Genomic DNA, 72,089 nt, shown 5'->3' with positions numbered 1-72,089 from the left:
AGGCTTCACAATCTCAAATAATCTCTCATGGTAAACATATACATGTATCATTGCCAAAATAGCATCACAAGGACCAGGGTAAAGTAAAGATTTCTTTTGGTCATGAATGACCATGGGATTACACCTAGAAAGGTCCCCTCCAAAGCACAAGTCGAGACAAGATTGTTTATGGAAGACCAGCAGTCACTCATACATACCAGTCTCCCCTTTCCATGCCACTGATGTTGTCCAAGGGAAAAGCAAAGACAAATACAGCTTGGTACCTGTGACATCACAACTCATTTCTATAGCTGAGTGAAATAGAGCAATGTGAAATAAAGTGTCTTACTCAAGAGCACTGCATACAACCTGAAATTGTAATCACTACCACATGATTGTGAGCCTGATGCTCAAACCACTGAGCCATGCACCATCACAGGGGCAAGGTTTCCAAGAAATACTTTAGCCCTAATCAATTGCTGACCCTCTACAAGGACCTAGATTGGAGTCTTGCTCTACAAACTTCCAAGACAAAATCAAAAAGAAAACCATCTGATTGGCAGGAGCTCATAAATACAGAGCTACTTATCTCTCTCTTCTCCTGGTTCTGCTTCTCTGAACTAACAAGCTTTCTACTAACACTATTTAGGTCCACCTGATGCATCTGATAGTTTCTGCTATATTTCACTCCAAAACTTACACTAAATACATTTACTCAGTCATTCTTTTTTTGAGTTGCACACTCCTGGAATTCTTTCCTTGCCCATGTTTTCTCCTACATACACTGACCTACAGGTATTCAAGCTAAAGATGAAAAATAGTGATCTCAGTAAAGAGAACAAAATATTAGTTGCTAAGTAGGAATTGCAGATAATATACACAAAATTGATTAATGATGGTTGGTGACGTTAAGACAGCAAGAAATACAATTTCACCCGTCAAAGAAAGTAGACTGCTGCAACAAGACCATTTTGCAGTTAGGTCAAATACTGCAATGAATATATGAGATAACTTTAGAAGGACAAAGATACTGCCTTTCATCCTTTGGCCAATTAGTTAAAATCAAATTAGAATCTGATGCAAGGGTTGCTGCAGTAATATAAAAACATATGTTTATGTTGTTAGCTGTCTATAAACACAGTAACAGGGTTTTAATCATTGCTATGCTTTTTTTACCTTTTTCAATAAGACGTAGGATATGGTTTTTTTCCCCCTAAAATTATAGTACCCCAGCAAGGTCAAAGGTTCACTGGCAAGAATCAATAAAAGAGTAAAAGAAAATCACAACAAAATAAAGTGGATGGCATAATTGGTAGAACTTTGGGCAAAAAAACGTTGTGGCATTCAGTTTGTATCCCTTTATGTTCTGAGTCCAAATTCTGTCATGGCTGACTGTCTTTCATCTTTCAAAAGTTAATCAAACAGGTACCACTGGGGACAATATAGCCTTAATCTTCTAGCATTTAAACTGGCCATATCTGGCCAAAATATTCTACTTGTTTTATGTACAAAGTGCCCAGATCTAGCCTCTTACATCAACCCTATAATGTCATTCTAAAAATTAACACTTACCTCATCAAAATCTCAAAGCTACAAGATAATGCGTGATTAATTAAAAACGATATGAATAAACTAGCATTACTTTTCACAGAATAATGTGAATGCCAAAGGGTTAAAGGTGCCAGAGTCCAAGTATGGCAACAGCCTAGTGGGTGAAACCAGTAAATAAATAAAATAAATAAACGAGTAAACCTTTATGAAGTAACATACCAAAACTGGGAGGTTTGGTGTAACAACAACATTACTTTCAGGCCCTACAGACTTCTCTTTGTCAAAGATGTAGTATTTCTTTTCCCGATATGATACTGTACCATTTTTTAGGACAACATCAACCTTTTCAATATGTTCCCTGTAATTCAAGAAATTACCCAATTAGACAAAAGCTGAGGATGAAAAGGAAGAAGAGGAATGGAGATCGAGAAAGAAAAGTGGGGAGAGAGAAACGTATGTGAGTGGTAGTACGTGCATGAGAGAGAAGGAAAATAGGCAGAACTGTATAGAAGGGAGGGCAGAGTTGAAGTGCTACTGTGAGTGAGGAATGTGTTGAGAAGTTGGTGAGAGAGAGAGAGAGAGAGAGACAGACAGACAGAGAGACAGACAGACAGAGAGACAGGCAGTGTGTGTGTGTGTGTGTGTGTGTGTGTGTGTGTGTGTGTGTAAAAAGGAAGAAGGAGAGAAGAGTTGAAAAGTGTGTAAGAGAGAATGGTGTTATGAATTAAAGTAGGATGATGGAGAGAAAAGAAGGGAAGAGTTAGAGAGAGAGAGAGAGAGAGAGAGAGAGAGAGAGAGAGAGAGAGAGAGAGAGAGAGAGAGAGAGAGATGAAACCTACCTGTATGTGTATGGGCCAGTTTCTGTAACTGCAGGGTTTGTCCCATTTTTCTGGATTGCTTTACTGTTGGTGTAGTTGAAGACATATACTTGGAAATATACAGGAATCGGAGGTTTGAGCCAATTATTGAATGACTCTGAATTATTGGTTAAAGGCACTTGCTGATTGGATTAGTGCATTAATGGAAGAGAAAAGAACAAGTTTCATTTTTTGTGAAATGTTTACTATAAATATACATATGCTATATTACATAGTTTATTTTTGACAAAAAAAAAAAATGAAAACAGAACACACTCAATGTTTAGTATGTGTGTGTATAAATACTGGGTTAAAAAATATTCTTGGATGGAAAAACAAAATCAAAGGCAGCTTTCATCATTTTCTATCCAAGAGGCTTTTTTTTCAACCCAATATTTACATGTTATTATTTATAGTTTTACATGTACTTTGAATCCAATTCCAGAAAAGAATTATTCCACATTCTCTCTCTCTCAAAAAAACAAAACAAAACAAAAACATCCATCCATCCATCCATCCATCCATCCATCCATCCATTCATACATACATACATAAATCGTTAGTAGTTCATATATCTGAAAAAGAAGCACACTCTAAAACATTAGATCAGTAATATATTTATAGAAGGGTGATTGTTATGGTTGGTCAGAGAATGACAATTGGTTTTACACCTATTAAGTACTTAGTTGTATAGGTGACTCATCAGACTCAAATGATCAGAGGCACATAACCTCTCTACATGTTTTTCTCCCTCCGGTTGTATAGAGATTATGTTGCTTTTGAATCTGATGAGTCATCTATACAGCTAAGCGTTTTATAGGTGCAAAACCAATGGTTACTCTCTGACTGGTCATAATAATGAACCTTCTAAATATATATATACGTGACCGCGTGTGTATCGTTGGCGATTATCTTTCTCCGTCTTCCCTTCTTTGGACTTTTTCTATATTTCTGATGAAGAGCTCCGCTCGAAACGTGAAATCCTCTTTCTTTTCTTTCTTTCCCTGAGTGTCCAATAACACTGTACTTATTCCACATCCTCGCGTTGTTGTTTTTTCATGTTTTTTCTTGCTTATTCATGTTTGGATTGACTATATATATACATATATATATATATATATATATATATATATATATATATATATATATATCGAGACCTTTGGAGATATGCTGTGCTTGAGAAGACCTGGCAAGCCAAGTGAGACTGTAACCGTGGCCTATGCCAATGCAGCATAACCAGCCCATTTAAGAGTACCCTTCAATCATTGGGCAATAAACTGTTGAGGCAAGTGAAGTCATTGTCGTGTCCAATGACAGTACCACCTGATTGGCACCTGTGCTGGTGGCATGTAAAAAGCACTGTTCGAGTGTGGTTGATGCCAGTGCTGCCTGACTGGTCCCATGCTGGTGGCACATAAAAAGTACCATTCGAGCGTGGTTGTGCCACCTGACTGGCTCCTGTGCTGGTGGCACATAAAAAGTACTATTCAAGCGTGTCCAATGCCAGTACTGCCTGACTAGCCCTCGTGCCGGTGGTATGTAAAAAGCACACGCTACACTCTTGGAGTGGTTGGCATTAGGAAGGGCATCCAGCTGTAGAAACATTGCCAGATTGGAGCCTGGTGCAGCCTTCTAACTTGCCAGCCCTCAGTCAAACTATCCAGCCCATGCCAGCATGGAAAGAGGACGTTAAAGGACAATGATATATATATATATATATATATAGTGAGTTCAAACAAGAAAAATGACAAAAAAACAACAACAAACAACAACGCGAGGACGTGATACAGATATTGTGTTACTGGACGCTCATGAAAGGAAAGAATACACATACACACACACACACACACACACACACACACATATATATATACACATACAGTAACTTTGACAAAAGAATACAATGAATACATGGGGTGTGAAAAATCAAACATTTCAGATAAAGTCCTTCTTCAGGGAAAAATTGACAGGAGTGAAATTAAAGAGAAACGGAAGAGTTTTGCATCATCTAAGAAAAACTGGTTGCAGTTGATAAGGAATGCAAAACCACTGGAGCTTCATACAGAGACAGAAAGAAGCAGGAGAGTAAAACTGGGTCAGAGATATAAAAGGAAAGAGGATGGAATAAGGAGAATAAGTAGGCAAACACTCCATGTATTTTAAACATTTTCATCATGCATTGGCCCCTTATGGGTGAGACTGTACAAATGGTCATGGTGCATCATAAGGTGAAGACATGCCTTGTCAGGTGACTTGTCAAGAAGTACCATGTTCTTCACTCTCCATTTTATTTATTTCAATTATAATACATGCTGGTATACATCAATCGGAATGAAGAACAGTTCTCTTAATACATGAAAGGCTTCTTTCAGGTTTTGTCTATCAAATACATTGATTAGAATTTACTTGGCCTGGGGCTATAGTAGAAGACACTTGCCCAAGACGGCATGCAGTGGGATTGAACCCAGAACCATGAGGTTGTGAAGCAAACTTCTTAACTATACAACCATGCTTCTCCTGTTAACTTGATGCCATGTGGTGAACATAACTGGAAACTGTAATTCAGGCAACTGAGCATAAATGTTCCCATAAACATGGTTTCCTTTTTTGTGTCCCGAATAATTTCAGAATCTAATCACTCAGTCTCTGCAAATTGTTGTCATCTTAGTATTATGTGCATGGAATGATGCATTGCCATTCATGTGGATTCTCAGGTCATGCACCAACTATGACTCTGGGGTAGCACAACACCCCTGATTTTGTACATTCATACACATGCATCATACAGTCTGCCTTTTACTCTAAGGCCCTTCGATTCTAGTCCTTGCTTCCACAACTGAAACTTCTCTAGTTCTGATAGTAACTCAGTAATTAGCGCAAGGTCATCAGCATAGAGGAGCTCCCAGGGGCATCCTGCGTTATTGCCTGGAGGATTATGATAAATAGGAGGGGGCTGAGCATTGAACCTTGGTGGACCCCTACCTCTACCCAGAATTCTTCACTGTACTCGTTGTCAACCCTCACGTTACTGACAGTGTCTCTGTACATGGCTTGCATGTGTGTGTGTGTGTGTGTGTGTATGTGTGTGTGAGAGAGAGAAAGATAGAGAGAGAGAGAGAGGTGAGAGCATACAGCATTAGAACATGAAAATATACCACTAGAGTTTGAGAGTTACTACATGAAATGTGTTAAGGATCTGATGTCATACTTAAGCTATTTAATAACTTGAAATTCTTTGGATACAACCCACTCCCAAATGACATAGCTAAGGACATTAGAAAGTTAAAAGTTGCTAAAAATGTCATTGTATTTATTTTCTGATAAGATATGTACAAAGTTAATACTAATAAGTTTAATCAGCTAGTACTTAGCATCACTAATAAGTACCAGAAAATTACTGATAAAACATATAACTCTACAAATAAATAAGCTAAGGTAATTGCAAAAAAAAAGAAAAAAATCCATATAGATAACAGAGATGAGTTCTTAGCTAAATGTGAAGCAACTATAACATTAAACAATCTGTTATATGGACTGTTAGATATGTAATTCGTCTGACGTTCCGTGTGTCATGTGGTTCGTCTGAGTTCATTGTTTCATTGTTGTTGTCCTGTGGGACTGTCGTAGTAAAATGTCATTGATATATATATATGGCGGACATGACTTTTGTTTATTCATAACGAACATTGGGTGAGTGCGTTCTTTGTATGTAATTGAACAACAAATGTAATAATTAAACTGTATAACTCGTTATGTTATCTCTACGAGTCACCCGAGGGAAACATAACAGAGTTTATTGGCGTCGCCAATAGGACCGATAGGATACATGCTTACTTTACCGTAAAATTATTCATCGTAATAACAATGGCTGAAAAACAGACAGTAGAACTTATTAAATTGTTTAGGGAACAAATGGACAAGCAAATGCAACAACATCAGAGAGATATGGACGCTCTGTTAAAACTGTTTGGTGCTCGACAAGTTGAAGGCGATTCTAGTGGCTATTTTTCAGCTGCTTCAACAACAGTGTCGATTCCACCATTTACTGCATTTGATTCAGCGACAGAACTATGGCCTGATTACTGGTCAAGATTCCGTACATTTGTGGCTGCTAATGCTGTACATGAAAAACGCATGGCACAAGTGTTCCTGACCAATCAGACTGCTACTGTTTACAAACAACTTGCTAATCTGGCTACCCAACAAAATCCGCCTAAAGATATCAACAACTTGATAATGGACGAAATCGTTGACTTCATGAAGGAACAGTTCGACCCTAAACTTTTCATTGTGAGAGAGCGTTTCAAGTTTTGGAGTGATATGCAGCGGAAGCCAGGCGAAACTCTCCAGGAGCTGGCAGCACGTATACGCCAGGATGCAGCTACCTGTGATTTTCCAGCGATCACCAACCCACAGGATGAAGCTCTGAGACATAGATTCATATGTTCGGTTAACAATGAAGCGGTTCTGAAGGCGCTTTTTAAGATAAAAGACTCAGAACTAGATTTTGCCCGTGCTGTCCAGGTTGCCATTGAGACTGAAGACGCAGCAAAGGTTGCAAAAGAAACTGTATACGGTTCCAAAACCAAGCAGGTGTACAAGGTCCAGCAGAACAGGAATAAGAGTCCTCAAAAGAAACATCAGCAGTCTTATTCCACAAACCAGGAGAAATGCTGCCGATGTGGAAAGGCCCACAAAGCAACAGACTGTCCTTTCAGGGAAACCAAATGTCATTTTTGTGATAAAAAGGGTCATTTGCAAGCGGTGTGTAGGAAAAAACAACATCAGCAACGCAATGGTCATTCACAAACTCCCGTGAAAAGAATCACAAAAGCTGAGCTAGTCAAGGCGATCCTAGGTGAAGTTTCCCGAGGCACTCATAGTTTAATTGTGCCAGTAACAATCCAGAACAGACTGTTCACAATGGAATTGGACACTGCTACTACAGGCAATTTTGTTTCCTTGTCAGTCTGGAAACAACTTGGAAGACCAAAGCTGCAAGATGTCAAGCATCGCTATGAATCTGCCAGCAAGCACAACCTGCCTGTTCTAGGAACTTTCATGGGCCAAACCAAGGATCCAACAACTGGTAAGCAGGATCTTATACCTTACATAGTCACCAAGATCTCTGATCTTAATTTGCTGGGTCGGAATGCTATCCAGACTCTGGGAATTTCCGTAGACACTGCTCTAGGTTTGAAAAGCATAGACAGCCAAGCTAAGAGGGAAGGTGCAGAAGGGATGTATCCAAAGACCTCAAGCGAGCCCTATGTTTCCCTGCAGCAAGATTGTCACAACATGTGTGATGAATTTCCAGATCTTTTCAAGCAAGAATTGGGATGTCTCAAGAACTTTGAACTGGAAGTGAAGTTCAAATCGGACGCAACACCAGTCTTTCACAAGGCACGTCCGGTCCCATTTGCTCTTCGTGATGACCTGGCCAAAGGTTACGAAGAAGGCATCGCCAAGGGAATCTGGAAGCCAGTCCAATTCAATGAATACGGAACGCCAGTGGTACCGATTCGTAAAGCACACGCTTCAAGCAACCTGAAGCCCAAACTACGGATTTGTGGTGACTACTCTGTGGGAATTAATGACCAACTTGCTGATCACCGTCATCCAATGCCACTCCCTGCTGAACTGATGCAGAAACTCGGAGGTGGATTCGGATATACAAAGATAGACCTTGCTGATGCCTATAATCAGATCAAGCTGGCTCCAGAAAGTCAACGCAGACTCGCACTCAGCACTCACCGTGGAGTACTCCTGCAACAACGACTCCCTTTCGGAATCAAGTCAGCACCTGGTTACTTTCAGGAGATCATGGAAAACCTGACCCATGATCTACCTGGAGTGGCCGTCTTCCAGGATGACATGCTCGTCAGTGGGAAAGATGCAAACAGTCACTTAAACAACCTAAAGTGTCTGCTCACACGTCTAAGCGACAATGGACTCAGATGTCGCCGTGAAAAGTGCCAGTTTGCACTACCCAGTGTAGAATACCTTGGACACATTTTGTCGGCTGAAGGGATCACTAAGGGATCCAAAGTCGAAGCAGTCTTAAAGATGCCATCTCCAACGAACGAATCAAGCTTGAAATCTTTCCTAGGTTCAGTTCAGTTTTATGGAAAGTTTATCCCAAACCTAGCCAGTATAGCAGAGCCACTCTATTGCCTTACGAAAAAGTCAACTATTTGGAAGTGGGGAGATGAGGAACAGTCAGTTTTTGATCACTTGAAAAATGTACTTTCATCAAGTCAAGTTCTGATACACTTTGATCCAAACAAAACTTTGGGACTGGCTTGCGACGCATCAAACGTTGGTATTGGAGCAGTCCTGTTTCACCGCTATCCTGATGGAAGCGAGCGCCCAATAGCCAATATGTCCAAGACTCTTACTTTTGCACAGCGTAACTACAGTCAAATTCAAAAGGAAGCCCTAGCTATCATATTTGGCTTGCAGAAGTTTTACCAATATTTGTACGGTCGTAAATTCGTACTCGTGACTGACCACAAGCCACTGACATCACTATTCAGTCCGAGGAAAGGGACGCCACTTCTCGCTGCTAACAGACTAGCACGATGGGCCCTGTGGCTGAACCAGTTTGACTACACCATTGAATATCGGAAATCAGCAGATCATGGCAATGCTGATGCCCTCAGTCGCTTGCCATTCGGTGATGACAACGACTTTGACAGAAAGGAAAATGGTGAAGACATAGACATGGTGTGTGCCATCAAAGCTCTTAGTATTCAAGTCCAACCTGTGGATGCTAACGTCCTCCGTCAAGAGTCAGGGAAAGATCCAGTGATATCTACAGTGATGCGCTACGTCCGTGAAGGCTGGCCACCAAAGAACATGGAGATCAATGACGAAGTCAACAAGTTCCGTAAGTTATCAAACTCACTTAGTATCTGTCATGGATGCCTTATACATGGATCTAGAGTTGTGATTCCACATAGCTTGCAGCCAAAGATCCTCAATCTTCTGCATCTCGGACACTTTGGCATGGAACGCATGAAACAGCTAGCAAGAACTGCTGTATATTGGCCTGGTATCGATGCTGCTATAGAGATAGCCAGTCGACGATGTGATTCATGTAACGAACATCAAAGGCAGCCATCTAAGCCTCCAGTTCACCCATGGATGTTACCAGAAAAGCCGTGGAGCCGCTTACATCTGGACCATGCAATAAATTTTATGGGTAGAGATTGGCTGGTGATCACAGATGCTTATTCCAAGTACCCATGCATTCATCCTACTTCCTCCACGTCCTCCAAAGCCACTTTGAATCTGCTTGAGGAAGACTTTGCGCACTTCGGATTTCCTCACACACTGGTCACTGATAATGCACCAACTTTTACGTCTGAGGAGTTCCAGAGCTGGTGCAAAGAACGCGGGATCACACACCTGACAGGGGCACCTTACCACCCAGCTACCAACGGAGCAACAGAACGTTTGGTGCAGACCTTCAAACAAGCTCTGAGGAAGTCTTCTCTTCCGCCAACACGAGCACTTCAAGAATTCTTGATGCAGTACCGGAGAACACCAACATCCTGTGGATTCTCTCCAAGTGAACTTTTGAATAACCGGCAGATACGAACAAGGATTGATTCTCTGCTGCCATCGCCAACACACATTGCTCAAGGCAAACAGTCTAAGGAAGCACATAAGTCTCAGGTGACTCCAAGCTCGGCTGATGTCGCTAAAGTTACCAGGCAGTACAAGGCCGGAGATCCTGTGTATGCACTCTACTATGGACCTCGCCGAGACAAAGATCCCCGATGGGTACCAGCAATCATTAAGAAGTCATTGGGTACTCGCTGCTTTAACGTGAAGGTCATACCTCATGGCCCGATGTGGAGACGACACTGGGAACAGCTGCGACCGCGGTACACAACTGAGGAAGACAATGAACCTGGTGATGCAGAAAACACTGTATTTGAATTTGCAACAGATCACCCGATGGAGATCTCGGAAACTGTGCCACTAACACAAAGACAAACCAGACCCAAGACCATGTTACCCGTTCCAAAGTATGGACCAGACAACCCAAGACGGTCCAAGAGAACCCGTAAAACCCAAGAGAGACTTTGCTGTTGATACTTCTTGTGTAGCATCAATTTCAGTGGGGAGGTGTTATATGGACTGTTAGATATGTAATTCGTCTGACGTTCCGTGTGTCATGTGGTTCGTCTGAGTTCATTGTTTCATTGTTGTTGTCTTGTGGGACTGTCGTAGTAAAATGTCATTGATATATATATGGCGGACATGACTTTTGTTTATTCATAACGAAAATTGGGTGAGTGCGTTCTTTGTATGTAATTGAACAACAAATGTAATAATTAAACTGTATAACTCGTTATGTTATCTCTACGAGTCACCCGAGGGAAACATAACACAATCATAGTGCCAAGTTGATAAACAAGCCAAATTAAAGGTTAATTAACCACATTAGAATTAAGTTAGGACTAACCACTAAAAAATATTCAAGATACAAAACGATTAAGAAAAATATAAATCTACAACAATGGACCAATATTATAAATAAGTTTCATGTTGGGTTTGCTCAAATTAATATTTTAGTTTTTTACTCTTCAATTGCTTGATTCCTGCAAATTAAAGGATTAAATTGTATATGCAATTTCACCAGTATTTTAAAGAAATAAAAGTGATAATGTACACATGCAAGACTGTGCTCTTCAGAAGCAGGGTGGCTTGGGAACAAAATGAAGTTTGACTGCTGGTCTATTTCTTGTCCTGATGGGATCATATGACTATGCTGACTCATATGACTTCATCAGCTTATATACATTACACCACTTAAAATACAAATTACTAAATGCAATGTCAAGCTATACCAAGATGAGGGTTTAGTGGTGTTACATGTATGCAAAAACCAGTGATTCTCAAACTTTTCAGTCCTCTATAAAATGCAGGATAATTAACATGGAAAAAGTACATTCGTACACCATATTTTCCGGACTATGAACCATACTGCCCATAAACCTGCAACCCTGTAAACGACAGCTTAATCCACACAATAGCTCATTAGGATACCATAAATACACATGAAAATATGGGGAATCAATTGATCATTTGGTCACAAAACAAATGAGAAAATAAAACAGTCTGAAAATATCCCCAGCATCCTGTATCAACTGTGTAAGACCCATTTATGCCTATTTGGCAGAAAGAAACCGTAGGTCATACACCAAAAATTACAGTGGTTCTCAGGTTTTTGACATCACCTTCCCCTTTCACCATGTTTTGGGATGTTATTCCTCCCCATTGGAAGGTCATTCCTCATATTGATTATCTAAGAAGTGCATTTCAACCAATTTAGCTGTTTTCGGCAGAAGAATTGCAATAGCATCCCAAAATGTATAGAAGTTTCTGCCAGTTGGACCACTAGTATGCACAGAAAACAACAATTTTAGTAGAAACATTGTCTTCTCCACCTCCCATGAAGGTTTACCATCCATTTTCTTGAATCCCTGATACATAACATGACAAAAAAAAAATTATATCAGAAATTATTTATTCACAAAAGCAGACCCTCTGTCATTTTATTTACAGTAAAGTTTAGTGTGATGGATGTACTTGCTTTGCAGTCACCAGCTCTTCTATGTTTGGCTCTGTTTTGGAGAGGGTAACCCTCATATCTGGTGTGACACCCAGTCGATTTTGTGACTTTGTTTTGATGGCAAGGAGAGTGGAAAACACAGCCTCACACTCATAGGTGATTGGAAATGGCATCAGTACTTTAAGAGCCATCTTTGTGACATCAAGACATGACTGACATTTCAATCCAAAAGTCAAAACAGCACAGTTCACGGAAGAAAAAAAAAAAAAAATTTGGACTGCCATCATTAACCGAATCAATGAACTGCTTTTGAATTAAATTTGTTTTCTGTAGACAGACCGCTAACAGAGAGTACAAACGGATTCCTGATAAAGTGTCAGTATTTGTCAAAGTCATGAAGATCATGAAAATAAAAAGATATTTCCCTACCAAGTATTGACACATGTTGTTTCATGAGCTCAACGATATTGTCATCGACTTGAAGTTTGTTTTCATCAATAAACATGTATAGTCAAGGAAATGATGCAAAGTTCTTTCTATCCAGCTTTGGATGCCAAAGGTCAAGCTTCATTTTGAAAGCAGTTTTTCATAGTTATATCTTTCCCTTGCAGTGAAAGATTGGTGGCATTCATTGACTCGAATATGTCCACCAAAAATGCCAAGCAGATCAGAAAACGAACATCAGAGAATTTGGCATGCAAATCTGGCTTGGCATTTTATAAAAAATCATGGACTTATTTTCGTAGAAGAAAGACCCTCTTTATTGTTTTTCCTCTCAAAAGCCATCTCACATGTGAGTGCAACAGAAGTGCTTCAAATTCAGAATTGCTTTCTTTGCACAACTCAGCAAACAGAAGGGAGATGAGTGCATTCACTTTGATAAAATACATCATGTAATTCAGAACATTTTTTAACTCATCTGGCGGAGTTTTCACCATTAGTGCTTGTCAACGATGTGTACAGTGTACACCAATAGCACCTGGAGACTTTTCTTTCACAAAAGTTAAAAAATTGGTAAGGTAATCAAGCATTGCTGGAATGCATACTAATGACATGTTCCCAGTTGATATCACGTGCCTCAAAAACTTTGTCCACTTTGTTAAATATTTCTCTTGTGGCTGTTTTGGTGCTGAGGGTTTCGCAAAACAGGAATTCATCTTCCAGGTGAGTGTTATGTTCATAACATACATAGATGCAAAGTTGGGCTAAGTTGGCAACATCCATCATTTCATCAAGCTGGATCACGAAAAAGTTAAAAAGAGAGACCACCTGCAACAGAATGTTATCAGACAGCTCAGTTATTTGCTTGCTAACAGTCTCATATGAGAGAGAGAGACATGCTTCAGCATCTGATAACTTCCTAGCACATTCAATGTGGTATCTTTGCAACAAAGCAATATCAATGGTATCATGGGGCTTTTTGGCAACATCTATTTCCTTGAAACCTAAAAGGATGTTTTTAATGTCCAGCAAAGACATTCCTGCATGATCAAGTGTGGATTTTGTCAATCTGTCAGCTTCGTATCTGAAGAGGTCGATATCTCTATTGACTGAACCGGGATGCCTCATTTCAAAGTGCCTCTTTAACTTGCTGAGCTTTAGTGAAATAGACACCAAAACCTTGGAGCAGAAGAAGACACTGTGGCTTCTCTTCTCTACCAGGCTTTATCACAGTAAAACCAAACTTCAAATAAGATTTGTCATATCTCCTTTTTGTCTTTGGAGGCATTGTAAAAAAAAGATAAAATTCAGTAAACAAAGTTAATATAATTATAGTGCATTTTTATTTTGCATTTATCATATACTACGGGTGTGCATATATGCCTTATTGTAGCCAGCTTTTGGGTGTACTAATTAGCAATAAAGCTTACCTCTCACTATTAATGGTGGAAGAAAACCAAAGTATATGTGAGCATTGTTTTGTCCACTGATAAATCTCCATGAATTGATAACCATTGAGAAGACAGTTCTGTCAGAACACATCACCATGAAAAACAGCTATGCCTTATAAAGCCCAGCTACCACGTGGAATGATAATGGGTGTCTGGCAAATGGCAAGGTCATGCAGGAACATGCACCGGTGAGGATAATGACAACGAGAGACATGCAAACATGTAGACTGCAATAGCAGAGTGGTGAATCATGTGAGCGAGAATACCGACAGCAAATGCACAATCAATCGTTATACCCTCATATTTTCCATTGGCCAATCACACTTGTACTAAAAATGTAATTAGCAAATGAGCATGTAGGAGTTTTTGAGGTCAATAACAAAAAAGAATGATAACATGCATAAAATTGCTGTTTTCATGATACTTCGGTGTCCCTTCCAGTCCCTTTAAAATTGTTTCGTGGTTGCCAGTTTGAGAACCACTGCTTTAGACACTTTCAGAAAAAGTCTAATTGTAATTGTTAGCAGAATAGGCCTTTACCCTTCAGCATTTAAACTGACCATATCCGCTCTAAATATTCTATCCATTTTATGTTCAAACTGACCAGATCAACTACTTACATCCACCCTACACTGTCATCCTAAAAATAAACGATCACATCATCAAAATCTTGAAGCTACAAAGTAATGTATAATTAATTCTAAACAACATGAATAAAAAAGCATTTAGAGTAATTTGAATACTGAAAGGTTACGATAAAAGTTGACATCAGTTTTACTAAGGTTGACTTCTTAGCTGCTCCACAAAACATAAAAGCAGGTAGTTATAAGGCTTTCTACAAACCCAATAAACAATTATAAAACACATCATCATCATCATCATTTAGCATCTGCTTTCCATGCTGGCATGGGTTAGACAGTTTAACTGAAACTGGTAAGCTAGAGAACTGCACCAGATTCCAGCCTGATTTGGCACGATTTCTACAGCTGGATACCCTTCCTAATGCCAACCACTCCAAGAGTGTAATGGATGCTTTTTACATGCCACTGGTATGGGTACCAGTTACATGACACTGGCATTGGCCACAACTATGATTTCACTTGGCTTGACAAGTCTTCTCAAGCAAGGCATATTGCCAAAGATCTTGGTCACTCGGCATCGTCTCTGTGAGACCCAACGTTCGAAAATCATGCTTCACCATCTCATCCCATGTCTTCCTTGGTCTACCTCTTCCATAAGTTCCCTCCACAGTTAGAGATCAGCATCACTATATCATTATATAAATATAATACACCTTAAAAACATTTTCAGAAACTTCATCTCCAATATGAATAATAGAATCACCAATCCATCTTCTAAAGACATTCTTGACAAGGCAACCACTCACTACTAAATGAAGGCTTAGCTAAACAGCAGCTTCAAGGAACACCTCTGCTGTACACCACCTACCCAAACCAAAGATTTTGGGATAGACCCCACACCTTGTTTCATTATAAATGTTAAAACTAATATAACGAAGAAATACCTGGTACTTTTAGACAAACATTTCCCAGCATAACACCAATATCATAACACTTTTAACCAATATAATATAAATATTGGTAACTACTGTGCTCCCAATATGAAATCAATAACATCCCAAACCATGATAGTTGTAGACCAGGATGTTCATGTAGAAAGAAAGAATGATGCCTTTTAGGACATGTATGCAACATCACACGTTGTTTAGAGGCATTCTTACAAGAAAAAAAAAAAAAAAAGAACATCTTGAATTGTTTAAAATATTGTATAAATGATCAAAATTGAATTAAGAAGGGCATCTATTAAATAATTTGTTTCTAATGTTGTTTTGCTTCATAGGTGCAGGAGTGGCTGTATGGTAAGTAACTTGCTTACCAACCACATAGTTGCAGGTCCAGTCCCACTGCATGGCAACTTGGGCAAGTGCCTTCTGCTATAGCCTTGGGCTGACTAAAGCCTTGTGAGTGAATTTAGTAGACAGAAACTGAAAGAAGCCCGTTGTATGTGTGTTTGTGTTTGTTCCCCCACCATCGCTTGACAACCAATGTTGGTGTGTTTACATCCCTGTAACTTAGTGGCTCGGCAAAATAGACTGATAGGGTAAGTACTAGGCCTACAAAGAATAAGTCCTGGGGTCGATTTGTCTTACTAAAGGCAGTGCTCCAGCATGGCCACAGTCAAGTGAGTGAAACAAGTAATATATGTATTAAAATTAAGGCTATTATTTTAAAGCAAGTTTAAGAATAACAGCAGAACATTCACTGGTAGAATGATTCAGTATTAAGAATAGACACAAATTTATCGTAAAGTTCAAGTTGACTGGGACAGGTTGAATAAACCGATTAGTAAAACTTGAATTCAACTTGAACTTTGCAATATGTGTGTGTGTGTGTGTGTATACACACCCACACACATATACATATACCAAAATTAATAATGATAATAATCGATGGATGGAATTTATAATTTTAATTCATCGTTGCATGCGTTTCCACAAATCACATGTTTCTTACAATTACAGCCTGTATTCCTGGGATGGTTACAGTGCGTAGTATCCATGGATATTGGGTGGATCATATTCCTGCAGTCATCTCTTCAAGGGATATGACTCATGCGTTCATTTACCCAGGCCATATTGCCTGAGGAAATGAACACATGAATATGATCCATCCAATGTCCGTAGATATGATGGACTGTACTGTAATCATCCCAACAATATGGACTATGATCATAAGGAACATAGTGATGCATTAAAATATTTATAAATTCCATCCATGATAATTATTACCACATTATATTGACACAGCTCAGCACAACCCCAAAAATCTGCTATTCCCAGCTTGTATCATTAGGCTGAAGGTGTGATAATAAAATAGGAACTTTTATATGCATATTCAAAAACATTTCCCATAAACTAACTTAAAGAACACATATATCAATATATATATGTCTATATATATATATATATATATATATATATGTGTGTGTGTGTGTATATGTATATATATGTGTGTGTGTATATATATATATATATATATATATATATATATACATATAAAGCTATATATAGATACTAGCTGATATACCTAGTAATTCCTGGGAAAGTGGAGCTTATCCATTCTCATAATTGTTTCTGCTTGACAACTGGTGTTACTGTGTTTACATCGCCAAAACATAGTGGTTTAGCAAAAGAGACCATAGAATAAGTACCAGGTTTATAAAAAAAAATAAATAAGCACTGGGGTCAATTCGTTCAACGAAAATTCTTCAAGGTCAGCATGGCTGCAACCATTAAGACTGAAACAAGTAAAAGATAAAGATAGAGATATGACAATTTTGATGTTTATTTAAAAACCTTAGGTGTAACTAGATGACTGGACATTATGAAACAGTCAGAGCAATTAAAAATGAATATATGAATAGTTTATAGAAGAAAAGCCGGAATGAAAATGAAACAAAAAAAAAAAAGAATTTAAACACCAAGTAGGTAAAGCTGCAATATGCTGTCTTAACAGAAGCACTGGAGAGTTTTGGCAAAACAAGAAGCTCCAGGCTTTGGTTTTGTTGTATTTGAAGGCCATCTTCTGCTATCAACTTTAGTTAAAAGAATATTAACCCTTTAGGATTTAAACTGGCCATATTCAGCTGAAATATTCTACTTGTTTTATGTTCAAACTGGCCTGATATGGTCTCTCAAACATATCCTACAATGTCATTCTAAAGATATATAATTGCATCATCAAAATCTCAAACCTACGAGGTAATACATGATTAATTCAAAATAATGTTTATAAATAGCATTACATTTGATAAAATAATCTGAAGGGTTAATGAACTCAGAGAAAATTCAGCTGATAAGATTGCACGCTATGAATCAGAAGTGAAAGGTTTGTGTGATGATTTCACCTCATATTATTCTGACACTTCCAAATATTTACATAAGACCCATTTCAATATATTGTAGAAAGGTTCATGTGCATGTCAGAATTAGCGAACAGTTTTGAAATTGATGTGGACAGTATTAAACTTATAATATCATTTTACAAAGGTGATATTGACCAGAAATTAGTAAACAAGTGTTATATCAAAGAATGTTTGCACCTTAGAAAAGCTCAGGACACATAAGAAAAGATGTTGTCAAGAATGCAATGTACAGAAGTTTTTCAGCTTATTTGTAAGCAACACCTAATTGAACAGTTCCCTAATATTGGTTTCAAATTTTAGCACAAGGCAACCAATTTCGGAGGAAGGTGTAAGTCAATCACATCAGCCTCAGCTCTCAACTGGAACTTATTTTATTGACCCTGAAAAAATGAAAGGCTAAGTTGACATTGGCAGAATTTGAGCCCAGAATGTAAAGACAGATGAAATGTCACTGAGGATTTTGCCTGGCACAGTAACGATTCTGTTCGCTTTACCACCTTAGAGTTACCTAATATTACTGATATGTTTAAGGTGTACTTGACAATATCTATCATGAGCTGTGAAATAGGAAAAAAAAAATTTTCAAACCTATCCTTTATAAAGAACAAATGTCAATCGTGACTGAAAAGCACTAAAATTCTTTATGTATAGTGTTTCCAGAAAATGATAGGATTTTTTATAACAAAACTGTGCGTGAATACATTGCTAGAAACAAAGAGTATATTGTAAAATATGCTTCCTATAGCATATATTACACCATTAACACTATTTGACATACATCCCATGAAATAATATAAGTAAACAAATAGTGGTATTCTAATCTTTTGCGTGTACAATGTTAATTTCATGTCATGTGCCATTTTCCCAAAATCCTCTTTCATTTGATGAAGATATTTTAAACTCATTGCATTTCTGATCTTTCTGATACCTAAGGATGGTTATCGATGTGTTCGAGCCTTTTCTCAAACGTATTTCAAATGTATTTCCAAAGAATGAAAAAGCAAAGTTACTTCACTTTGTCTTACTCGTTTTGCCCCACCTAAATTTGTGTTTTGCATGCTCAAAGAGAACAAGGATAATTTTCTGAAACAGTGTTCTGAATATGCTTTAGTGTTTCTAATGCATTTAGAGAAGGTCATTTGCTTAGCTGACATAGCATTTGCAAAGTATTGAACATTTGTAAAAAACAAAAAACAAAAGAAATTTTTCTCAAAGTAAAAATTGCTATAAATATTACTCATTATGCCCCACCCATCCCTACCCAAAATCTGAGATTGTCCTCCACCACAAAAATAAAAACACTCTAAAGTGGCTAAAAAAATTATAAAATATCCAACTGTAATTTATGCCATTTTTTCCCAACATTTTCATTCAAGTTAGTTGACAAGCTTGAAGGAGTGACTTCACTTGGTTGTATAGGTGATCGAACAAGAAATACTGAATACAACTATCTAAAAGTATTCCTGAGGAGAGATGTCGAGCAACCCAAAACTTTTGTCTTGCAGTTTCCCCAGGTTCCGACCTTGTGGGTGTTTGTATACAAAGTGGGATCATCTAGATCGGTGAAATGCAGTCTATTGCTATGCATATTATTTATATTATTTACATTTGACAGATATTTGTCCTCATCTTGTTTGTTGTTAACACAACGTTTCGGCTGATATACCCTCCAGCCTTCATCAGGTGTCTTATTATTATTATTATTATTATTATTATTATTATTATTATTCAAGTCACATCGAAAAATACCTCAGGAATGAGAACCCAGGTTCAAAATTTCCCCAAGACACCAGACGAAGGCTGGAGGGTATATCAGCCAAAACGTTGTGTTAACAACAAACAAGATGAGGACAAATATCCGTCAAAAGTAAATAATGTACATAATTCCTCATCTCTTAAATATAGAACTGTATTATTATTATGCATGTTCTAATGATTGCACAGTTGATTATATAGGCAGGCCACACGTTACTCTGTAAATGCATTTCAAGGAGTAGTCTTGTATATTTTCGAATAAGAACGTAAACAAGCCTGATTACTTCTACATTGAATTCGATTGCTGTTTCTTGGTGGACAAGAAGAAGTTTTCTAGATTGAGGAGTCGAAAGTCTACTAAAGAAAGTATTACTGATATTTCCTTTGAAAGAATATTTCAACTCGTTGATCTAGAGGGTCTCTTCTGGGTCATCACGCCCAGAGTGACAAATAATAGTACTTGTAAATAAATAAATAAATAATAGTACTTGTAGCAAATAGTTTATGTCACTACTGTAATAGATCAAACTATATATACACAGTTATATAATCGATCGAGATTGAGGAGTCGAAAGTATTACTAATATTTCCTTTAAAAGGATATTTCAACTCGTTGATCTCGAGGGTCCCTCCTGGGTCAGCAAACGTTTGAAACGTTAGTGCTTTTCATCTTTAAAAAAAAAAACCTGATGACTTTTGTGCTTGCTCTGTATTCTAACATACTTTTTCTATTCGTTTGAGTTTACGACAATAATATGGAGTGCCTTTCCGAACGGTCATCCGGTCCTTTACCTGTAGGCTGTAACATTAGGGAGACTTGACAGTTATTTCTAGCATATCTAATGTCTCCATAAAGGCTCTCTCACGAGTTCAACGTACACAACAAATGGGTGTGTTAGAGCATGATGAAACTGCGATATATTCGTAAACAGAGACACACACACTAACACACAGAGCCAGTAAAACAAAAAGAGAAAGGTAGGTGTCAAAATAATTTAAACATAAAATGGATTGAGTAACAGACGAGAGAGAAAATAGAAAGAATAGATCAATAAAGAGGCAGTCAAGGAAAACAATGATAAAGATAAAACCGAGAGTTAGATAAATATACAAAACAGCGAAAGAATCAGAACGGTTGCACATACAGAATCGAAGGTGTATGTTTACGAGAGGGTTAACAAGGAGTAGAGACTGGAAAAGAAAATGTATATGATAGATGAAGGAGGGAGACAGAATATATACTCACATCATCGATTTTCTTTCGTAATATATAGCTAAAAAGTGGGAACATACCACCACCAATTGCCGCTATAACGAACCCTGAAACAAGTAATCCTATTACTGGTTTGGTAAACAACATCTTGAAAGATGTGATGTGATTAGGAGACAACTGTAAGTAGTTGACAACCAACCGAGTAAAGATTATAACTATAGAGGGTCTGCGGGTTTAAGTCAACAAGGGAGATAACTCTAAGAGGAGAGAGAGAGAGAGAGAGAGAGAGATGGATGATGTGTGTGCGTGTGAGACAAATGAAAGAGTGTAGCACACAACACACACGGGACGAATTACATATATTTTTAATAACAGTTTGACTCAGCTTCGTCTGACTTAAAGTTGCTTGGGCACGTACACACACACACACACACACACAAACATTCACAATTATAAACATGTATACACAAATACATTCTACTCTGTTCAACTTACATACATGTATAGATATATATAGATATATACGTAACACACACGGCCACAACCTTGGGCTGAAACATATAAAGGAAATAAATACATACATACACCCCTACATAATCATATACATACGTCGTCAAAGATGTACTTCCAGGATGAAGGTGAAGGACACACCCCCAGAGATAAATGCAGCCTGGCTGGTCGACGCAATCTTGTTAGGCTTGGAGGAGAAAATGTTGGTCCTCCAAGCCACGTGCATGGACCATAAGAACTGGTAGGTGCAAGGGCTTGAGTTATTAATTCAAGCCACCCCAGAAGACCTCAAAAAAATTATAGAAACAATCACTGTGGAAGATGTAGTGCTGAGGGTTAAAGTGGAGGGCAGAATCCCTAGGTGTTACCAATGTGGCCAAAAGGGTCACATTAGGGTTCACTACCCTTCATCACCCGCTGACAAAAAGGAAACTGCACCTCCACCTCCACCAGAAATCATCACAGAGATAACAAATCAAAGGAACAAGAAGGATAGGAAAAAATAGAAAAGAAAAAGAAAAAAGGAAGACATAAACTGGCAGTGTTGAGTCCCATGCCACATCCACCCAGTGCCCACTTTTCCACACCCTTCCCCTGCAACCAGTCCTCCCCCTAATCCGGGTGACATGGAAAAAACTTGCATGCACTCACAGGTGTCCCAAAACCCACAATACCCTCCCCATAAAATAAAAAAAGAAAACAAAGGAACAAAAGTATTAATTTTCTATGATCTAATGAATAAACAATTGGTAGCCGAAATCAAGACTTTGGAAAGTATGAGATTAGTAAATGCCTGTTACAAAATCCTCATGCATTTGGGATACGCGATCATAGATATAACAGATAAAAAGAAACTAGAAAATTACGAGAAAGTGAAATACTTCGAAATCAAAATAGAAAAAGAAATACCACACATGATAAGTGCCAAAAATTTATATACAAAATTTAACATTAACGTTGCAGACTTTCTTAAAAAGTAATCACAAATGAAATGATGGCGCCCGGATGTGGAACCGAGTGTCATTACATCTTTCATTTTTTCATTTCAGCCTTTCACCCGTTTTTACCTACCCACATGTTTGTATTGTTTTGTATTGTTCCATCTGTATTTCACCCCTTGTGGGTAATAAAAAATTCATTCATTTCCTGAAACATGCCAAGACTGACACGAAATCAGAGGGGGCAAGCCACTGGACGCCTCCATGCTGCTCAACATCTATGGGTCATTGCTAATGACTTGAACTGCAATATTTGGACAAGTTAGCAGCTGAGGGAACAATACAATGCCACAAACAGCACGGATGATCGTTCACACAGTGGCCGACTGAGGGTTACAATGGTATGTCAAGATCATCACCTGCACTGACAGCACTTGCAGGACTGATTTCAGAGAGCAACGGAATCAGCCAGGCAGGCTGTAGAGACTCATCACAGACCCATTTGTGCAGAAACAGTTAGCCGCCAGCTGAGATCTTTCAATCTGTCTTGTTGATGTCCAACTAGGGGTTTTATCCTCACAGATCGTCATCGACAGGCACGTCTGCAGTGGGCTCAAAAAAGGCAGAACTGGCGATATCAGCAGTGGAGGACTGTAGTCTTCTCTGACAAAAGTCAATATCGCATTTCTGTGACAGATGGCAGAGTTATGGTTTGGAGAAGAAAGGGTTGTGCCGATGGCTGTATCATGGAGAGAGACTCATGGAAAGGACAGAGCTTCATAGTATGAGGTGGAATTGCACTCAACCAGAAACTTGAACCAGTGGTCTTCCAAAACATCAGCCAAAACCAGGAGTAACCGCTGCTTGCAACATCGACCAAGTGTTGAGGCCTCACATTGTGTCATACTTTGGTGGTGGAATGATGGCTAATAATAAAAAAAAAGTGCTAATATGAAAGGTATTAAAGAGCAACAAATCCAGAATGATGCTAGCCCTCATTACACAAGTGTATAAGAGAATGATAGTAAATAGGCACATGGATAGAAAAAGAGTATATGATAAATGTAAGTAAAATAAATAGAAACTTAATACAATAATCAGTAGAGAACCAAATGTAGATATTGTAGGAATTTGCTTAGCTCTCTGCCTAACAGATTTGAAACCAAACCAAATCTACACATTTGTTCCTTGTCAGATGACTGTCTGAGTCCATTGTGTTTTGTCTGGGAGATTAATGAGAAACATCTGACCTCCTAGAACCTTTGCTGGTCACTGAAGAATCAGTCCATTGTTTTAGGTTTGATCTACTTCCTGGCCATACCCTGTATAACTTGAGATCATCTCTCTCTTGCCCTCTCTGGTTCAACCGGCTGATAGAGAGCACATATCTCTATCTGTGTCAGCCATTAACCAAGAGCAATAGCATCGGCCGAATGGAAAATAACAATGTAATCCTTACCCTTTCTTCCTCTCAGAATGCACAGCATACACACTACCAACTATCAGCAAACCACCATCACATCATTACAATTGTCAATTACTACTATGTATATTTTACTGACCACCATTGGCAAATAAATTTGTGAATGTTATTCCTTTCCTCTTCAATATTGTTATTACACTGCTTCATCCTGCTTTTGACTATCTATATATGGTGACCCTTTGCATCTTACCGCTACCTTTAGTAACTCCAATGTACACTCACATCAGTCTGTTACAATAATATATATCCTGATTACCACTGTTGGCTTTTTATGTCTATTTTTCTATACCATGAAAGGGGTTACTTTGAACACTGGGGTAACATTGAACAAAATATATCTTGTTTCCTCTTATTGCTTGTTACAAAAAATTTCTTACAGAATTGTTTAAATGTGTTGTTAAACATTAAAATTATATTTCTATGATAATATAATTTCAATACAAAAAGTAAAATTTGTAAATATAACTTTGATTATCCATTCAAAGAAAAAGTTTGTCAACTTCTTCAAATTCCCGCAAAACAAACATTTTTGCAAAATATGAATACTTTTGTCAATAGTTAAAGAACTTCTTGCATAAAAGAGACAAGCTTTTGTTAAAATATGATTTTTATGTAACTAATTAATAATTTTCTATTGAAGTGTTTTTATAACTTTGATATCTTCGTAAAAGCTTGTATAACATGATATCCCCCCCACCACTTTGATTATCCAATGGAGTTATTTTGAATGCCATTCAAAGTGACCCTGATCACTGTTTCCAGCAGTAAGCAAACTGCTACTTTGGTTCAAACTAATAGTGACCAATATAAGTTAGGTATTTTAAGATTTTTAAATGTTTTTCCTGTTTATGAACAATATTTCACCCATAGAATTAATGAGGTGTAACCGCAAATTTATAATTTTTTTTTTATTATGGCTTGATAACCAGAATCAGTTTCTCTTTCTGTTACAAAGTCTAATTCTTTAAACTATATTCCTTTTTTTTATTTAGGATCAACTTGTAGTTTGGATCGAAATTAGCATTAACCAAATAGTTATGCCAAGAATTTATAATAGAAGACCTGGCACTTGAAGCTATAAATCCTATAGCCAAAATAGTCTGGATAAAGCAGTGACAGATATCAAAGCAAAGAAAATTACCCTTTGAAAAGCCAGTGTTGTTTATAAAATTCCAGTTGGAACTCTGAGCCATAGATTGAACAATAGGCATAGCAGGCAACCTGGTCACCCTTCAGTGTTCAGTGAAAAAGAAGAATCAGCGTTTGTTGCTCACATTACATGATCCGCTGGATGTGTAATGTCAGTGTGCACACACGACAGAGTGTAAGCACCCTGAGAGAAATGTTGGACATAAGAAGCATTAGATGTGGCGTGCAAGAGAGACGTTTGCACTGGTATGGTCATGTACTATGGCGGGATGAGAAGAGATGTGTGAAGTGCCACTCCCAAACAGTTGAAGGAATCCCGGGCAGAGGTAGACCCAGGAAGACATGGGATGAGGTGGTCAAGCATGACCTTTGAACGTTGGGCCTCGCAGAGGCAATGACGAAAGACCAAGACCTCTGGAGATATGCTGTGACTGCGAAGACCCGACATATAAAGTGAGTTCACGGCATATCCTGCACCAGCTTCACATAACCAGCCTCAGCCCATTCAAGTACCTTGGATCGTAGGGCGGCTTGCTGTGCTTGAGGAGACCTTGAGTCAAGTACATCAACATCAAAATAAAAATCAAATGGAAATTGTAGTTGTGATATCCGTGCCGGTGGCATGTAAAAAGCACCACCCAAACGTGGCCGATGCCAGCGCCACCTTGTCTGGCTTCCGTGCCAGTGGCACATAAAAAGCACCAACTGATCGTGGCTGCTGCCAGCCTCCCCTGGCCCCTGTGCTGGTGGCACGTAAAAAGCACCCACTACACTCACAGAGTGGTTGGCATTAGGAAGGGCATCCAGCTGTAGAAACACTGTCAGATCAGACTGGAGCCTGGTGTAGCCTCCTGGCTTCCCAGACCCTGGTCGAACCGTCCAACCCATGCTAGCATGGAAAACGGACGTTAAACGATGATGATCATGATGATGATTACAGCTGTTGCAGAATGGGGGTTTCCATTTGATGCTATGGATTTGAGAGTGCTTGTCCATAATTATATCACAGCTCAAGGTCACACAGTAATGCAATTTAAAAACAATTTTCCTTCAGCTAAATAGGGCTAATTAATTTTTAAAGTGAAACAAATCCCAATTAATATCACGCCTGTGCCAAAATATCAAAAGATCCGGAGCATGTTTAAGTGCTACAGAAGTATCTTTGTACTTCCAGCACTTGAAAGCGACTCTTACAGTTGATGGAAAACTTCTCTCTCCAAATGACATATTCAATTACGACGTGGCTAACTTGTCAGATGATCTGGGTAGGAAGATTCCCTGACCTTGAACAAGAATGAGGAATATAAAATGTGACCTACTGATAACTGTGTGACATTTTCTTTAGTGCTATAGCACTTAAAGCTGTTCATTGACTTTTTTTTTTGTATTTAATAAAAAAACTCTTTTTTATAACTCTTATCTTTGTTCAATGTTGTACTGCATAAGAGTAATTTTGAACATAAGCAAAAAAACATTACTGTTCAAAGTAACCCCAAATCAGTGGGTACTTTGAACAGTGACAATTATATTAAAAAAAGTAATCAAATGTTGACTGCAGCTTATTTTTATTTCATATATCAGTTTACCTATTTAGTCCCCTTAACATAATCAAATTTAGTTAAGATTGAAGAAGAAGTCATGAAATTATTGCAATAAGAAGTCTAAAACTGTTCAAAGTAGCCCCGTTTCATGGTACTTACATGAGTTGGATGAGTTCTTTTCAGCACAGCTTGCATTCCTTTGTCAAGTACTGTCCAATCAGTCTTACTAGCAGCAGCATCAAACTGATTGAGTCTTGTATCAGAGAAACACTGGAACTTCTGGAACTCTGACAGCCTTATTCCACCCTCACAATTTGGATTTATCCCTAACTCCAGCTGTGGCTAACTCATCAAGTTTCTTGAAGACATCATCTGAATCACTGATGACAGCTCATGATGAGTGGACATTATCTATTTTGACTGCTAAAGCCTTCAATTCTGTGCCACACAAAAGACTTATTGCAAAACTCTCTGCAATGATTGTGAAAACGATCTATATAACTGGCTGAAGTCCTTCATTCTCAGTCATAAAAAGATAGTCATGTTTCTAGGACAGCACTCTACACCCTATGAGATGATGTCTGGTGTATCATAGAGATCTATTCTTGGACCCCTGTTGTTTGCTTAATGTACTAATGATATAAATACCAACTCAAAGAATATTACAGTGTTGAAATACACTGATGACATCAATCTGTACCTTGACATAAAAAGAATAGACCCTACACACTATAGATTTTCCTGCGATCAGACCTGGACACAATGCAACAATGGATTACTGACTGGTGACTCAAACTAGCGGTAGACAAATGTACCACCATGAATTTGGGGAGGAAAAGCCCAGCTTTTACATACTCCCTCTAAGACATCAACCTTAAAAAGTCTGTAAGATTTGTAAGGATTAAAAAAATAAGGCAAAAATAAAAGATTAGTTTCTTCCTAATTCTGATGTAAGAGTACTAAATTTTGCTAAATATTAGGTCTTTCAGAGTACTACTTAGGTATATTGAGTGCATTAAAGCAGAACCTTTACTGCAGAAATTGAAAGGATTTAGCCAGGCATTAAATTATTATGACCCAGTATAAATTTTGACAATTGTATACTAGCAAAGCCAACTATCAGTGGCTAGCTGCAAGCTAGTACTCAAAATATAGTTTGAAATATATACATATAAAGCATGTAATGGTTTACACACACACATGCATATGCACACATATACATAAATTACATTGTGAAAGAGCCATTTTAACCCTTTAAAAACACATGAATCTTAAGCCAACAAGGAAACCACTATGTTGTTGCTCACCCTTGTAGAAATAGCAGCTAATCAACCTCAAATTTTATACCCTACCATCTTACAAATGGAGGATACAGTTGAAAATGAGGGCCTGGAAGCAATGTTTTAGGTTGTTCTAGCTGAAATGCATTTAGTAATATGTCGGTTAACTGGATAAACAACAACAAAATGTAGTAACTATTGCATATCTTCCATTCTTTTCTTCATCATGCTATTTACTGTCAATTGTCAAAACATTTTGAATTCTTGGTCTCTCTCTAAATTGGTTAGGTTTTTATATAATTTATATTTTTTTCTTACTTTTTGTTTTGCATTATTTATTTCCCTTTATCTTTTACTTGTTTCAGTTGTTTGACTACAGCCATGCTGGGGCACTGCCTTGAAGGGTTTTAGTTGATCAAATCGACTCCAGGATTTTTTCAAGCCTAGTACTTATTCCTTCAGTCTCTTTTTCTGAACTGCTAAGTTGTGGGGGACATAAACACACCAACACTGGTTGTCAAACAGTAATGGGTGGTGGGACAAACACACACACACACACACACACACACAATGGGCTTCTTTCACTTTTCATCTACCAAATCTACTCGCAAGGCTTTGGTTTAGCTTGAGGCTATAGTAGAAGACACTTGCCCAAGGTGCCATACAGTGGGACTGAACCCAGAACCATGTAGTTGGGAAGCATGCTTCTTACGACAGTTAATAATAATTTCATTACTTTATAAACACAGAAGTTGGTAACATCTTTTGCCTCTCTCCTTGTTTATATAAAGCATTATATTTTTATGTCTTTTAATCAGTTCTACTTTTGTGTGTGAGTAATTTTTCTCAATTTCAACTTCAGACTTGCCAGTCTACTTTTGCATTTAGATTCTATTCCCTTTGACTTTTTTCCTTCTCTTCTTTTGTTCCAATTTCCTGCCTATTTTATTTTATCTTTTACTTTTTATCTCCTATTTGTTTCAGTTGTTAGACTGTGTCCATGCTGGAGTACCACTTTGAAGAACTTTTAGTTTGAACGAATCAACTCTAGTACTTGTTTTTTCTAAGTTTGGTACTTATTCTATCATTCTCATTTCGTCAAACTGCTAAGTTATGGGGATATAAACACACAATCACTGGTTGTCAAGTAGTGGTGGGGGACAAGCATAAACACAAACACACACATACGCACATGCAAACACAAACGTGCATGCACACATGCATGCGCCCACGCACACACACACACATGCACGCATGCACACACACACACACATGCACGCATGCACACACACACACACACACACACACACACACACACAATGGGCTTCTTCCTGTTTCCGTCTGCCAAATCTGCTATCAAAGCTTTGGTTGGCCCAAGACTATAGTAGATGATACTCGCCCAAGGTGCCACACAGTGAGACTGAACCTAGAACCATGTAGTTGCGAAGTGAGTTTCTTACCAACAGTCATGCCTGACCCTGTTTTTGCATTAAATACTACTATTAATAATACTAATACTAATAATCTCAGAATTTTTTTTCTTTGTATGAGGGAAGAAGCAGGGACTCCCTACTACAGATAGATAAAGAAACTTGAAACCTTTCACATGTGCTGTCTGCACAATATCTGCAACATAAAATGGCAAGATGGGATATCAAATGTCAAAATTTTAGTAAAATGTGATACCTCTATTATCAAGAGCATGCTGTTGAGAATTCAAAGCAGACAGGTAGACATGCAGTTTGAATGAAAAATGATCATGTTCCAAAAAATTATTTTGTATGGCCAACAAGTACAGGGATATTGCAGTAAAGGAAGACCCATTGTTAGGTATAAGGCTAACTTGAAGCAATCACTAAAATCTCTAGAGCTTAATTTGACATCTTGAGAAAGTCATTGCCTTGATTGATCTGCATGGCATAAAATGTGTCATGATGCCATAAAACAATTTTTGAGTTGAAGAAACAGAACAATAAAAGAGTTATATCCTGCAATCAATAGACACATTTGTCCAATTCCAGGCAAAATCAAAATCATCAGGGTCCCTATTGTGATTTCATACCCGGACTCAAATTACATTTATACACCCATCGCAAACAGATGCAACTTCTTTTATTTTCAATCCCATCCTACCTCCTTTCTTTTTTTTCTTCATTTAACCCTTTTCTTCGAACACTTATACTTTGAAATCAACAGAAGTGACCATCACTACTAAAAGTAGTTATCTGGAGCAGTTTCCTCAAGGATGGACTGGGAATGAATAGTTAATAATGTCATTCAAGAAATATGTAGACACTATCTCAAAGCATGTTTATGTGAGCATTTACTGTGATAAGGTTAAAAGCTAGGAGAAATTCCGTTGCTATGAAGAGAAGAGGAACCTGATAGAGACAGACCCTTCATTTGATATAGGAAGGGTTTTTTTTCAGTTGAAAGGGCTTTAATAGCACAGAAAATATGTAAGAATGGGATGAAAATATTTGGAAAAATTTCACTTATTATATAGGAGCAAACTATGTGTTAAGGCTAAATAACATTTCTATGACATAACTTTTCTAGTTTTAACATCATGTTATTTACCAAACAATTATAGCTCTAAAATATATTGACACACAGACAACTCTCTCTCTCTCACACACACACAGATAGAGAGAGGGGAGAGAGGAAAAGAGAGAGAGAGAGAAGGAGAGAGAAGAAGAGAGAGAAGGAGAGAGAAGAAGAGAGAGAGAGGAAGAGAGAGAGAGGGGGAAGAGAGAGAGAGAGAGAGGGGAAGAGAGATAGAGAGAGAAGGGGGAAAAGAGAGAGAGAGAGAGGTGGTAGGAATTATTCTAAATAAACCTATAAGTCATTGCCAAGAAACAGAATTTTATGATCTCCATGATCTGAAAAATAAACAGTTTTCAAGAAGTGAGGAACCAAAATATTTCAGTTTAAATATAATGACATTTATTTGTTCTCTCTCTCTCTCTCTCTCTCTCTCTCTCTCTATATATATATATATATATATATATATATATATATCATAGTCCCCCATCAAACCATTCCTATACCTCTCACCATTACTTGCTACAGTTACCTCTGCTCCATCTCTAACCGTCTCCCTCTACACTTTTATGAAGCATACCCTCTATCACCTTTTCCACTCATCTTGTCCAATCCTCTGTACCACTTATATTTACCCCCACTGTATCTGGGGGGTATGTCTCCACACATCTCCACCATCAACTAGCTCTCTCTCTCTCTCACTTTGTCTGTTTCTCTTTCTCTATTAATCTATCTCTCTTTTCTTTTCCTATTGGAGTAGCCAAGTATCACCTCTATAGCAAGACACCTTTTTCCATCCCTTTATTATACTCCAGCCTCTCAATTGGATTCAAAGCCATCTCCCTCTTTCGAGGTAAACTGTTTAGAGAAGACTTCAAAAGTAACTAGTAACGATTTCTCTTGAAAAATCAACAAAATTTGGCATCATGGTGTTATCATGTACCTGCAGTAAAAGGGTTTAGCCCTCGAGGACATTGAAGCTGACATAGTTGATACATAAGGGGATGCTACTCCAGTTTTATCTACAGTGTAAAAGAGAGCAGCTGAATTTAAGAGGGACTGGAGAGTCTTGAAGATTACCCAAGTTTTGGATGTTCTGCAATTGCTACCACTGAGGAAAACATTGATTGTGTTCACCACATGGTGATGGATGACCAGTGATTGACTATAAATCAAATAGCCAATGCTATTAGCATATCCCATATTGGATAGTGGATTTTCAACTGTGTAAAGAAACTGATTGCGGTGATCATAGTTTTGGCAGTGATTGTGGTGAAAGCAGAAACAGTGTTGATGATGATGATGGTCGAGATAAGTATGGGAGGAGGATAAAATAGTGTTGGTGGTTATAATGGCAACAGGAGCGGTGTGATGTGTGATGCTGAGGTGGTGTTGATGGTGTTGATGATAGTGTTAGTTGTGTGATGGTGGTATTGTAGTGGTTATACTGGCTGTGGTGGGGAAAGTGACTGTCAAGGTAACCGTTATGATAACGTTGATGGCGGTGTATGTGGTTGAAGTGGAAGCAATGACAATGCTGCTGATGACGTTGGTGGTTGTATTGGTGGTGATAGTGGTAGGATAGTTGTGGTGGTGATTGTGATATGGTGGTAGTGGTGGTGGTGGTCATTGTCATCGTTATCATTGTAGTGCTGCTCCTGCTGGTCTGGCAGAGGTCTGCGCCCTCCGAGTGCTTTCCTAGTTATATTCAAAATTATTCCTATGACTTGTGTAACTCTATCTCATTGTTTTTCTCTTCCTTTCTTCCTGATTTAAAATGATGGCAATTATTCTAATCCACTGCTTGAATATATAATTTAACTGACTATGTACTGTTCTACTGCTTCTCACTGATGATGTGGAAAGAAAACAGAAACAAGTTTGTCAGTATATATAGCACAAATATGAAATATCAGTTTCAAATTTTGGCACAAACCCAGCAATTTTTTTTGGAGAAGTGGGTAAATCAATTACATCAACCCCAGTATTCAGCTGGTATTTATTTTATCAATCCCTAAAAGGATAAAAGACAAAGTCAACATCAATCTTTAATATGAAATATTAAATGCATGAACAGTGCAGCATTTTGAGTCACTTATATTGATAAACTAAATAAAAAAAACAAAACATGATACAGTTTCACATGCTTTCCTCCTGAACACGAAAAGGAATGACTCAATAATTAAATGGCTTCTGCTGAGAAATAATATATCAACCACTATAATAGTAGGCCTACACTTGCACAACAAGTCCTAAAGACAATACATGAGGAGCATATGCTTATGCCCAGACTCACCTGTCTCAGACACATATATGAAATATGAATATTTGTTAACATAAAGGCTAAAGATGGAAAAAATTCTCTAATATATATATATATATATATATATATATATATATATATATACTCTCTGAGTGGTTGGCGTTAGGAAGGGCATCCAGCTGTAGAAACTCTGCCAAATCAGACTGGAGCCTGGTGTTGCCATCCGGTTTCACCAGTCCTCAGTCAAATCGTCCAACCCATGCTAGCATGGAAAGCGGACGTTAAACGATGATGATGTATATATATATATATATATATATATATATATATATATATATATATATATATATATATATATTCATTGTGCACGAAACAGTGTTTATTCTCTGCTTTAGTTTGTATATACTATATGAAGTGTGAGGAATGCTACACATGAAGCCTTGCTGTATAGTTGTCTTTTGGAGTTACTGCATTGTGGTATATGTGAATATGAGATAAAGCCAATGATGATATATGTGGTTTATGTATAACAAAATGATAAGCTGGCAAAATAATATAACAGAAAATGGATTGCTGCCAGTTTAGATTTTAATACTTAGCTGTGAAGAAAAGAAAAGAGAAAGAGAGAGAGAGAAAAAGAGAGAGAGAGAGAGAAAAAGAGAGAGAGAGAGAGAAAAAGAAACATACACAGACATAGTCAGAGAGTACTAAGGGAAATAATTTCTATGGGCTACAAATAATTTCCCCTAACTTCTTTGATTTAACATCTGTTGTCCATGTTGGCATAGGTTGGATGGTGCTATCAGAACTAGCAAGCCGGAGTGGGGTGGGGGTGTTGATGGGGGCTGTACCAGAGTCCAGTCTGATTTGGCATGGTTTCTAGGGTTGTATGCCCTTTCTAATGCCAACCACTTCACAGAGTGTGCTGGATGCTTTTACAAGGCACTGCAAGGGCGCTTTTATGTGTTGCAGCACAAGCGCTTTTATGTGTCGCTGCACAAGTGCTTTTACATGACACTGCTATGAATGCTTTACACAACCAGAAGGATCAGTCTTAATACTTCTGCTGAAGGTGTGTAGCTGGTCAAAAATTGTAACACTTTTTCTATAAGAACAAAAACCTTTGGAAATTGATCAAGGAAGCCTGTGTAGAGTATGCTATGCTGATATTGTCTAAAAAACTGAAACACTTGCATAAATGTCCCTTGTTGACAAAGATCATAATTTCCTCAAAGCATGTAAATTAACTTCAAGAAATAACTTCCTCATTTCTTTATATCATAGTCCATTTCCTTTTGTGAGTTGTTAAGAATTGCCACTATGCATTTGGTTTCTACCTCCAGTTAAGAGGGAGATTTCCATTAATTCAAAATTTTTTTGCATACAGCATTTAGAATACCGCTCCTTAACATGTTTAACCATATAGACAGTGTGTATATAAGAGAGAGAGGGTGTGTGTGTGTGTGTAAGAAAGAGGGAAAGAGAGAGAGAGGCAGGAAAGGTAGTTACATCATCATCATTATTTAACGTCCGTTGTCCAAGCTGGCATGAGTTGGACAGTTTGACTGGGATGGCATGCCGGAAGGCTGCACCAGACTTCAGTCTGATTTGGCATGGTTTTCTATAGCTGGATGCCCTTCCTAATGCCGACCACTCTAAGAGTGTTGTGGGTGCATTTATGTGCCACCGGCACAAGTGCCATTTGCATGACACTGGTGTGCATTTACATGCCAATTTGTGTGACACTAGTATTGTCCACAATTGCGACTTTGCTTGGCTTGATGCCAAGCACTACATAATGTCAAAGATCTCAGTCATTGCATTCATGAGGCCCAACATTCAAAAGGAACTCAGCTACTTTGCCTTTGTGAGGCCCAACACTTGAAAGGAACTCAGCTGCTTTGCCTCCGTGAGGCATGATGAATAATCAATGGGTTCATTTCTTGGAAGGATTTTTATTATTTGTTATCTGTTAATGCAGCTGGTGTTTGTCATCAACCTCATCATCATCATTGCTTTAACATTCACATGTCCAGTTGTATGTGGCAAAATGTGTGAATGTAATTGTGCATATCAAGTAAGGGGTTAATGTTAGTTAAAAGTGACCCATTAAGATGAATTTGCTTTTTAGGAGAAATTTTGGTGAATCTAAGAATGGCACTTTAGCTTTAAAATAAAAATGATAAAAACCTTATTCCAAGAGATAGAATTTAAAATGTAGCAGAATATAAATCTTGGGGCCAAGTATTTTTCAGGTGAATTTTATAAGGGTAATTGAATAGATTTTATGTCTTCATGGATCAGGAGGTAACCTGTAGAAGCCTCCCTCATTGCATGGAAATTTAGAGAGTATGTTATGTTATACAATAAGAAAAGATTAACTAAGTGACTTGAATTAGTAAAGTCCAAGTGTACTCAGGCTGATGTCAACAGGTTCATTGGAAATCATATTTATCTGTTGCTGTTGTAACGTTTTCTGGCATCTTTTATCTCTTATCTGTTATTTGTTTCACTCATTAGACTGTGACCATGCCGGGGCTCTATCTTGAGGAATTTCACTTGAATGAATTGACCCCTGATCAGTACTTTTAATTTTTGAAGCCTGCTACTTATTTTGTCAGTTTCTTTTGCCAAACTGCTAAGTTATGGTGTTTAAAAATACCAACACCAATTGTCAAGTACTGTTGGAGAGATAAATACACACACACACGCACACATATATCTTTTACCTTTTTTACTTGTTTAAATCATTACATTGCGCCCATGCTGGGGCACTGCCTTGAGGAATTTTAGTCAAACTAATCAACCCTAGTACTTAATTTCTTTTTAAACCTGTTACTTGTTGTATTGGTCTCTTTTGCTGAACCACTAAGTTATGAGGGGTGTAAACACACTAACACCACTTGTCAAGCAGTATGGGGGACAAACATACACACACACATAATGGGCTTCTTTCCTGTTCCTGTCTACCAAATCCACTCACAAGGCTTTGGTTGGTCTAAGGCTATCGTTAAAGATATTTGCTTGAGGTGCCATGCAGTGGGACTGAACCTGGAACTATGTGGTGGAGAAGCAAACTGCTTACGCCACAGCCACTCCTGTGCATGTAGGATACTGTTCTTATCTCTTTCACAGTTAGGAGAGAACTGATTGGAATATGAAGGTGATTTTATAAGAAGTTCTTTTATGGTGGATAGGAAGTACATAGTTTGTAATGGTGAGCTATGTGAAAATACTGTATGGTTTTGAACCAGTTTATTGCTACATCTGTACTTTCCATAGAGTTAGTGGATATTGTTGGGAGTAATTTCATCAAGAATTGCTTGTTGACTTTATCTACTTGGATCGATGAGACTAGTGAAGTCTAACTAAAGTTTGGTTTGTGTCTTTCAAAAATTATAGTTGGATTTTTAGGATAGATAATTCAACTCAATTTCTAAATTCTGAGCTATCTGTGCAGAATTTGTCAGTGTTAGGGATAATAATATCAAAGTGTTAAGAATATTGGGGGGGGGGGAGGGCTGTTATGGAATTGGAGGCTACTCATTGTATGTTGCATGAATATTTGTATATATTTCTAGTTTTGTCCAAATGCAAGTGTGGACATTGTTAATTGAGTTTTTAGAGTGATATTTTCTTCCAGAGATCTTTCTGGAATTTATTTTTCTAGTGTCAGTTATATCTCTTACTAATTAGAAGTCTATGAGACAAAAACTAAAAGCAATCACAAAAAAATACCTCAGAATGATCAATGAGGCATTTTTTTGTTCTGGAGTCAAATTTTAGGCTTAGATGTAGTGTTTGGGTTATTTTCATCAAAGTATTGAGCCTCCATTTGAGTCTTTTTATGAATTTGTTAGTTCTGAAAATGTGCATTTTTTGGTAGTATGTTCTGGAGGATATGATTCAAGATAATTTCACCTGTTTTCTCTCCTTTATCATGTCATTTCTTTCATAGATCATCGTTACAGTAAGTCAGTGTGTTAAGGAACTAATTCATTTCTCAATTCTTGACTAGTCTGAAGATTCTTATCTTGAAATGAAACCCTGGAATGAGACTGAGCTTTCCTACTCCCACTGGCTAAATTATGAAGAAAACTGCCCTTACAAATCACCTCATGGTGATTCATTAGAGGTAGATTTTCCTTTGGGTTAAAATGATCTTGGAAAAAATTGTAAGCTATGGAATCACTTATTAACTCCAAATATGGTAATTAGGTTAATATATATGTTTTATATTTTATGGTGAGTCAGAAATTCATTTAATTACATAATAAAAAGGATGATAACAGATAATCTATCATGTTCCATTTTCTTATATGATTATTTTTTTGTATCAGAAATTTCATTGAGTTTCATTCTGTTGAATGATAAGTTCATATCATATGTTCTATCAAAACTTTATTAAGATACATGATAACAAGGATGATATCACATAATCCATTGCACTATAATTAGTTACATAAACACTGTTTTGTATCACAAATGTCATTGAATTTTATTCTGCTATATGACAAGTTGATGTTATGTACTCTATCAGTCAGCTAGATGGTGATGAGCTGATGTTGGATAATCCATCAAGATTTAGATTTTCAGAAATGTTTCGACGATACATTGATATCAGATATTCCATTGAGTGTTGCTCAACTATATGATAACAATTTGATATCATAGGAACCATTTATCTGAAAAGAGAAAAAAGAAAAGAAAAAAAGAGACAAATGATATATTAAATAACTGTGATACGAAGACATTTAAATTAGATGGATAATTGTTACTGTTGTTGTTGTTGATGATGGTGATGATGATGATGCCACCGATTATGATTTAAATAAGTAAGTTGATGATTATGACAAAAACCACAAGCAATCAAAATGATAACAACTAACCCTGCACTCCAGCAGCAAATTAACAAAATTGATGATGATGATGATGACAATAATGATAATGTGTGTGTGTGTGTGTGTGTGTGTGTGTGTGTGTGTGTGTGTGTGGAGGGGATGACAACAAGGAGAACCCCCCAATGATTATCACAATAACAATAGCAAAACTCGTATGATACTGATAGTAATAATGATGATAATCACACCATTTTCATCAGCTTTATCATTATGAACATGAAGGTGTTGGTGGTAACAACAACAAGAACAACAACAGCAGCAGCAGCAGCAAGATAACAGGAGCTATGGTAAAATAGACTCCTAGACACAGTAGATATATAGTCACAGTGTGTAAATGTTGACTGGATATATAGATAGCATGTAGAAAATTATTAGAAAGACATAGTATGTAGATATTGATTGGACAGATACAATAAGCAGATGTTGACTGGACAGATACAGTGTGTAGATTTTGATAGGGTCACCCACTTCTACCCAGCTTGTACCTTGCAGTGCAACTTGGGCACTTTCAGATCCTACTAGATATTTTCTATCTCTGTCTCTGTCTGTATATCTGTTTCTCATGAGCATACTAGGTGTGAGTAGCCATGCAGATCTCTATGGAGGAACCTGTGCTGCCCCAACCTCCCATAATAATCCACTCATCCCTTACCATGAAGCTAACCTTCTCCTCACTGAGTCTACCCTAGGGTTCATAGTCCTGCTGCAAACTACATGGTGATCTCAATAGTGCAGGTGGCACGAAATAAGAGCACTCAGTGCAAGCTGTAAAGTGATAGGTGTTATGAAGGACATCCAGTCATAAAAACCATACCAAAGCAGACATTGGAGCTTGATGCAGTCTTTGGACACAGTGGTCCCTGTCAAACAATTCAGCCTATACCATCATGGAACATGGACATGAAATGATGATGATGATGAAGACATAGACAAGATGTTGTAAATGATGACTGGATAGTTAATGTGTGCATTTGTTGATTAGATAGACATAAACATTGTGTAGATATATGTATATATGGAGTATTGACTGGATAGATACAATTTGCAAATGTTGGCTGGATACATAGACAAAATATATAGATGATGATGATGATGATGATAACTGGATAGATAGTGTAGGACTGAAACAAGAAAAGAGAAAAAGAGAAAGAGAGATGCACATCACTAAATACAAACCTCGTATTTAATCTGCTTTACTTTTGACCGACTATTCAATGGCTGATTGACAAGGGACCACTTTTGCATTGTTTTGGAGATAGCAGACAGATCCATACCAAACTAGAAAGGAAAGAAATAATAGAAACAGATATAAAAAAGTTCAATACATAAATGCATGCAAAAATACTATGCTGAAAAAGGAAATGATGAAGTGGACTCTGATATCTGTGGTGAAATCAATTTGTATAGGAGGGCAATAACTCTGAATGAAAATTAATGCAAAATAAAAAGGACATTTTAGGCAGTCAATCTCACTAGAGCTGATAGCATGATAAAATGCATCCAGTACATTCTGTAAAGTGGTTAGTGATGGGAAAAGCATCCAGTTATAAAATGACCATCCCATGCACAACAAATAATAGCAGTTTTTGGATGTTGTTGTGTGTATCACATAGTAAATGAGTGCAACAAGGAGGCAAGACACTGTCCTAGAACAACATTAATGATGTTGGTGAAGATGATCATAATGTTGATTTGTATGTAGCTACTTGTTGTTGTTGTTGTTGTTTATGTCTAATCTCTGATCAGTCCTGCTTGAGCAAATCTATGATCAAAAGTATTCTGGACGTGACCATCATATCTTTCTTTCAGACAGTTCATGTTCAGGGTGATTTCATTATTAAATGTCTCCCTCCATGTTCAAAACGTTAGGATATATATATATAATCTTCGAAACGTCAGGTTAGAATAGAGACAGCTGATGAAGGAATATTCCAAGTGGCTTTCCGTTTTCCTATGTGTTCGTTCCGTTGTCTGTAGTTCATTGTTCTAATGTCCTGTACCCTGATATGCATATATACACATGTAGATGTAAGTATGTACATATATGTGTGTATACATGTATATATATTCTTTGTATATATATATATATATATATATATATATATATATATGATTTAAGAGATATTTTGCTGCAATTTGTAGCAGGTCCAGTAGCCACATAAAGTGGTGAGTTTGCTTGTTGCTTCAAATACAGCTAGGTTGAGCTATACAAACCAAATGTACCAAAGCTCAAGCTGTAATCTACCTACCCATCTTTGGCAACAGAAGCAAAATAGGTGTAAGTACTTACTGGATTGTATTTCATGCATTCATCACCATCGTCATTTTCAACTTCATGTTCCTCTTCATCGTCCTTTATCTCCTTGTCAACTGGTTTCTGTATGAAAGAGTACTTTTTACATAGACTGTCACTGAATATCATATATTTGTACGCACAAACACAAACATACACACATGCATACTCAGATGTACACATATACTTCACACATGCAAATATGCCCACAGATACACAAGTGCATACAAATGCACACACATACATCGTCTTTGTTTTAACATCCACCTTTCTATGTTTGCATGGGTCCGATGGAATTCATTGAGATCTGGCCTTCCTGTCACCAACACTCAACTGTTTTCCAAGCAAGGTAATATTTTACCATGACTGGACATGTTTTCATAGAAGATTGGGAATGAATGATACTGCTTGCATGATGGTGACACTTATTTACAACTATTATGTAATGTCAAGGTAAAGAAACACACACACACTGCTGTTGGCATTTACCTGTGATCCTCTGAACAGCTTTATATCTTCTAAAGAGAAATCAATCCAGACAGGTGAGGGTTGTAGTAAAATTAATTTTAGTTCAACAACATTCGTCAATTCACAGATTAACTACATTAGAATGATCCAGAAGATATACATAAAAGAAAGAGAAAAGGAAAAGAAATAATTTTATCCACAAAAAGAAAAAAACAATGAAAAATAAATTTTCTAAGTCATGTACAAGGACATATAGAATGTATGAAGGTGTGTAATTAAGTTAATGGATCCTGATATATGACTGGTACTTCTTTTTCTTCTTATTCTTTCTTCTTCTTCTGCTCCTCACCACGATTACGATGACCACAACCACCATCATCATCATCATTGCTGCTGCTGCCACCACCACCACCACCTTCATCAGTTAACATCCACTTTTCCATTCTTGCACAAGTCAGATGGAATTTGTTGAGGCAGATTTTCTACATCTGGATGCCCTTCCTATCACCAACCCTTAATTCTACCAATCCACTATCCAGGACTGGTACTTTATCAACTGAAAAGGATGAAATGCACAGTTGACCTTGGTGGGGTTTGAAATCAGAGATCAGAGACTGAATAAATATTGGTTTCAAATTTTGGCACAAGGCCAGAAATTTTGGTGGGAGGAGTAAGTTAATTTTGGTGGGAGGAGTAAGTACCACAATTCTCAACTGGTACTTACTTTATCAACCTCAAAACGATGAAAGGCAAAGCTGACCTCAGTGAAATTTGAACTCAGAATGTAAAGACAAATGAAATGCTACTAAGCATTTTGCTTAACGTGCTAATGATTCTGCCAGCTCCCTGCCTTATAGAGGCAGAATAATTATTGCAAGGTGTTTCATCCAATGGTCAAGCAATTCAGTGACTCTAATGATAAAATTAAAGAATTTACAGTATTTCATTTGGTTTTGCATTTTCAGTCATCTTTTTGCCAAAGTACATGCATGGGCTTATTTTACTGACCCCAGATGAATGAAAGCTAAAGTCTCTCTCAAACAAAGATTGAACTTAGAAAATAGCTGAATAAAACTAAATACCATAAAACATTCATTTTATCATTTATTTCAACTTGGTGTCTTATCACAATGAAGATACAAACTGAGGTAAGTTCCTTAAGTAACACAGTGGGATCTTAGTAACCTGTTTGTAATGCAAAAAATATTAGTTTCAAATTTTGGGGAGGGGTAAGTCGATAACATCAACCCCAGTGCTCAGCTAGTTCTTATTTTATTGACCCTGAAAGGATGAAAAGCAAGGATGACTTCAGCAGAATTTGAACTCAGAATGTATGAACGGACGAAATGCTGTTAAGCATTTTACTCAGTGTACTAATAATTCTGCTAGCATGCTGTCTTAATTCAACAAGTGTTGTCAACAAATGTTAACACTTTTAAACCACAAGGGTAAAGTAGTGTTAGCTTTTTTAACTACATGTTTGACACAAAGTTTGAACCGAAATGATGTGTTGGAACAGACCTTATATTTTGGAAGAGTTGTTTTGCCAGTAATTAAACAGATACACTGATTGTGATTATTATTCATATATTTATTATTTCATTATAAGAAGGAATCTTTTTTGTCATAGTGCTGTAGCCTGTTCATACATTTATGCTGTATCTCATAAAGAATAAAGAAGAGCATAATAACCATTGTCGGTTCATATGTTGAATCATATTGGAAAATATGACTTTCTCAAAATATAGCAATAATTCTTTCATATTAATGGAAAATACCTCTATTTACCTGTTTTTTGCCAATCACAAAGTTGCTCTCTGAGCCAATTTCACAGTGTGGGGCTGGCATTAATGGATACTTTCTCAGACATGTCTTCCATACTTTGGAATCTAAGTTTTTTTCCCCAAAAAAGAAAATAACAAGAATGAATTTAAGCATCTATGGATTTTTATAATACATAAATGATAATTATGCCTAAATGGGGTAACACTGATGTTCTGCTTCTAGTGAAGCAATTATAGAAGTTCTTAACTGAGAGAGCAAACCACTATATTTAACAGCCACCAAGCAGGAGGACCTTTGACAGGCACCACGCTCTGTAGTCTAGTGCTTAATATAAGATGAATGTTTTGTGAGATTTGTGCAAGCGATGTACAGAGGTGCTGCCTCTAAGGTGAGAGTTAATGAGTTCAGGAAGAAATTTAGAGTGCAGGTAGGTATTCATCAGTTCTTAGCCTATGCCTTTTTATTATAGTTCTTCAGGCTATCATCATCATCATCATCAACGTCCGCTTTCCATGCTAGCATGGGTTGGATGATTTGACTGAAGACTGGTGAACCAGATGGCTGCATCAGGCTCCAATCTGATCTGGCAGAGTTTCTACAGCTGGATGCCCTTCCTAATGCCAAACACTCAGAGAGTGTAGTGGGTGCTTTTACATGCCACTGGCACGAGGGCCAGTCAGGCAGTACTGGCAACGGCCATGCTTAAAATAGTGTTTTTTATGTGCCACCAACACAGGAGCCAGTCCAGCGACACTGGCAACAACCTTGTGTGAATGTTTTTTTCACGTGCCACTGACACAAGTGCCAGTAAGGCGACGCTGGTAATGATCCCACTCAAATGGTACTATTTACGTGCCACTGGCATGGAAGCCAGACAGCTGCTCTGGCAATGATCACACTCGGAAAGTGCTGTTAGCGCTCCACTGGCACAGGTGCCAATCATTGAATTTGGTTCGATTTCGATTTCACTTGCCCCAACAAGTCTTCGCAAGCAGAGTTTAGTGTCCAATGAAGGAGAGGTTGACATGGGTGCCAGTTGTCGAATTTGGTTCGATTTCGATTTCACTTGCCTCAACAGGTCTTCGCAAGCAGAGTTTAGTGTCCAATGAAGTAAAAGTATGAATAAGTGGGCTGGCTACACCCCTGGCAGAGGCCACGGATTATGGTCTCACTTGGCTTGCCGGGTCTTCTTACGCACTGCATATTTCCAAAGGTCTCGGTCACTAGTCATTGCTTCGGTGAGGTTATAACAGAATAATTTAAGACTATCTGTCTGTGGGAACTCTTATACACCAATGACCTACTTCTCATACATTAATCTATCAAAGAATTAAAGAGAATTAGACAAGAAACTTCAAATGTGGAAGCAAAGCATAGAACCAAAATGTTTCAAAGTAAACTTAGTGAAGATAAATGTTTTGGTTGGCAGGAAAGAAGACAAGCCTCTACATCCATGAACAAAGTAACTATGCTCAATATGCAGAAAAGCATTCGGAAGAAATGTTATAAGGAGTATCCAATGTGAACAATGAGTGCATAAGGAGTGCAGTGGATCACAAGATAAGCTGACAGAAATGAAAGACTTCCTGCGATATACAGGAGTAGTTAGCAATGATAGCACACATGAAATAATTTTTTCTAAATTCTTGGAAGCATTCCACCTTAGAGTGATTGATAGTTTCTGTTACCTAGATGACCTAATTAATAATGGAGGCTGGAGTTCTGAAAGATAGTAGCCAAGTTAAGAATGGAATGGGAAATGTTCAGGGAACTATTATCTACGCTCTCATGCTCATCACTAAGTGGGTGCACTGGATGGTACAGCCCCTTCACTAGTCAATGGTGCACCCTCAGATTTACAGAAATACACTTACTTTGAAACTCCAATTTAGCATTATTACAAATTAGTGCCCAACCAAAATATTCTGAAGCACCCCTAGGAGAGCAAATTGTATGATGTTTGTGTATGAATCAGAACGTGACATGGTCATTGAATGTAGAGTATGTGCAAAGGTTGGAAAGAAATCAGGCAAGCAAGCATGACTAGATGTGTATGTTAGCATATTTATGAACCATGGAGAAGAAATGAATTGAGAGATAAAGTGAGTAAAAGGGATGTGAGATATAGAATGCAATAAAGAAGACCATATTGGTATGACATGTGATGCATATAAAGAATGAGGGTTATGTTTAAAAAAATGTGCCCAATTATCCAAACAGAAGGAACCTGCAGAAGAGGAAGATTGAAAAGGACATGGAAAGAATTGGTGAAAGCTGATCTTAGGAGGTTGAACTTCACAAAGGAGATAACCAAGGATTGCAGTGAATGGCAAGATGTTTAGTGGATCTCTCTCTAATCAATGTAAGTCAATAGATGTTGATTTATAAAGGTCTAAGAGCAGCAGTAATGACATCAATTTCACAGGTCTAGGAAGACCTTTACCTCCAGACCCAGCAAGTAAAATAAAACATGCATACACACACTTCAATATGTGTATATGTAATCTCAGTTAAAACAATTGCTATATTCTTTCTACATATCAATAATCATATTTCAAATTTTAAATTGTAGTCTCTCAAAGATATTAAAATACCTGAAATGGGCATCATACCAATAGGACTCCAACAAAGAAACCATCTCTTGCATGTACAGAAAAGTGATTAGAGAAAACAAAACTGATTTGAAACCACAAATTGACAGCAGACTCAAGTAACACTAAAAGCAGCATTGATTGCTCCTTTAAATTACCTAGTTGCATTCTCCTTCATTCATGTCTACAAAACACACATACTTTTCTTTCCCATCTCATCACCTACACAGTATTTTTTTCCCCTACTATGGCCACTAGCACTCTTGCAAGCCCCACATTAACCAATCTGTAATCCTTTTTTTTTTTCTCAGAGCAACAACCTTCTGGAATTCCTTCACACCCATGTTTTTTTTTTCCTACAAATGTTGCCTTACAGATATTCAAGCTGAGCATCAGTCACATCAATCTCACATATCTGGGAGGGCTTGTGAACTTTATGGGCACTGTCCATTCTTCCTTGCTAAACCATTAAGACATATTTTGTTGTTAGTAACATTTTGATAGCTTGAGGATAATCAAACAAGTACCTGTAATTTATTAAGTGTAGGATATCCTCTGAACTTTTCTCAGTTCAATCTTCATCCCAAATTGCAGAAAAGTCCATCACAGGGAGTGGGTGCTTAATTTCCCAGTGTAATTAAATATATAAAACATGGATCTGTATATATATATATTCATTTATTTATTCATAACAGACACTGTAGTGGCAGTTTAGTAATATATAAATAGTTTAAAGCAAAATACATAGTTCTGAGTGCACTGAGGCTGAATTAGATCCACTTAGGTCAAAATAAAGATTGTTCATTTATCAGAACCAAATGTCCTTCTCTTGGTTATAACCACAAAATTATTTTAAAACAAGGTTAAGTGTACATTGTTGTACAGAGTTAGTGAAGGTGTCAGGAACTTAGTACAATGCTAGTGATAGGATACAGAAGGCTGACTTTTGACTGGTAACCTGTCACCTTGTCAGCTTAATCTGATTATTGTTAGGTTACACAAGAAGAGGGGCACATCATAGAATGACAAAAACTAATTATCTTACCTTGATTAGCAAGTTGGAACTTGGCTTTGATTGTAAGTAAAGCTGTGTAATAGTTTTGAAAGTGGATTTCATCAATCTAATTACAAACAGAATATATAATTAGCAATAAAGAGTTTTTTTTTAAAATTTTAAAGAGCACAGGTTTTTTTGGTTATGTATTTATAAATAACTTGAAGGTATTTTTACCTATCAAAGACAATCATTATTTCTTATTGATATACAAAATGACTGCTTCATTCCTTTATCCATTCCTGATTGATTTATAAATCAGTCACTTATAATAACAGCAACTGCTCTATATTATGGGTATAAACAAGCCACAATTGTTTTTGTCATTTTGCTGTATCTCAGGAGGATCGTTAAGCCAATAACAAACAAGTACTGGTTTTATTTCACTTCTTTGTCATTTAGTTAAGTGTTTGTGGAAAAGGTTGAGTCTCTCACAGCTAAGATTTACCCTATGATTTGGAGAAACTTTGGCCATAGTTGAGGAATGCAGAAGTATTAAAGCCACTCACCCTGGTGAAGAAGATTCACCCTGGTGAAGAAAAGTCCTGTGCCGGTGCCATGTAATAGCACTTGTGTGGTTGCTGTATTAACCCATAAACTGCTAGGATTTTGCTGTATGTAACACGAACTGCTGAGCCTATTTTGGGTAAAGATCAACATCGATCTATCACTCGAAAAAAATACTCAGTGTTTCTTAACACCTTCTGTGATTAGCTACACTGTTTCTGGGGTGAAAGGGTATCGTGTGCATACATTATACATCATCAAAATTAGGTCAGATCATGCCCTACTTCCATGGCCTGTTGCACTGTCGCATTGGCCACTGAGGTGGCGTATCGCAGTTTATGGGTTAAAAGCACCCAGCACACACCGTAGAGTGCTTACTGTTAGGAAGGGCATCCAGCTGTAGAAATCATGCCAAATCAGACTGGAGCCAGGTGCAGCTCTCTGGCTTGCCAGCATGGACAATGGACATTAAATGATGATGATGGTGGTTTTACCTTCACTTCTCTTGTTTAACCTTTGTCCATGAGAAAGAAAAAAAAAGAAAGAAAGATTCAATTTAATTCACTATTATAACCAAAAATAAACACATTTTTTGGTTCTATTCATTAAAAAGATATTGAATAACGCTTATTTCATCTTAGAAAAAAAGGTCAATCATTAAATATTCTGGCACCACTTCTATGCAACATGGCTTATATCCCATCAATTTACTTTCTCTATTAAATACTTAAAGTGTCTAAATATGATGATGTTTTCTTCTTGATTGTGTACTGTTTGATAAAAGGCATAATATCTACATGAATAAAAATAATGCTAAATAAAAACAAAATCTAACATGATCCAACATGGGAACCTCTACCTAGTTGTTTTTATTCCTGATCCTTGGTAAAAGTAATATGGTTAAGAAGCTCATTGTGCAACCATGTGGTTTTAGGTTCAGTCCCAGTGTGGTACTTTAAGCAAATGTCTTCTACTAGAGCCCTGTTGTGTGTGTATATATGTATATATATGAGTGTGTGTGTATACATTATATTATATACACTAGCTTAAAAGGTGGCTTTTAAGCTAACTCCTGTAGAAGGCACTTCATTGGGCCTTGTGCCCAACAGTGACACTTCATGCATTGAGTACATGCTAAAATTTTATTAAAATCAACCAATATTTTTCATGCAATGAACAATTTTCATCAAAACAATGATATAATTTGTCGACTTGGAACATATTGCAAAGCTGTGTGATAAACAACATTTTTTTGTCTTCCGATTTGGGGGTCAGTACAATTTTTTTCTATCTAACCTCGTTCTTTCTCTCTATTTCTTTCTGTTGATTGTTTTCAACCATCACATCACCAGTAATACCACCATCGCCACCGCAACTGCCATACACACACCATTCAGACCTCTGACACCACCACCATCAATACCTTTGACTTCGCTGCCTTCCCCTCTACCACCATCACCATTATCTTTCACACCACTTACTATTATCGTCAAAGTGTGACACACTGACACACAGAAATTCGTTTGGTACTTATTATTATAGTTATGTATATATATATATATATATGTATGTATAGATATATATGTGTGTATATATATATGTGCGTCCGTGTGTGTGTATGTATATATGTATGTATACATATGCGTACATATGTATGTGTGCATATATATATATATGTATTATCATCATCGTTTAACGTCCGCCTTCCATGCTAGCATGGGTTGGACGATTTGACTGAGGACTGGCGAACCAGAAGGCTGCACCAGGCTCCAATCTGATCTCGCAGAGTTTCTACAGCTGGATGCCCTTCCTAATGCCAACCACTCCGAGAGTGTAGTGGGTGCTTTTACGTGTCACCGGCACGAGGACCAGTCAGGCAATACTGGCAACGGCCACACTCAAAATGGTGTTTTTTACATGCCACCTGCACAGAAGCCAGTCCAGCGGCACTGGCAACGACCTCGCTTGAATATTTTTTCACGTGTCACCGGCACAAGTGACAGTAAGGCGACGCTGCTAACGATCACGCTCAAATGGTGCTATTCACATGCTACTGGCATGGAAGCCAGACAACTGCTCTGGCAATGATCACGCTTGGACAGTGCTGTTAGCGCTCCACTAGCACAGGTGTCAGTCATCGAATTTGGTTCAATCATGATTTTGATTTCACTTGCCCCAACAGGTCTTCGCAAGCTGAGTTTAGTGTCCAATGAAGGAGAGGTTGGCATGGGTGCCAGTTATCGAATTTGGATTGATTATGCATGTATATATATATATTTTGTATATATATATATATATATATATATATATATATATATATCTTAATACTAAAACTCTAGAGATGTTTGTGTGAACCTAAAATGTCTCAGAAATAGTATATTTTATCTTAATTTTTTTTTGCATATTTATTTTCATACTTACCTTTGGCAGTGCAGTACAAATTTTTGTGATATTTGAACCTCTATTTATTATTGGAAATGATTAAACACAATTTTTGCTTATTATTTCGATGAAAAAAACATGGCTTCTGTGACGTCAACACACATACAGAATATGCACACATATAATGAATATCATAGAGTGTCAATCAACACAAACACATGCCTACTATCTGTGACACATACACACATCATAGACTACACCTCTCTAAGAAAAAAAAAACATCAACTTTTTGACATACACAGTATTTTAATCATTTAGAAATATTTTTAACTGAATGTGATTTCAAAAATGTAAGTTGTTTGTACAGTAAGTATTTATATTTTAGCTTTCTTTAAACAGACAATATTTCAATGCTTTCTTAAAAATTATTTTCAAGTCAATGGAGATCTTTCACTTGTCATCCACAGTTCGTTAATTTCTGTAAAATTTTTTTAATTATTTACTTTTGTTTTAAAGGGAAAGAGAGGAGAAAGTGAAAGATGTATGTTCATGTATATGAAATGGACGTGTGTGTGTGTGGAAGAGAGAGAGAAAGACAGAGGAAGAGATTATGTAAGTATTTGATAATGAATGTTATTGTAATAATTCATATTTTATCACAAAAAAAAAAAAAAAAATCTCTACATTTTCTGTTGAATGTTTTTTTTCATCTTCTATCATTTACTTATTTCAGTCATTAGACTGCAGCCATGCTGGGACACCACCTTGGAGAATTTTTAGTTGAATCAATCCCAGTACTTATTCTATCAGTCTCTTTTGCCAAACCGCTAATTTATGGAAACGTAAATGTACCAACACCAGTTGTCAAGTGGTGATGAGGGAACAAACACACACACACACACAATGGGCTTCTTTGAGTTTCTGTCAGCCAAATCCACTCACAAGGCTTTGGTCAGCCTGAAGCTATAGTAGAAGACACTTGCCCAAGGTACCATGCAGTGGGACTGAACCCCAAAACCATATGGTTGCGAAGCAAGCTTCTTACACAAAGCCATGCCAGCAAATTATTCTCTTATTTTACCTTACTTCTTGTAAAAACAAAAACAAAACAAAAAACAGGCATGGCTGTTTGGTAACAAGTTTATTTTTTAACCACATGATTTCAGGTTCAGCCCCACTGCATGGAACTTTGAGCAAGTGTCTTCCACTATAGACTCAAACTGACCAAAGCTTTGTCAGTTGATTCGGCAGACGGAAACTGAAAGAAGCCCATTATGCGTGTGCACACGTGTTTATGTTCTCCTCTCCACCATTTGACAAGCGATGTTGTTTTGTTTACGCCCCTGTAACTTAGCGGTTCGTTAAAAATGACGGATACAAGTACCTGACTTAAAAAACACGCACACAAAAAAAAGAAAGAACTGGAGTTGATATATTCGACCAAAACTCTTCAAGACGGTGCCCCAGCATAGCTGCATTCCAGTACTTGAAACAAATAAAAGATAAAAGATAAATCAAGTTGTGTGGTTAAGACGTGGTACGTCAAGTTATGTCGCTTATTAAAAAAAGAAAATTAATTATAAGAACACTAAAAAAGGAGACCAGTTTTATGGATCCTCTGTTGGTGTTAATGATAGGTATTTCAGTTGGCTAGAACAACTGAATACAACTCCGGAACCACGAAGGTGGTTGCTCGACTTGCTACAAATAACAGCCAAAACGCTTATATAGGCGCAGGAGTGGCTGTGTGGTAAATAGCTTGCTTACCAACCACATGGTTCTAGGTTCAGTCCCACTGTGTGGCACCTTGGGCAAGTGTCTTCTACTATAGCCTCGGGCCGACTTGAGTGGATTTGGTAGACGGAAACTGAAAGAAGCCCGTCATATATATGTATGTGTGTATATGTTGTGTATCTGTGTTTGTCCCCCCCAACATCGCTTGACAACCGATGCTGATGTGTTTAGGTCCCCGTAGCTTAGCGGTTAGGCAAAAAGAGACTGGGGATCTTTTTTAAAACGGGGGCCACATTTTTCATTAACGAAACACTTTGAAACTTGGAACACTGGTAGAATGTGTCATATAAAACATCTTTTTCTCTTAGTCTTCTTAAAAAAAAAGAAATCCATAAATTATTCCATGTTAAAGTTGTCGTATTTCTGTAATTTCAACCAATCACTGACGTCCATTCAGCCGATATACATTAAGTGCCGACTACATAAACAAACGATTCTGAAACAATTAACCCTAACCCTAACCCTAGGGTTAGGGTTAAAGCAAATTTAAAATGAAAAAAGCAAATAAAACGAAGAATCGTTTGTTTATGTAGTCGGCACTTAATGTATATCGGCTGAATGGACGTCAGTGATTGGTTGAAATTATCGAACTAACACAAATTTTTACATGAAATAAATTCGAATACAAAAATATTTTTCTGTTCTATAACACAAAATAGATAAGTATACGAAGTTTGAAAGTCTTTCGGTACCAAAAACACTACGTAAAACATTAATGAAAAATGTGGCCCCCGTTTTAAAAAAAATCCGAGACTGGTAGATAAGTACTAGGCTTACAAAGAATAAGTCCTGGGATCGATTTGATTCGACTAAAGGCAGTGCTCCAGCATGGCCGCAGTCAAATGACTGAAACAAGTAAAAAAAAAAAAGAATAAAAGAATATCAATCACTCCCTACATTGTGTACATACGCGAAATATATATGAAAATGTTATGATTAGAATACCTTTAATCAGAGGTCTGCTCAATCATTGCTAACTTTAGACTAAACAACAGTTATGTGTATGCGTGTGCACGCGCACGCGTGATTAAATAAATAAATAAATAAAAGCAGTGTTGCTTACCCCAGAGATAACTAGGTAGGGAAAAGTGATTGGAATGATTTTTTGACCGGTTATGAAATTCGCGTCATTACCAACAAGGATAGAAACGGGTGGTTGTTGCGAACACGCCAAAGCCTTCTGAACTGCTGCCGCCATAGCAACGTGTCGACAAACGTTGTTGACTAATAGAACAGTGTTTTGCGACGGTGGTGTTTGAGCTGGTCTGGTCAGTATTGGTTTCATATATTGATTAAGGGGTGTCCCGAAAATAGTTATTGGAAAAAGTAACATTTTATTTAATAACTATAAACAGTTAAAGGAATAACGCAAAAAATTATCTCAAGTCACTTACTTAACTGATAGTACATGAATTGTACACAGTATATGTATGATAGCCTTACACATACGTGATAAAATACCTTTCTTCAATTTCTTAATACAATTTATTGAGCTGGCAGAATCGTTAGCGCGCGCCGGACATAATGCTTCGCGGTATTTGATCTCTCTTCTGAGTTTAAATTCCGCCGAGGTGGACTTCGCCTTTCATCCTTTCGAAATCGATAAAATAAGTGCTAGTTGAGGACTGAAGTTGATGTAATCGATTCTCCCCCTCCCCATATTTCAGGTTTTGTACCTAGAGTAGAGTATATAATCAGTGTTTTTAAAGTTGATGATTAACAATGAACATTCCAACCAATGTCACGAAGAAACTGTCACAGTCTTGTGTTTTTTTACGTCGAACAATACATTTTTTTTCTGTGACTTTTTTCCAGGATTCTATGACTACATTGGCTTTAGGTACATGGAAAGTTGTAAATGCTGATGCCTATTGAAAAACAGTCTCTAAATTATCTATTTAAAAAGATGTTCAGTTAATATATATTTGTAGTAAACGTATTACGGTAAAGAGAAATAATAATTTCTGATTTAGGCTCAAGGTTAGCAGTTTTGAGGGGAGATGTTAGTCGATTACATCGGCCTCAGTTCTTGACATTACGTTATTTTATCTACACCGAAAAAGGGAAAAACAAAGTTGACCTCAGCTGGGTTTGAACCCAGAACCAAAACAAATACTACAAAGCATTTTCCGACATTAACGATTCTTTTGCAATCCTGTTTAAACTTGAGACTCTGAAATCAAGGAAATGAATTCCCTAGCATCACATGGAAAAACCTTGACAGTGCCTCTCCTTACCTGGAATTTGTAATTGCCAATTTCGTCCAGTCAGAAACTGTATATACTGCGACATTATCCCACCGAACCCCCATTTAGGGTTGCGATCACTGAGAATTTTCTCTTGCAATAAGCACATCCTCAACACAAGACAAAACCGAATTCTCAAAGCTCAGCGAACTCGATAATGGAATACTACTCCCATATTTGGAACAGTGTTGAGGCTATGTCCACAATACTTACCTTCAAGTGTGCTATTTATTTCATCGATAACCATTTGCCGAACTGCTAATTACGGAATATAAACAAAGTGTGCTAATTTTTTGCAAGGTCTTTGAAAATAAAAACTGAAACACACACGCACCACATATTCATACATAGATATACAATGAGCTTCCACGCAGTTTCTGTTCACCAAATTCGACTTACAAGGCACTGGTCATTTTAGGGCTATAGTAGAAAGCACTTACCTAAAGCCTATTTTTTGATATCATCGCTTTTCTTGGAAAGCTGCAAATAAAAGCCACTGCTTTCTTTCTCGAACATATATAGCTCTTTCTTCTTATTTGTGTGTGAAAACAACTGTTTTAAAATACTGTTTTGGATTAGGTGAAGAATCGTAAACCAAATTTTTGGCAGGGTAGCCAACGATTCTACAGGTAGGATATCTCGAGGTGATGAACTTTTCGGAAAAGTAGTACACGAATGAAATGATTATTTTTAAAATGGGATTTAGGGCGAGTTCAGAAAACAAATTTTTATTTAACAACATTTTTACAGGAAGGAAAGAAACAAAAAATAAAAGTATTGAAGATTAAATCATGGAGAAAGAACCCAGAATTACTTGAAGAAGAAAAGAATAAGTGTATGGCAGGATACCAAGCAGCAAAAGTTGAGTGGGAGGAGTAACAGGTTGTACAACCAAGACTAAATGTGTTCAATCGCGCGCAGACATAGTTGCTAAGATGTTGCCGCGGAGAATGGCCTGCGACACTCGCATCAACAGCTACCCCCACCTCGCGGGGCTCGTGTCTCAGACTAACCGCTGTCATAATTGAAAGTCGCTAAAATTACTGTTTTTGTTTTCCTTAAACTAAAACATATTCCAATGTATTCATGTTTTGCTGTCGTCATTTCAGTGATTACCCTTAACTTGCTGTGCTCGAAAGAAGTTATCTCCCTTTAATCAATTTATCCATAAAAATATTTTTTGGGAAAGACATTTTTGTTCTTTGTTTATCTATTACTTTTGGTGAAGGTAAAGAATACGCACACCACCCATTTTCGGCATAACCCTAAATCTAATCGCCGAAATAGGTGGTGTGCGTATTCTTTACCTCCACCTTACTTTCAATCAAATAACGTTTCCAAGGGTGGGGAGTCTAAGACGCTGCAAAGTGGTGACTCGATCTGCTAAAAATAACAAATCTCTGACATATTGTATAAAGAGAAAGACACATCAATAGTGTAGATATTTATATTCCTCAAAAGACTGGAATACCTTTCAGTATGGATGGCGGAGACGGACTATATGTAATCTGAACCTCCCCCCCCCCCTTATTTATTTTTTTTACCGGAATCCCACGTTTTAGGCTATGGAGATTCCGATTCTGAAAAAATTTTTTCAAAAATCTCAAATTCAAAATTTCGATTCCTCCACCCCACCCATTTAAAAATATTTTCCGGAAATTTTTTTTGGCACTATCATGCTATTAGCTGTCAGAAGTGAAAGTGCTCACTGCTAGTGAAGTATCTGTCTGTCTGCCTGTTGCTGGCCTGTCGATTCTTTGGCTACTGACAGCTAATACCATGACTGGCCGGAGCGAGCTATATGTCTGTCTGTCTTTCTCTATCTAGCTATTACTCGAAAGTTCGCGCGTCCGCGCTAGCTAGTCGTGAGTACAAAACACAAATTTAATATAAAAACATATTTCCTGAAATTGCAAATTATTAAAAATATAAAAATATAATTTTCAACAGAGAGAATTTATCAAAATAGAAAACAAATGAAGTTTGAAGTTTAAAAATAATAGGATCGACCACTCACGACTAGCTAACGCGAACTTTCGAGTAATAGATAGATAGATAGAGAGAGTTTTAAACTTCAAACTTCATTTGTTTTCTATTTTGATAAATTCTCTCTGTTGAAAATTATATTTTTATATTTTAAATAATTTGCAATTTCAGGAAATATGTTTTTATATTAAATTTGTGTTTTCTACCCACGACTAGCTAGCACGGACGCGCGAACTTCCGAGTATTAGATAGATAGATAGATAGATAGAGAGACAGACAGACATATAACTCGCTCCGGCCAGTCATGGTATTAGCTGTCAGTAGCCAAAGAATCGACAGGCCAGCAACAGGCATGCAGGCAGACAGATACTTCACTAGCAGGCAGTGAGCACTTTCACTTCTGACAAGCTAAAAGCATGATAGTGCCAAAATTAGCTGTTTATAAATAAATCACACACGTGTTTTGTTTTTTTTCCTAAAACAGCATGCGACGGAATTTTTTCTTATAAAAGTTTTAAATGTTTTTTTTTTTCTTTTTCCAAAACGGAAACGAAATGGTTTGCAGAAGTACCCGAAAGAACGGAGTCAAACAACAGGCAGAAAAGAAACTGTGCATGGAGAGAACTTTGTCGATGGAAATGATAATGAAATTCAACAGATAAATTTCTACAACTGCATGCTGACCATCAATCAATGAGATCATGTTCATTAAAAATAGATATTTATTAATGAAATTTTCTACAGTTATGCTTCAGATGTTTGAATATATTGCACTGTAGAAAATTTCATCAAAATATATCTATTTTCAATGAACACGACCTCGCCGAGTGAGAGTCAGCATGCGGTTCTAGAAATTCACCTACTCAACTTCGGAAATGGCAACCAAAAAATAAACGAATGTTTTTCCTTTTGGGGTTGAATTCCGCCACACAAATTCATGTTGATAATTACTATCAGCACCACCAATTTCCACGGGGCTTTTCTGAAGCCATTCTACCGCGGTAGTGTGACTAACAGAACACTCGTCTATAATGAGGTTTTGCATGTCTTTGCACCAGCAGTAAATAAGCAATACGAGATTGAACAGTGGAATATGACTCCTTTCAAAGAATGAACTGTAACGAACAGATTTCTTGTGTTTACAATTTTTACAGTACCATTCTTTGCCATCAATTCTGTCAGAGCGTGTAACAAGTCCGCATGGTACTAAACAATCTTCGCAGGTAAACTTATTCCTAATAAGCCGACGGCGCGCACATCATTCCAACATTTTGTATCTTGAACTGCTGGATAATTCACTCATATTCCAACACTCCTCTAATATTAATTGACGAGTGAGGATTTCGTTTTCAGGAACAATAAGTTGTGCAGCCGGTCTTCCACGTGGCATTTTCGATCTTTCACATAAGAAACTATGATATTCAACCACGTGTGCGATTTATTTATAAACAGCGGGAAAAAAAAACAAAACACATATTTGCACATTCTTCGTTTTATTTACTAGAGAGCGGTGTGTTTACATTTGTCACATGATACCATACTTCCGTTTCCGCTACAACTTGTTTGACTCTGGAGAATAACGATAATGTGTTTTTGTATGTTTTCACGGAGATTTGGTGTGAGTAAATATATTTTCACACTAAATATTGATTTCTATAGCATAACAGGTAAGATATACAGGTAATCTTCCAGTTTAGTGAGGTAAAAAAAGTAAATAAAAATACAAGGGAAATAACTTAACGTCTTACTAGTATTATCCGTAATCTCCCCACCCACCCGTCTGCGAGCGCGCATTTTTTCTTCATATTCGTTCACAGCAAGTTTTACACCTATTACACTAATCTTTTTTTGAGCTCGGGTGAAACGCTTTAGTTTGACCGTTATTTTCCTATACTGGAATATTACCATAAGTTGTTGTGCAGCCGGTACTATGATATTCAATCATGTGTGTGATTTATATATATACACAGTTAACTTCAATCACGTGTGTGATTTATTTATAAACAGCTATAAAAAAAACACATTTCAGAGTAGTACGGATAATACTAGTAAGACGTTAAGTTATTTCCCTTGTATTTTTATTTACTTTTTTACCTCCCTAAACTGGAAGATTATCCGTATTCTTTACCTTCGCCCATTTAAAAAAAATAATTATAATTTGTATATATTTTATAAATACAAAACAACACCACGGAGGAATCGACGTAAGCTTAAATAATAAACCGTGATATGGCGAGGGATTACTGTAGTTGGTGAAAGTGTTGCTAACTGTTCTGAAGATAACAACCACAGTTGTAATATAATGGTGTTTTAATAATTTTAATGTTTCAAACAACTCCTAAGCTTTTAAACCACAGTTGATGAAACTCGAGAGAAGATGAATAGAGTAATGCTGGGATCCCACGAGTGTAAAACGATGTGATATGGTAAATGCTGGGTGATATATATATGTATGTATGTGTGCGTTATTTTCATTTTACAGTCAAACGGGTTTGACCCGAGAAAGAAAAAATAGTGTAATAGTTGTCAAACTAAAGGGTTTGACCCATTTTACTTCCACTTCCCATACTGGCATGGATTCAAGTGCAAGACCTCATTGGGACCCATTGCTCTCATAGACGGTAGGAGAACCCAGTCTTGCTGACGTTTCATTTCTGCATTTGATGCCCTTCCAGTCTCCAACCTTTTTAACTGTAAAAAGGTTGGTGATGGGTACAATTTATAGTGGTACCAGCACGAGATTAGTATTGTCATCTCCTGGTCTAGACAAGACTAATGAGTTCTTTGTTACCGTTTCCATCTGCTCCCCAACCATTTTTGATGGTATAGAGTACAGTTTTATGGAAGTTTACTGCATATATTTTATGTGATATTTGTACTAATGCTGTTGCCTTGTATCCTGCAAAACAGAAGGAGGGTTCTTACTGTTCTACATTGTCTCCATTTGTACTAAGCAATTTAACTAAAAGAAGGGTACAAGACGATTGCAAAAGAAGAACTAGAATGAAAGAGAGAAAAGTGGAAGAGTATGATGGTCTGTAGAGGAAGGAGAAAAGGGGAAATGAAGGAGATAGTACTAGTATTTGTAAAATGTAATGAAACAGTAATTGTAGGGGGTAATGGAAGAGAATGAGTGATGGAGAGCTGTAAAATGGTTAGTTGTGGGATTGTTGTAAAAGTTAAGTGACCTGAAGGAGAGAAAGTGGAAGTAAGCAGTATAACATTAGCTGGTAAAGAGAACATGCATAATGAATTGTTTAGATGGCAACTGTAAGAGACTGAAGGAGAGTGAGTGAAGTGGGGTGTATCAGAGAAATGAAAGATGTACTAAATGTTAGTAGGAGAGATAGTATGTGTTTTGGTGTGATAAGTGTCAGTGAAACCAGCATATGAGGGTAATGTTACCTGGTAAGAGAATGATGAGTGCCAATAAAGTGATTTGAAAGAGAAAGAGTGTTGGCTAGTAAGGAGTGTATTGGTTATTAACAGGTCTGAAGCAATCTCTTGTTACTCAAGCAACATGATGAGAGGAAGAAATTACAAGAGAGAACTAGTTGTTGGCAGAGATAAGGATTGAGTATAAACAGCTCTAGTATTTCTCTCATTCCGTGGATAAAGGTGCAATAAATAGGAGAAAGGTAATAGAAAGATGACAGAGTATTGGATAGGCAAGGAAGGGAGAACAGGAAACATAGTTGGTATGAAAATGATGACAGGTCCCAGTATATATATATATTCCAACTTGTGATATAGTTCCTATTTTAATGTGCATTAAACTATTCTTGCACCTATGATAAGGTCTTCTCCAGCACCATATATGGTCCTTTGTCATTTTCTTTTGGGAGATGCAACATCATGAAATCAGTGTTCACCACTTCATCCCATGTCTTTCTGGGTCTGTTTGTTCCTCAGATTCCATTCACTTGGAGAACTCAACACTTCTTTATGCAAGTATCATGGTATCATCATCCATATGAACATGTCAGTGCAGTTTTCTTTCTTCCATATTGCAACTGATTCCTCTTGTATCCAGTTCTTTTCTCTCAGCTCATTTATACTATCATTGCTGTCACCTAAATTATTTTGTTTCTTCCTTCATACTCTCACTTTCTTCACCTTTTGCAATTTGACCTGTATGAACAGAGACAACATAGAGTAGTGGGGGTCTCCTTTTGTTATGTAGGTTGCAAGGTAACTTCACTAATGCTGGTACTGTGATAAAATGCACCCAGGATATTCTGTGAAATATATATATATATATAATGAAGAATTTTCCTCCATGTGGCTGTTTTTCTCCCTACAAAACGGAAAGTTGCATTATGGAACAGTCATTTTAATGAGTTTTTTTATTTATTTATCACCCGATGAGATACGTCTACACCACCGGATACTCCTGAACCAGTTTTTGTGTGTCCCACAAGAGGAGTTGATGCTAGATGTGTCAAAACAATTGTTGCGATTAATAATATATTCTCGTATATTCCATCTTCTGTCTTTCATTTGTTGAGCGTCCAGTAACACAATCTGTATTACGTCCTCGCTTTGTTTTTTGTCGTTTTTCATTTTTGAACTTATATATATACACACACACACACACACACATATATATATATATATCAGATAGTGCATGTACACACACATTTATATTATACATCTTTGTGCATGCGCAGAAATCTACTTTCTACTATGCATAGCACATATTTGCCTTTCTAATATTGTTCACTTTATATTGTATTCTTTGTCACTGACTTTTAAGCCCCAGATATAACTTGATGTGACATTTTGGTATTTCTGAATATAGCAATGTGGTTGTTATTTTGCTCCTTCAATGTGTCTGTCATTTTAGCTATCATTTGTGGAGGTCCTACCTCCAAAACTTGGAGGTAGGACCTGTGGTAGGTGTTTCTGCTTTGTGTATCACTGTTTGTGCATTGCATGACTAATGTAATGAGCTTATTGCTTGGTTTTTGAAGTTGCATGGGGCCTCAGTGTTGGTTGTCTGGGTTCTTGATAGGTAGTTTTACCTTTTGTAGGTTGAGCTATAGCCAGTTTTAATGCTATGTTGAATAATTTTCTATGTCTCTGGTTTATGGGGAAGTGTCTATCTATTAGTGCTAAAAAGTTGAGAATTAGGGGTAAAACATATATTCTTGTGTCTATTTCTGTTCTTGTGGTGTTGCAATTTACTCTTTTGAAATGGCTGGCTTTTTGTATAAGGTTCAACTTTATTGAATATATTTTCATCCATCCTTTCTTATTTATCTTTAACCTTACTTCTCCCTTTTTTTTTACTACAACTCTGTCTGACAGTCACCTCACTACTATGAGATTTCTACCTTTCTCACCTTCACATCCCTAGAGTGCACTTGGCTTCACAAATGAGTGATGTGTTTATATATGTTTGTGCATATATAGAAGTCTGTGTATTTGTAGACACATGGGATTTATAGATGTATGTCTATTCACACCCTTGTGTATACATGCATGCTCATTGTATGCACAAGTATGCAGTAGTATCCATGCAGATGTGTGGCACTGAGGGTATCCACATATACTTGTAAACATAGAGATATACAAGTGTAAAATATATGTGTAGACACATCGATATATGACAATATTGGCTCAATATGTACCTGTGGATAAGTGGCAACTTATAAGCACCTACACAGTTATATACATATATTACTTTGTATGCAGTTTAGATGAATAGAGATACACCACTAGGGACCTCGGTGTGACTGTCGACGATAACTTGATGGAGTGTCCACATAAGCAAGAAAGTTGACTTGGCCCGCAGTGTGTGCTCCTGGATCCTCATGACTTTCCAGTCTAGAGATGCTCCAACCATTATCCTTCTTTTTTATACCTTTGCCTGCCCTCACCTTGAGTACTGTTGTCTGCTATGGTCTCCCTACACAAGCCAGAATATTAAAATGCTTGAAGCACCTCAGAGATCTGGTCTTAATTACTGTGATCGACTTGCGGATCTCAAACTGTATTCTCTCCAGTGCCGCTGAGACCGCTTTATTATTTGTATGATGTGGAAATTGTTCTGACAGTATTGCCCAAATGATATCGGTATTACTTTTAAAATCCACCCAAGGCTTGGTTCCCGTGCCATGCGTCCTCTACAGAAATCGTGCTCTCAACACACCACAACATTAAGACAGAACTACTTCTACTCAACTGGACCTGCTCCTTTTAACATCATTCCAAAACATATAAAGGAGGAATAAGATTTCATAACTTTCAAAAAGTTCCTGGTTGAATATCACCAACAAATTCCAGATAAAGCATTTACACCCGGGGTATACTGCTGCAAACAATAACTCTTTAATCGAATGGGCAATGATGCCTGAAAATAACTATACAAAAATACATTGCTAAATGTCTTTTCCAGGTGGTACTATTAAGTTAGCTATGGGCTGGACCACTGTGGCCGAAACCTATCTAAGTATCCATGTCTGCATATGTGTATTTTCTTGTATGTACAACCTCACCTTTGTGTTGTTTGGGTGGGTGTGCGCGTGCGTGCGTGCAGGTAGATGCTCCCTGTGTTGATATGTGATCTATACATACAGTATATACTGGTTGTGTGATTCATACAGATGGTAAAACCCATTAGTTATATCAATGTACTTAGGTGTGTAGTATAAGCGCAGAATATAACCAATAAGATAATGGGGAGATAATTTATCACTATTGCGTATAAAGATTACGTCCCCTGAATTGAAAATATTTCCTTTTCAGTTCTGAATAAAATGCTGACGTCAAAGATCAACATCTATATTGCATTGCTGTGAAATCGCTAATACATTTTACATATATATAAAACTAAATCCCTTAGTCTTTGATGGTTCAAGACTTTCACAGTCCAATTTTTGAAATAAAATGATGTTAATATGTTATGTATAGTAATTCTGAAAAGTTCTTGCGAATAATTTTATAACCGATAAAATTACCAGTGCTAGAGTTGTCTGATTTTGGATCAAGTGCTTATAATTTTATCAATTATAAAATTATTCCTAAGATCACACGTTGCAGTCTCTATAAAAGGAAGGATATTTTGAGCACACTATCGTCACTGATATACAGAAAGAGAAAATGATTAGAACTGGAACCTCTTCTATCATAAATTTGCTCTATTAGACAGAACCTGAGTCTGAACAGCAATAAGGGAACTCTGCATGTTAATCAATGACAGAATTGATAGCAATAGCAGCCGAATCACCCTCAAATCATATATCCTTCAATTTTAAAGAATTGCTGCTATACAAAAAAAAAAAAAAAAAAAATAGAATGTGACTTGAAACCCTTCTATGATAGGGTTATTTCATTGGATTTAACTAACCTGGGACTAAAGAGTAACAACTAATAGAACTACTAATGGAGCTGCTATAAGGTAGATTGGACTGCTAAAAATAGTAGTCAGATCTCCAACAGATCATATTCTACTGCCTTGAAAATAAGGAATGTTGTACCTAACATACATAAAAATGAATGGAAAGCTTTCGGTGTAGTTCTATGCAAGTTAGAAATAACCAACCAAATTTCTTCAAAATTATATCATCATAAAAAAGGAAGAACACTACAAAAACTAATGTCAGTGCTTGGTATACAGAAAAGCAGTGTGTCCATACAATGTGTCCAATCAAAACTGGATATCTAAGGAATAGTGGGATCATGAGCAGGTTAACAGCAAAGGTAGCCTTTATATATGAAAGGTGCACAGGTGTTCTGATGAAAAACACCCAAGAAGTTGATTGTCTCAACTGCTCAGATGAGTCCTTAGTAGTCAACAATCAATATCTTTTGCTTCGTAGGTGACATTTTTTTGCGACATAGGTGTGTGCTTTGAAAGCATAGTAGCCAAAGTAAGTCGTCATCATCATCTTTTAACGTTCGTTTTTCATACTGGCACAGGTTGGAGAGTTTGACAGGAGCTAGCAAGCCAGAGGACTACACCAAGCTTTACTGTCTATTTTGGTAGGGTTTTTATAACTGTATGCCCTTTCTAATGCTGAAAAATGTTGAAGACGCTATTACTCTTGGCAACATTGGACTCCTCAATTCAACTAACCCTATCACCTATCCTTGTCATTTCTCACTAGCCCCTGACACTGATTTTTCCCTTTCATTACTTCCCTAACATTATTGTCTCTATTATTCTCTTCACTACCACCCTCACACAATAAATCTGTTCCACCCATCATACTTTAACTTCCATCAACAACTTACCTAAAGTTATCAATCTTTCTCTCTTTTTTTTTCACCTTTCAGTCATAGACTCTTTAGTTTTGAGAGTTACAAGGCAACTCCATGAAGTGGTTGGTGTTATGAAGGGCATCTAGCCTTAAAAAGTAGGCCAAAACTGAAACATTGGAGCAAGACATAGTCTTTGATTTGCCAGATCTTGTCTAACTGTTCAACTTATAACAACATGGAAAATGAGCTTAAAATAGTTCTTCCTTAAAACTATCTAGCTGCTTCTAAACATGTTGTGTATCCCTATGTTGTAGTTACTAAATTTACCCTTTAAATTTAATAACCACTATGTTTATTTAGATCAGCTGTTAATAGTGCACCCTATAGTTTGGCAGGTTTGTTGATTTCAATGTATGGAGATCAGCAAATTAAGAATATCTTAATTGCAAAGCAAATAGGAATTGGCCATAGGAAGGGTATCCAGCCACAGGAAACTACCTCAATAGATTTTGTCTACTCCTTGCCAGCATGGAAAAAATGAACATAACAGTGATGATGATGATGAGTCTCTTTCTTTTCATCTTTTGGGGTAGTTACAAGATCACTATTTCAGTAATTTCACTAACCTTTTAGCATTTAAATCAGCCATATCCTGCTACCTGTTTAATTTTCATACCAACTAGATCTGGTCTCTCACACCTAACTCACAATATCATTCTGAAAATAAACAATGAAATCTCAAAGCTATGAGATAATGCATGATTAATTCAAAACAATATGAATAAATAAGCATTACATTTGACAGAGTAGGTTAAATTACATGAATCCCAAAAGACTTGTTGAAAGTTTTACTAAAATTTGATATCTTAATCTATTTTAGGAATTCTTCTCATACATTAATGAAATATTGAGACTAAAGACGACATCTGTCCTGAGATTTTGGAAGTTTACTTAGTGGATAAATGGAATGTACCAATAATGATGGCCTCTGTTTATAATCAGCTGCATAAACCTTCAGTTAATAATTTGTGTGACTCATTTACTGAAGATTTCATTTAGAATTAAGACTCTTCATATTTAATCAAGCAATTTGATTTTGTCAGTGTTTTGTAGTTCCTATTGCGGTATAAACATGGAGAAGATATATCCTTGTCAAATTTGTGGCAAAATATTTCCCAGATATATTGAATCATCTGAAGAAAACTTCTCAGATATTAAAGAAGAAATAAAGCTATTTTGTGATAACTGTTGGGATTCAAATTCCCACAACAACAATTCACTGAAACACTCAGAAACTGCTAATGAAAATGAAATTAATCATAATGCATATTCTTGTAAAGTTCCTGATACCAAACCCTTAAATGGTAAACAATCTAACATAGATAATGTGTATAAATGTGAAGTTTGTAACAAATTCTTTGTTCAAAGTAGTCATTTAATTAAACATAAAGAGACACACTCAAAAGAAAGACCTTATGGTTGTGAAATTTGCGGTCAACATTTCACTCAAAAAGGTATCCTCTTTCAACATAAAAGGACACATACTGGAGAAAAACCATATCATTGTAAAATTTGTGGAAATAAATACTCTTCCAAAAACTATCTGAATGTCCATCAACGGATACACACTGGGGAGAAGCCATTTCACTGTGAAATTTGTGGTAGAAAATTCCCCACAAATAGTTCTTTATCCACTCATATTCGAATTCACACTGGGGAGAAACCTTACCGCTGTGAAATATGTGGGAAAGTATTTTCTAGAAGCACTATCTTGGTTCAACATAAAGTAATTCACACATTGGAAAGGCGATATCACTGTGAAATTTGTGGTAAAAATTTCTCTCGAAATAGTGATTTATATTATCACAAGCGGAAACATACAGTGGAAAAACCATTTAATTGTGAAATTTGTGGGAAACTGTTTGTTCAAAAAAAGGAGTTAACTTCCCACAAACGTACACACACTGGAGAAAGACCATACAAATGTGGAATCTGTGGTAAAACATTCTCTCAGAGCAGCCATCTATCTGGTCATAAACGAGTTCATACTGGTGAAAAGCCTTTTACTTGTCAAATATGTGGTAGATCATTCTCACGAAATAGTCATTTATCTATACATAAGCAATTACACACAGGAGAAAAACCTCATCACTGTGAAATTTGTGGTAAATCATTTTCTATAAAGAGTTATCTGTCTTTTCATAAACAGATTCATACTGGAGAAAAACCATTCCGCTGTGAGACCTGTGGTAAAACTTTCGCACAAAATAATCATTTGTTAAGACATAAATGGGTACACTCAGAAAAGAAACCTTATGGTTGTGATACTTGTGGTAAAGCATTCTTGGTAACGAGTTCTTTACGTAACCACAAGAGGATTCATACTGGAGAAAAACCATACCATTGTGAGATTTGTGGTGAGGCCTTTACCCAGAGTAATATTTTAGCTAGTCATAGACGAACACACACAGGAGAGAAACCATATCACTGTGAAATCTGTGGTAAAATGTTTTCCCAGACCAGCATGTTATCTACACACAGACGAATACATACTGGAGAGAAACCATACAGCTGTGATATTTGTGGTAGAACATTCTCTGTAAAAAGTACTTTATCTAGTCACAAGCGAATACATACTGGAGAGAGGCCATACCGTTGTAATATTTGTGGTAAACAATTTGCCCAAAATAGTCATTTAACCAGTCATAAATGGACACATGCTGAAAAAAAGCCTTTTAGTTGTGATATTTGTGGCAAATCATTTTTACGGAATGGTGATTTACCTCGACATAGGCGCATTCATACAGGAGAGAAACCTTTCAGCTGTGAAATTTGTGGCAAATCATTCACCCGTAACAGCCATTTATCAAGCCATAAGAAAGTACATGTTAAAAATTTGTTTTAGAGTGACAAAGTAGTGTTTCTTTTTATATCAAAGCCTTATTCTGCCAAGCACAATTGTTGAGGAATTTACTATTTGTATGTCATTTAATATCAAAGATCTTTCAAATATAGTGCCTTACTACAATTTCAATGATTATCAAACTGTAAAAGTTTGTGATTGTGTAGCCCTGGCCTATTCTGATTTAGCAGAGCTATGTCATAAAGGTAGTTGGTTGAACATCTTAACGTGACCTATAAATCTTATACTCCAGACATCCATGGTTTTGTTTTGTATAGAACTGTACACATTCAGCATGCTGATCTCTGCGGTCAGTATTGAATCTTCTAAAATCTGACAAACATTCCAGCCTACCGTAGGTAACATCAACTACTACATGCTTTAATGTGAGGCCAGATGATGTAAATTATACCCATAAAAAATACAACGATGAATTTGGTCACTGAGTTTCTTGTTTTGTGATAAAATTTTCTAAATTTCTTATAAATTAAAATTTTGTGATAAAATTGTTTTTTTTATAAATAAAAATTTTGTGATAAAATTTTCTCAATTTTTTTAATAAATAAAATGATAAAGCCCTCAACCAATGCATTTTACATTTAACTCTTGAAATATTTTTAAAAATGTGTTCTTTAAAACATCTTTATTATCTTTAATGTTTCTTTAAAAATTTTTTACATTTACTTTTTACATTAAATATCTTACCTAAATGTCTTCCATATTAAATCAGGTATAAAATGGTGATCTGGCAGAATCATTAAACAAATGCTTAGCAGCATTTTGTCTGTCTCTATGTTCTGAGTTCAAATTCCACTGAGGTTGACTTTACCTTTCATCTTTTTGGGGTTGATGTACTTGAATTTCCCACTCTCCTGAAGTTTTAAATATTAAACCAAGTACGAGATGAAAGAAATGCCTAAAAAATAAAAAGTGTGCCTTGTGTAAAGAGTACAATACTATTTGTAACAATATTTATCAATAGTCTTCAATACTATTGAAGACTATTTTCAAATACTTAGAATGTTTGCTTGCTTTGCAATCACTAGATCCCAAATTCAATTCTTCTGTGTAGCATCATGGGCATGTGTCATTTATGAGGGGGTATCAAACGGTTCCCAGACTAGTTATGTATACTAAAAATAACTTATTTGCCTAAGTTTTAACATCATCTCCTTTGAAATAATCACCTTGCACAGCAAGACACTGATCCCAGTATTCCTGCCACTTTTGGAATCTGGCTTGGAAGTCGTTTTCTATTAAGAATGTATTTTTGAGGATTTTTAACTGAACCATTAAGTACATTAACTATTTTTTTGTCATCGATCTCACTTTCATCAACAATTGAAAATACATTTTGATCAGCCAGATAGCTCTTGGAATTTTCAACCGTGTTTGCACTAACCATATCAACATATTTTCACATGTAGATTGAGATGGCAGTGACTTATTGATAGAATCAAAGAGACTTCTCAAACTTGGATTAGTGAGCAAAGGAATGTTGGCCTGAAGAAACGCTTTGGTCACCATTGCACCCCAAGATTTATCATTTTCAGTAGATTCAAACAATTTGATATTCAATTTTAAGTTTTTTAAAGATAGTTTTGATGTTTTTTGTTTATTCTATGTGACTCAATGAAATGACTTTTATCACATTTGACATCAATGACATAGTCTGCAATATAACTGGTTATTGTGAGTCAATACAAATTCCTTTGAGAATTGTTTTGTAAATTCAATGACATTTGGTTTTGGTATCTGAGTTAAGAATAAGAAAATCATAATAATCAAAATTACTTGAAACAGGAAAAAAAGCAGCTCAATAAGACAATGACAAAAGAACTCCACAATCAACTTCAGAAGGATCCATCAACGCAACAGTGAAAGAAAATGATTCAATTCAATTAACCTCAGATAAAAATTTACATAATAGTTGATAAATTTAAACAACATAAAAAAATATATATTGAAATATTATTGAGAAACAGCTAACATACTTTACATTTATGCATAGCGAAAAAAATAGCAAGGAAAAGTAGATACTTTTGATGATAAATTTAAAATTCCTAAATAATAGGTGCAAAGAATTAAAACTAAGTATATACACTTACAACTGGATGGTAATAAATAATTCTATTCTTAAAGAGACCTGTCTCATGAATCAGAAAAAGATGAAAATAGTCAATATTAGAGGTTGGTACCGATCACCAATAACTAATATAGGTAAAAGTACCTTAAAGTTAAAGATTTGTCTTACAAGAAAACTATACATCACACCAGAGACTTGTTTGTGTTCAAATGACTTGACATGCAAGGTGTCAAATAATTTTCAACATTGAAGGGTAGTCATAAGGAGTGCTTAAAATAGCTCTGAAGTGATAGTCCAATACTACTGAATTCTAGCAGAAATATATATCAAACTTAGGTTTAATCTATACATAAAAATATATATCGATGAATTTATTTATTCTTTTCAGTATCTAATGATAAAAAAACCATTCTTTTTGGTGTTTTTTAACCTTACCTTTGGCTTTAACCTTAAAATGAATGTTTTTTTATTTAAGAATTTTAACTTTTTGGCAAAAAATTTCCTTAGTAATAAGGTGTATAAGTCCTTTGGTATTCCATAAATAGTTAACTCATATTAACAAGTTAACATTGTTGTTTGCATGTTCAGTAATGTTATTGTAAATATTTATAAATGTTGTAAGGGTGAAAAATTGTAATAATTAATACATGTTGATCATGATCACCCAAGGGAAACACTTGAAATAATGAGTTGACATTATTATTGTTTGTTGTTGTTGTTGGCCCTCCGTCGCTTACGACGTCGAGGGTTCCAGTTGATCTGATCAACGGAACAGCCTGCTCGTGAAATTAACGTGCAAGTGGCTGAGCACTCCACAGACACATGTACCCTTAACGTAGTTCTCGGGGATATTCAGCATGACACAGTGTGACAAGGCTGACCCTTTGAATTACAGGCACAACAGAAACATGAAGTAAGAGTGAGAGAAAGTTGTGGTGAAAGAGTACAGCAGGGTTCGCCACCACCCCCTGCCGGAGCCATGTGGAACTTTAGGTGTTTTCGCTCAATAAACACTCACAACGCCCTGTCTGGGAATCGAAACCGCGAGTCTGCTGCCACACCACTGGGCCATTGCGCCTCCACTATTATTGTTTACAAGGATATCAAAAGAATTATGCAAATTACAATATGTAGTAGATGTCAATAAATAAGAATCATATTTTCTACTTCAGGCACAAAGCCCTAAATTTGGTGGGAGGGGGCTAGTCGATTACATTGTATCAGTACGCAACTGGTACTTAATTTATCAACCCTGAAAGGATGAAAGGCAAAGTCGATCTCAGAGGACTTTGAACTCAGAACGTAAAGACAAAGTTCAAATTCCGCTGAGGTTGACTTTGCCTTTCATCCTTTTGGGGTAGATTTGAGAGGTTTCCCAACACCCCCAACTTTTCAACCCAAGGTAGTGAATTGCTTTGGTTTTTTTCTTTTTTCTTTTTATTTTTTTTTCAATTGTGTTCTTTGTTTTGTCCAATTTTCTAATTTTTGCACTTATACCTGCAAAAATATGAATTTCAAATAAATTCATATGAATATTTGACACAATTCTCTCCCCTCTTACATCAGAATAGCTTAATTGAAAATAACAATAAAAATTTAATCCATTATTGAGAATAAATTTAAAAAACAGTTAGACATATCCAAATTCGGTTGAAACACTATTTGGTTTGAAAAATATGCTTAATGTTTACAACTTGACCCGGAAACGAAAATCAGGACAAAAATAGTTCAATAGGTGGAAAAAAATGTGTAGGAAATAAATATGAAAAGAAAAAAAAATGTGCACAAAGCAATGGAAGGGTGGGGAGAAGACCTCAGAAAATTCACAAGAGGCAAGTTTTCCCTCACAACTTTTAGGAAAATGGTGTTTTTTTAATGAAATTTTATAGAAATACCTTTCAAACGGTATACATTACGATTATAAAGAAATTTGTGGGTAAAATCTTTTCCAATCGGGTGGGGAGAGGACTTCGGAAAATTCACAAGATCCGAGTTTTTTCCTCATAACTCGGAACCATGTGGTTGGTAAGCTACTTACCACACAGCTATTCCTGCGCCTATGATAAAGGTGCACTTGTAAAAATTTAACATGACTGTATATATATATATATATATATATATATATGTGTGTGTGTGTGTACGTGTGTGTGTGCGTGTATATATATATATACACACACACAGATAGAAGGGATGCAGAAATCTGGACAAAAATTCTATCAAAATTGGAAATGAACCAGAATTTGACATTGTAGAAACTGTCGGGAGAGTGTAACAGGATATTAAAATTAAGGCATGACATGGAAGAAATTCCACATAAAGAGTGTTTTCACATATGACCAACGGTCAAATTGCGAACAAAAGGATTCAGCCGATTCCAACGGTCAAATTCCTTTTGTTCGCAATTTGACCGTTGGAATCATGGTCAAATGATTGCCTTCGACACAAAATTCCTTTTGTTTGCAAAACAAAAAGGAATTTTGTGTCGAAGGCAATCATTTGACCATGATTCCAACGGTCAAATTGTTTCCTTTTAAGCACGTGTGCACAACCCTAAAAGAGAATCATTTGACCAGCGACAAGGAATCTGTTAATCAGCGCAAAGGATCGTGTTCGTGAAATTGAAAATGTGTTTACCACTTGAAGAAGTATTGAAGCAACTTGCTCCAGAAAGAATACTCGAATTTTAGAAAGGCAACGGCATTATTGCCACATGTAAAACGTGTGTTTGCACACACAATATGACTTTGAAGAAGTCGGCCAGATCACTGGATGGATTTGTGTGGCGGTGCGGAAATTGCAAGAAAAATATTTCAATAAGGACAAAGACTTCCCACAATTACCTCTATGGCTAGGAAGACCCCTATAGAGAGATGGAGTGGATGGACCAGAGCCATACGGACCCCCACTAATATCCACCAGGTAAAGAAAATGATCGCACATGCACTAGGAGCTAGTATAAAGGTCACCCTAAAAGGCCACACCTTTAAATTTAACAACAGATTATACGCCCAGGACGAGGGGGCAGCCATCGGGGTTAGTATCGCCAGTGATGTGGCCAATCTTTTCATGGTATGGTGGGACAGAAGGCTTAAGGAACGCCTGACACAGAACTCCATACTCGTGAATGTGTACTGTCGATATGTCGATGATATCAACTTAGTGGTAAAGACACCCCCACAAGAGAGTACCCCTGAAATAGAAATAGAAACTAAGACTATGGAGAGCATCCAGCAAATAGCTAACTCCATCCACCAGAGTATTAGAGTTACGATAGACTACCCTACTAAACACCCTAACCATAGATTACCTGTATTAGATACTGAACTCTGGCTAGAAACTAAGAACAATAAAACCAGAATCCTCCATTCACACTATACAAAACCTATGGCCTCCAAGTACCTGATCCACCGGAACTCGGCTATTGCGGACAATGCCAAATTCAACATATTGATGGCAGACCTCGTCAGAGTAATGCGAAATGTCTCCTGCATGTGCGACCCTACAGAATTAAAGAGACATATACAACATTTCGTCCACCGCATGCAGTTCTCGAGTTACAGCCATAAAGAAAGGATCAGGGTTTACAAAGGAGCTATGAAGAAGTTTGAAACAATCAAACGCAACGATAGGAATGGGATTTGCCCACTCTATAGGAGCAAATCATGGAACACCATAGAAAGAACTAAGAAGAAAATAGGGAAGGCAAGCTCATGGTACAATAGCCACAAGTACCAAAGCGTCATGTTCGTCGACACCACCCCTAGAGGCGAACTGGCGTACCGCTTTAGAAGGGCCCTAGACAAACTTAAGCTAAGAACTAAGGTTGTTGAAAGGCCAGGCAACCCTATCAAATCCCTTATCAGTAGAACATACCCTTTCAGTAGAACCCCCTGCACTGATAGGAACTGTATCGTATGTAGATTTAGCCCACAAACGAACTGCAAAACCAGAAATGTGGTCTATAGTATAAGATGTACAGAGGGACGATGCAGAAATAAGACAACGACATATGTAGGCGAAACAACAAGGAGTATAGGGGAGCGGGCAAACGAACATTGGAGGGAACTTAAGGAAGGGAAGAACTCATCAGTTCTGTACCAGCACGCTGAGCAAGAACATAGAGGCTCAATCAACAACATAGAAATTAAAATCTTATCTACACATAGCAGTGATGCACCACTTAGACAAATTACTGAAGCTACACACATAATAGAAGGGAAACCTAGCCTGAATAGGAAACTAGAATGGAACACTAACATACGCCACTAACAAACCACAGCATGTGACAACATGTTACCCATAAACCAATAATAGGAACAAAGTATAATACAATACATAGATAAACAAATGGAATTAAATACTACATACGTTAACAAAATTTAATTAAACAAAAAAAAAACAAA

General features: G+C 36.9%; 3 protein-coding genes across 4 annotated transcripts in view; 1 reads left to right on the top strand and 2 right to left on the bottom strand.

Moving 5' to 3' along the window:
• Nucleotides 1-21,006, bottom strand: part of LOC106874987 (lysosome membrane protein 2) — a 53,254-nt gene extending 32,248 nt beyond the window's left edge. The window contains exons 1-3 of the mRNA XM_089352558.1: nucleotides 20,812-21,006; nucleotides 2,370-2,530; nucleotides 1,750-1,888 (exon numbers count right to left, since the gene is read on the bottom strand). Of these exons, the coding sequence (XP_089208684.1) occupies nucleotides 1,750-1,888; nucleotides 2,370-2,530; nucleotides 20,812-20,925 (414 nt within the window). The 5' untranslated portion in view covers nucleotides 20,926-21,006. The remainder of the gene's footprint in view (nucleotides 1-1,749; nucleotides 1,889-2,369; nucleotides 2,531-20,811) is intronic.
• A 15,952-nt stretch (nucleotides 21,007-36,958) lies between these two features.
• LOC106874989 (nicolin-1) lies at nucleotides 36,959-51,594 on the bottom strand. The gene is made up of 7 exons (XM_014922923.3): nucleotides 51,325-51,594; nucleotides 45,570-45,645; nucleotides 41,937-42,037; nucleotides 40,170-40,280; nucleotides 39,678-39,764; nucleotides 38,564-38,665; nucleotides 36,959-37,171 (listed from the first exon to the last, which is right to left on the bottom strand). Exons 1-7 carry the CDS (start codon nucleotides 51,592-51,594, stop codon nucleotides 37,130-37,132), a joined length of 789 nt encoding a protein of 262 aa, XP_014778409.1. The 3' UTR covers nucleotides 36,959-37,129.
• Nucleotides 51,389-66,180, top strand: LOC128247916 (uncharacterized). Of its 2 annotated transcripts, XM_089352555.1 has the most exons (3): nucleotides 51,389-51,529; nucleotides 55,059-56,111; nucleotides 63,579-66,180. In XM_089352555.1, exon 3 carries the CDS (start codon nucleotides 63,831-63,833, stop codon nucleotides 65,601-65,603), a length of 1,773 nt encoding a protein of 590 aa, XP_089208681.1. In that variant the 5' UTR covers nucleotides 51,389-51,529; nucleotides 55,059-56,111; nucleotides 63,579-63,830; the 3' UTR covers nucleotides 65,604-66,180. The 2 variants fall into 2 exon arrangements, with proteins under 2 accessions (XP_089208681.1, XP_089208683.1); XM_089352557.1 differs by lacking the exon at nucleotides 51,389-51,529 and having other exon boundaries at nucleotides 54,673-56,160.
• The last annotated feature ends 5,909 nt before the right edge of the window (nucleotides 66,181-72,089 follow it).

This window comes from Octopus bimaculoides, chromosome 5, assembly GCF_046866305.1.
Source record: "Octopus bimaculoides isolate indiv1 chromosome 5, ASM4686630v1, whole genome shotgun sequence".
NCBI lineage: Eukaryota > Metazoa > Mollusca > Cephalopoda > Octopoda > Octopodidae > Octopus > Octopus bimaculoides.
This window is presented reverse-complemented; position numbering and strand designations above follow the sequence as displayed.

Excerpts from the sequence above, each read along its gene's own strand:
- LOC106874989 (XM_014922923.3), bottom strand. The coding sequence starts at position 51,594 with ATGTTACTTTTTCCAATAACTATTTTCGGGACACCCCTTAATCAATAT. Across the intron at positions 40,281-41,936 it reads TTGTGATTGGCAAAAAACAG|TTAATCTGTGAATTGACGAA; the intron begins GTAAATAGAGGT and ends ATTCTAATGTAG. Across the intron at positions 38,666-39,677 it reads AATGCATGAAATACAATCCA|TTTGGTATGGATCTGTCTGC; the intron begins GTAAGTACTTAC and ends TTTCCTTTCTAG.
- LOC128247916 (XM_089352555.1), top strand. The coding sequence starts at position 63,831 with ATGGAGAAGATATATCCTTGTCAAATTTGTGGCAAAATATTTCCCAGA.